Source organism: Populus alba, chromosome 12 (genome assembly GCF_005239225.2).
Source record: "Populus alba chromosome 12, ASM523922v2, whole genome shotgun sequence".
NCBI classification, from domain to species: Eukaryota; Viridiplantae; Streptophyta; class Magnoliopsida; order Malpighiales; family Salicaceae; genus Populus; species Populus alba.
This window is the reverse complement of record NC_133295.1, coordinates 4,086,537-4,142,735: the sequence shown is the minus strand read 5'-3', so window position 1 is coordinate 4,142,735 and position 56,199 is coordinate 4,086,537. Positions and strand designations below refer to the sequence as shown.

Here is a 56,199-nt window from a genome sequence, read left to right as displayed (position 1 = left end):
ATGTTACAGTTCAATTAATGTAGGTAAAAGCATCTGTGCGTGCTCCCTGACATGCGACGAAAAACCTAATTATAAGTAAAAATCTGTGCTTGGAAATTCAGGTGAGTAAAGGGGATACCAAGAAGGTCAGTAAAAACATGAGTTCCAAATGAGAAAAAAAAGCATGAGCTGTGGAAAAAAGCAGGCTCCCAGATCGCAAGGTGAACACTATTCTCATTTTTGTTTTCTTAACGACTGTTGCTTGAAGTGAATCTGAGAAACCTGGTTTTCGCAAAGAAGTTATCTGAATTGTTCAAATTCCCAAAGGCTTGCAGCTGCAATAGAATCCTAGAAATTCCATAGAAAAAACAAAAACAGATCAATGAATCAAGAAACCCTTCCTTGATAATTTAATGAAGATGAAACCCTACACTGCATTGAGACTTATGTTCCATTCTCAACAGAAACAACATCGAATATGTGTACATCTATGCAAAACAAACTAAAGAACGCAAGGAACATGAATCAGGAAAATGGCGAAAGACCCCAAGAAAACATTTAAAAAAGAACGATGCATTAAACGGGTCGAAACAAGAAGTAGCAGAATTTAATGCAGCAGAGAACTTGCAGCTAGTTTGAAAGAAACAGCGGGGCAAGGTGCCAGCTGCAGTTTCAACAAATCTATGAAGAAATTGCAGAAAAAGTAGCCTACAGAGGAACCAACGAAAGGGGGAAAATAGTTTTAATAACACAACCAGTCATGTTCTTCTTTGTGTAAGGTGGAAGAACAACATTATTTTCAATAAATGTTGAAAGCCTGATATAGCACACAGGGACCTTAACAGGTGTCAAAAGCAAAGGCGAAGGCAACGGCCTTGTCGAATGAAAAAAGAAAAAAAAAGAACCAAGTACAGTTACAGGTATCGAGATATGCAATGTGAGCATTATATGTAATTTCATGTCTAAAACTATCAAAAGCCAGCAACAGTCCACCTTAATTAAAGCTGCTTCTATATGGATCCAAGACGAAAAAACAATAAGTTTGTTGTCGAAAATTTTTAAACTTTTATGCATAATCTTAAATGCCCACTGAAAACAACCAGATGATCCTGTTCCCCTTGGTCCAGCTTAAAATGTATATCCTAAAATCACATCTGACAGCCGCTCAAACGGGGCTTTTTTAAAAGAACTCATTCTAACAGACTTATACTTTACAACCAAGAACAAGAAACCCTACTCTGAAACAACCATACCAGAAAAGTTTCCGCAATGAGAAATGTAAATATTGAAGATTGATCCACAACAGTATGAATATTAAAACCAAATTGACCGAAAAAAATAGCCTGAAATAGCTTTAAATTCCGCATCGGAACACATTCTCTTTAAAAAAGACACGAAAATGATCCGACAATCTTACCTTGTAAGGAGTTGGCAAAGCTAAAATGAAAAACGATCAGAAAAAGCTGAAAAAGATCACAAACGGTTTAGCAATCTGCAAAAGAAATTAGATGTTTACATCCCATTTCTTCCGTAAAAACTCTCCAATATCTTGTACATGATAAGTTATTGCTGCATTTTCAGATTTTGAATTGATTGAGTAGCACCTTCTACAACCTCCAAATAGATCAAGGATATATCCAAATAAAAGGTTTGCATCTCTTCTACCAAGTTTAGGTGGTATCCGATATGATGTTTACATCAAAGTTTTTCCGGCGAAGCCTTGAAAATGGCTAACTTAGTCAGTCTTAACTAAGATACTTATTTATGCAAAACCACCTAACCTAAACTATGTGTTCACACTTAAAAAACTTCTAGAAGGTTCTTATCAAGGGCCATAAATTTTCATATAAGAACAGAAGGTGAGAAATGCATGCATTTATCTCCAAGAAAGAGAAAACCACCTAGGCAAAATCATCCTCCTAAAAACCCATTGAAGTACTTAGGTTCTAGCTATTAATATTTTTCTAAAGCTCTCTAATTTTGATCAAATGATTGAGCTTTAATCATTAATTGAGGAAATCCATAAAAAAACATAGAAAAAATCTTATAAATATCCCTAGAAATCAAAGGGAAAAAAAAAAGAAAGAAGAAGAAGAAGAACGTGAGGATGTACTTTGTAAAAACACCTTAGTGTGAAAGTTCAAAGACTTAACATAAAAGGTGAAAGAGAAAGTAAGAGGGAAAAAAGAATGGAAGTGGCAGCTTATAACTAGTAAACTTAAAGAAGGTATATAACCATGTGAAAACTCAATAGCAGAGTCCATGTGGCCTACTCATTTATGATTTCTTAATGTTTAAACATGTTTTGATGTTGTTTTTTTCGACAGAGTTTATTTTGTTTTTGTTCTTATTTTAAGCATGTTTTAGATTGCTTAAGCTTTTATTATGATAGTTTATTCTAGTTTTGGTCAATATTATGCTAGTGAGCCTTGCACTAAAGGCATGATTCTTGATTTTTAGCCCAATAACATGTTAATGATATATTTGAGGTATTTTGATTGGTGTTTGGATCTTTTTTATTTTAATAAAATAGTAAGTTGTTTTTATTTGTGGGTTAAAGATTTTAAAAACATGTGATCAATTTGATGTTTTTTAGTACAAGTTCATCGTTCATACAAGTATATTTTGGCATATAAATTTTAAAAATATCAAGTTTTGATTTCAAATAGCATGAATATATTTTCTATTTATTTTTTATAGTTTTGAACTTTTGAAATTCATACATGTTATTGATGATTTGATGTTATTTGGATTTAACTATGCTTAGTATTGGTAATGTGGTTTGTGATGACTAAAAGTCGTATGTTTAAATACCTAGAATGCCAAATGTGGGTTTTGGCATTAGTTCTTCAATTTCTGAAAATTTTCTAGATTTTAGGTTTATGTTCTTAACATGAACTTTGTTGTAACCTCTTCTTTTTTAGCTATTTTGAGGATCAAAAGTAATTTGTTTAAAGGCCTAGGAGGCAAAATCTGAGTTTCAGCATTAGTTCTTTAATTTTTGAAAATTTTATAGTTTTAAGTTCATATTCTTCGCATGAACTTTGCCTCAACCTCTTGTTTCTGAGTTGTTTTTGGTTAATTCTTAGACAAACATGCAAACAATCTAGGGTTAAAATGCACCAATAACATGTATTCATAATTTAGATTCTTGGGTTCTTTTGACTACCTAAATATATTTTGATCAAATCATAGCTTCTTAGTGTTAATTGAAGAACATGGATGCTTGATTTTTTATCTTTGCATGATTACGAACAAAACCTTGCCTTTTTTTTGCTTGGAATCTGGTTTGGTTTGATTTTTACATTGTCATGTTTGAGTTTGAATGCCTTCATTGCTCTTTGTGCTCTTTATTTTCTTTGGTGTTTGATCCGTTATCGTTAAAAAATTTTACATTTTTTGTGTTTTTTTTAGTTTTGATTTCTTTCGGTTTAAATCTATATTTGATTTAGTTTTTGGTGAAACCTTAGTTTTTTATGTTATGTTCATGGTTGAACAAGTGTTTTTAGGTCGATTTGGTCGAATCAAAATCAAGTCAAATACTTAAGGCTTTGTTTGGTTTGCAATTGTTTTGATAAAAGGAATTTTAGCTTAAAGACGTATTTGACAAACACGTCCTTAAACCTGTTTCAACAGTTTTATTTTGAATAAAAATATGGTTTTACCAATCATGACCTTAAAAGAAAAATAAAATAAAAAATTTATTTTTTTCTTATTGCATATGACCCTATACTTATTAAAATTACATTTTTATTTGTAAAAAAGAAAAGAAATTTTAGCATGATTTTAAAAAACTACTTGTGTTGATTTTCTTTTACATCTTTTAGAATTTACACAAAGTTTGTAAAATTTCTTAAGGATTTGAAAAATATTTCAATAACTCTTAAATTATAATTCATAAAAATTGATGGTCAACATCCTAATATGAATGTTGGACTTATAAGTTGACTGGTGATTAAATACCAGGAGTTGATTAGAAATTTTTTTGGATTATTTTAAATATTTATCAATTTTAATTGGGAGTATTTTTCACAAAAAAATACGGGTTTTGAAGAAACATTTTGCCTTTTAGGATATGTGAACCTTGTTAGGGTATCTATATAGACCCTTTCCTATGAGACTTTATTTGGACATACAAGCCTATAATAAATTTAAAATGCTAGATTCATTCATGGGAGTAAATTTTTATCTTGAGTCATAAACATACCATCATTTAGGAATTCATCAAAACTATTAAACCATATCTTGATCACACAATGCAGTTTATCTCAAGTAAGATGTGATAGGGTGTTCAGAGTTTTCTTAGTCACAACTAGTTTCATACCCTTAGAATTTCTAATAAGACCAATACACTCGGGTCTTCTAATGACCCTGAATCAAACAACTAGATGGTGACTCCTCGATCCCAACGATTTTGTTTATGGGTTTGAGGTTTGATAATTCATGATTTTATTTGACTTTTGGTAGCAGTAGTTTAGATTTTGTTTTATGTAAAATTTTAGGGTGAGTTATGTTGTTTGACACAACTGCTATTGACAATAGTGGTTGTAAACACCTACCGTCGTCATTAACTGTTGTTTATAACCACTATTACTATTAACATTTGTTAATAAAACTATGTTTTTCAATAGCACTTGTGTTAAAAACATCCTATTTCCTGAAAAAAAAAAATTTTTTTTCTTGTATTTTATTTTAAAAAAACTTTTATCAAACTGGTTTATTTAATAAATAAAATAAAATCAACTGAGCTGTCCATAACCTAGCTAAGCAAAAATCATACTAACCTATCAGCATGCTTTACCAAGTCTTTATATTTTCCGCATAAGAAAAAGTAAGATAATCATATCAATTAATATTAATTGAGATATGTTCAAACTGGTATAGATATTCATGGTAATTAAAAAAAAAAAAAAAAGCAGGACAGTACATTGCTAGCAAACATGGCAGCTTCAACGTGCATTAAATGCCTTTCAGTTTAGAAAGCTTAGACCCACCCGTACTCCTTTAAACCTTTCTTTAGCATGCTGAACTTCCCCCAGCTTGAGCAACCTCTTAAGTTTATTTTTAATAATGTTGTGCGTATTATAGCTGTGCATATAACAATTATGATTTGTGTCCCAAGCTAGACTATCAAATTTAAACAGCCCAAGTAACGAAAGCCCAAACAAATTAGGCAATTGAATTGGGCTATGAAAAGCCCTGAAAAGTTGATTAGTGTCCCAAGCTAGGCTATCAAATTTAAACAGCCCAAGTAACGAAAGCCCAAAAAAATTAGGCAATGAATTGGGCTATGAAAAGCCCTGAAAAGTTCAAAAAACCCACATGTTTTTGTTGATTTTTATCTTTAAAAAACCAATTTGAAATTTGTGAACTAATTTCCAGTTAAATTTATTTCTGAATATATAAATAAAAAAGAGAGAGAGTCTTGCTGGGTTTTTTTTTTAATATCAAAAACCAAACTAGATAAAAAAAAAAAAATTCATCTCTAAAGATTTTTTTTTATTTTTATATTTCAAAAGCACTTTTAAAAAAAAAATTAAAAAATTTTATTTTTTTCTCTGTTTTAAATTAATATTTTTTTGTGTTTTTAGATTATTTTAATGCGATAAAATAAAAAATCATTTTTAAAAAATAAAAAAAATACTATTTTAATATTTTTCTGAATAAAAAATAATTATAAACATACTCTATACATATTGCACACACATGGATGAACCCTTAAAACTTCATTACAACAATTCCCAAAATTCACTTGCAATTTTTGTTCAAGAGCAGTCGCTTGACAATATAAAGCGTCCAACTATATATTAATTATGTCTCAGTTTTGTTTTATGCACCATGATAGTTGGACCAGCTGGGTGGTGCTTAGCTTTGTGCTAATAATTGTTTTATAAATTATTATTATTTAAAAAAAAAAAAAAGCAGGCATGATTGCATAAAGAAATATATTTTTATTGTCACGTGAAATAACAAGGATGGAGGTCTTCCTATTGACGCGTCTTTTCATCGGTACGTTTAATGAATTTTGGCCTCTACAAATCAGTGATACATGTGGGCCAATGTCAGAATTGAATGATTAGTTGTAAATTTATAAAAAAGCCATGAAATTATTATTATTTTTTAATTGCTACAGAAGTAAAAAGGAAAAGTTTGCTAATATGGTTGAATATTGGGTCAAGCACAGACCATGGAAGCCCGGCCCGGCCCAAATTGCCTCAGCATGTTTTTTAGAGATTTGTTTGCTTCCAACTTTGATGCTTAGCTGGTGCTAATTTCTATAAATTGTGTTTGGCAATTCGTTTTGGATAAACTCGTTTGCTGGTTGTCGTTCCTGTTGTGTGTAAACTATTTTAGCATTAGCATGGCTTAAATTATACTTGGTCTCTGCGTGTATATATGAATGAAATTGCCCCAAGTCCCCACCAATTATTATTATTATTATTATTATTAATTTTTTTTTTGGAGATGAAATGGACAAAGTAGTAGACTGTTGTTGTTCAAAAATTGGACAAGGCAAAAGGTCAAAATTGGTGATGAGCAACTCGGGAGAAGATCGCATAACGACCGTTTCTTTAACTATAATTCATGGAAATCCCTTTCGCATGGAAATCTATAAATTCCACGATCACCACTATTTGCCTTTTCCAACACTGGAATTGATAGAAGATAGAAGGTGAAATATCAATTCAAATTTTCACAATTTAAAGATTTATTGGGAGGAGAGGGGGGGGTTAAAATGAAAAGTTTACAACATCAAATCATGTAGTAACTAGCTATTTGACTTATGTTTCCGTCGTGGATCAGATGCATTTAATTAAATAAATTGAAAATTATTTATGTCAATAAACAAAAAAAAATATTTAACGTATTTATTCGACTCACCTTATATATATATATATATATATATATATATATATATATATAGCAAAATAATGAAATGTGTAAGTTTTATTAACACATTTTTTTTTACATTGAGTAAAAAATATAATATAATAAAAAGTTAATGTTTATATGTAATAATAATAAAAAAATCTTAATTATAAATCAAAAGGCCTTTACATGCTTTAATTAATTAAATGGAGAACCATAAGTGTCAATAAAAAAAGTATTGACATGTTTTCTTACTAATTCAAGTGTAAAGAATAAAGATAAAAACAAAAATAATGATATAAATATGCCAAATATATAGTGATATATATTTCAAATGTAAAGAATAAAAAATAATGATTTTTTTCAAAAAAATATTTAACGAAAAACAAAACTAAAAAAATACAAAAGAATAAAATAAGAACAGCAAATAATGATAAAGAGGTAATGCGTAAAGTTATAAATATATGAAGTATAAAAAATTAAGCAATTTTTTTAAAACAATAAAATTACATATTTTTCACCGCTACATCACCTGCCGAATGGTAAAACAATTTATAATTATATTATTTCTACAATGATTTACTATTTTCTTTTAGCATATATATATATATATATATATATATACACATTTTGCTCGGATATAAGGAGAGAATATTGATAGATTAAAAACTAAAGTAATAGTTATGTGGATAAAGGCAGGAGAATGATTCTTACATGTAGTGTAGATGGGGCAGGAAATTTGTAAGTGTTCTGACAGGCAAAGTAAGTTACAATCCTCCTTTTGACCATAATTCGCAATGAATGTTGAGTGTGGGTAGTTCAAGTCAGATTCAGACATTCAGTATTCTGGTTGAGCAAACAAATACAGGAGAGAAGACTCTCTCATAGAGAGTGTTGTAGTCTAGGTCTCTCCTTGATGTTCAAGCCATGCAAGGCAATGTCACCATCTTCGTGACATTGAAAGCTCGGTCGCAACCAGTTTAACCCTCGTGTCCTTTCCTTCCCTTGAATCCTGACTGCCTACGCAGGGCGGTGGTGTTTTCTGTTTTGCTAGCCTCGGTTCCCGAGGTGAAAAGGAACCAAGAAAGTCAAAAAGAAACTCCTCAAAATCCCAAATAAAGACAAAGCATTCCAAACCCACCATTTTTCACCCTAAAGCTCGACATATGCCTATTCCATAGACTTTACTTGCTATTTTTTCTTTCTTTTTTATGTCCAAAAGTTTAGTGAGATTGCTCGATATTATCATAATATTAATCTACAGTCTATCGTATAAAGCCTCTCTCTCTCTCTCTCCCCTCCTCCACCTCAATCATGAAGCACTCGATTGCAAAATCATTACTCACACTCCTGAGTGCCCGTACCTTCTTGAGACTTGCCATCCTTTTTCTCTTTCTATGTCCAGCCTATTAATAGATTCATTCAGAGCATTTAGTTTGGATAGGAAAGGATGCACGCGCAGCAATTAAGACTTCATCCATAAGTTCTTAATTACTTGTAGGAAAACGAGATGCTTTGTCCCTTTTCTTTCCTGGTTGCATGTGAATGGAATTTTCTCAATGGATGGGTGGTGGTGTGTTGAGAAAATCCCACATCTTAAGTTTGCTCTCTTAATTTTGAGTGTTGATCAAGTAATAAAACATTCAACGATAGCTACCCCCCAAAAAAATGATAATATTCTAATGGGAATTTAATTAAAGTACCACGAATAAGATGTGTCCATCATGTTAATCTTGTTCTTAGAAGGATTTATTATAAATCCCAGAATTGTAGCTAGATTGAATTCTGTCAATTTAAGAATTTTTTTAAAAATCTTTCCCCTCTTTTGAGATGATAGTTTTGCCTCTTGCAAACATTCTCTACATCAATATTATATACCTCAATAAATACACGGGGGCTAGTAGTGCAAGTGCTCATATATATATATATATATATATATATACACACACACACACACAGTAGCAAAAGGTTGTAGGAGCCAGCCAGCATGTCCAGCTTGTAAATATGGCATCAGGAGCACCCTTTTTATCGTATCGTCTACATAGTCAAGGTGATGTTGATAGTCGGTAATGCTCTTCTGTGTGCATGGGAAGAAAGATGTATTAGCTGTAGGGCAACCGTGACAAGAGAGGCAGAGAGATCAGTGATCTTGACAACCACAGGTCATGAATCTCATACTGTTATGTACTTCAAGATGCTGCTGCTTAGAACCACCAAAATTATGAGGACAAGGACGTCTTCTAGCCCAGGCTTACAGGCCCAGTTGGAAATTTGAGAAGCTAGTTCAGACAAACAGTGAAGTTGATGTTTCTGCAGATAATAAATTAATCAGTTAAAAAGAGAAAACGATTTCGTGACTTTTTCTTACTTTCATTTCATGAGACTATTGAATGTCGGCCGCGACTGTTGCTGTGTGTTCATCACATGCTCGCTAGTTCCCATGCTCTGCGACTCCCGCGTCCTCAGATTACAATCCAATAAATGAAATTTTGAAATTGAATTGTTACTTCTTATGACTTAATGATGTAGTAGTGTTTGGAGGATTTGACAACGAAAGTTAAAAAAAAAAAAAAAAAAATTATGGATTAGTTGCAAAAAAGAAATATAAATTTTAATATTTTTGTTGGATCGTTTCTAATTTTATCAAAGAATTTTACAAGTTTTATTTTTTAGCAAGGTTAACTTGTTGTAGGTAGCTAGATCAAGAATGCTTTTAAATTAGATATAAAAGATATATTTTTTTTAATTTTCTTCATTTTTTTCTATGTATTTCTTCTCCTTGTGTGAGAAACAATTACGTCTATAATTTCTCAACCTTTTTTGTTTGTTTTTATCTTAATGTTTTGTTTTTAATGCTAATTAATCTAGTTTTTGACCGTGTTATTTTCAAATTTTATAAAAGTGCATTTTAAAGAATTAATTTAAGAAAAGATATTCAATTTAAAGTCTTACTTTACAGCCAGATTTTTTTTTTTTGAGAAATAATATTTTTTAAGTTCCATAAATAGATTACTTATAAAAATGTTAGTAAAGTACATTATTTAGGATCTACCCGTTCTGGATTCAAATTGAAATGGTGACTTACAAAAACTATATAGAAATCTCCATGATGTTTAATATATTGTTTCAAACTTTTTCATATAATTGTATTAAAATAAAAACATTGATCTAACAAAATACAGAGCTAACAAAATCATTTATCAATTAAAAACATTGAATTAATTAGCCAAAAAAAAAATGAAGAAAAAAAAGAAGCAGAGAAGAGAATATTGTGGACTGACGGGATGATGGCACCTTTGATGATGTGTTAGGTGTCATCTAAGACGGGATTCGAGGAGAGAAAGACAAGATAAAGTGAGGAATGAGGACTTAATGAGCACTTGACCAATTATATAGCTTTTAGTTACTTCCCCGGAATATAAAAAATAGAGATAATGAAGATAAAGAAAAAAAAAAGATAGAAAATAAGATTGTGATAGAATTTTGTTTGATAGTAATATATAGGATAAAATTATTGTTGCTTTATTTTGTTTAGTTATGGTGAATATAACATAAAAAAATATTTTTTATTCTTAATATGTATTTTTATCAAATTTATATATTTAAAAAATAATAATTTAATATTTTATTTTTTTACTTTAGTTTATATCTAGTGTTGAAATTAATAATATTATAATAATTCTAATTATAAAACCAGTACTGACTTGACGAGTTGATTTGGAGCCTGAACTAATTCGAATTTAAAAAAAATAGAGAAAGGATTGACTCGACCTAACCCGGTCAAAAACCTAGGTCAACTCTGGACAACACATGGGTCAAGAACCCATTGAATTTAAAAAAAAAAAAAATTGAGTTCACTGAGTTGACCCTCTCAACCCATAACTTGAATTTTGCCTCGAGTTGACTCCCGAGTCAGGTTTTAAGACTATAATATTTTATCCATACATTAACTCGTGTCAACCAGTGGTGACCCTTCCAACTTGTTACATGAGTTTTGCCCCGATTGACTCCTAAGTTGAGTTTTAAAATTATGATAATAACAACTTTTATCTTTACATTGATTTGGATTAACCCGGGTTGACCTTCCTGATCCGTGACTGACACCTTGTCCCAGGTTGACCCTAAATAAAGTTTTAAAATTTAGCTAATAACCATTTTGTATTTACAACTTTGAATATGGATGGATGTTTGTTTAGTTGTTTTTAACACCAAGTTATATCTTCTACCTATGACGAGTGAATTCAGGTTGAGTTGACTTGATTCAACAGAGACCTCTCAAGAGAAAGTTGTGGCCTTCAAACCCATTTTAAATATAATCAAATAAAATAGGTTTGAAGTCTAATTTATCATTCACTATCTTTTTAGGTACACCACTAGTATCTCAAAAGTGAGGATTAAACCCTATAGTCGAGCTCATGCCCTAAATTAGTCTTAGGTTATAATAGTTTCTTACCTTTAATAATAAACATTACTAGTTTAGGTAAATTTTTAGCATGTAAGCATCATAAATATTTTTTATTATTAAAAATAAAAGTGAAACAACTTATTTTAGGTGGGATGTATAGGGTGATTGTTATCTTTCCCTTACTCATAACATTTGAAAGACAAGTTAAGGTTTTTTAATTATCATAAAACTAAATGACGACTTCTTTTATTCATTTTAATCCCATCAACATTTTTAGTTACCCAAGCCACGCCTTCTTTTGATTTTTTGAAGGACTAGACTTTACTATTGTTTAAAAGGTTTTCAAAAGTTAGAAAGCTTTGTTTATTTGCTAATGCTTAACCTCATGAGACAAGATCTTTCCCAAGAAATCCAACTATATTTGTAATGAATGAATAAATTACAAGTTGACTCTTCAACCATATTGTAAAAAGGACACAAGATTGGAAGTGGGATACAAATACCATTATTTTAGGCTAAATTATTTGTATTATAATTTTTATTTAATTATTAAGACTTTCTAGGATTTATTAGTTTTATTTAGTATTATTAGGATTCTATTTATTCTTTCATATTTTCCTATTCAAATTGAGGTTTTCTAGTTTTCATATTTGAAAGGGTTATAATGGCCTATTGGCAATAAGACTTTAATGAATAAAAAATGGATGTTTTGGAAGTTTCTTCATAGTTATGATATTCTTGATATTTGAGAGTTTTAATTTATAATAAATCTTGTTATCCTTCATTATATGTTATATCAATTGGTATCAAAAGAAGTTGGCTTTTTTTAATGGATAGAAACATTGACAGCATCATCTGATCACATGATGCAGGAATGGAGGTCATCTGGAGTACCATGAGGGCTTAAGAGCCAACATAAATAACTCTATCATATAATTGTTGTTTCTTTGTGAGTTCGATGAACAAACACCTTTAGATACAAAATTGATGAGAAATTCAACATTAAGCCAAGTTGTGGAAACCAAAGCAGATTTTTAGGAGTATTCTTCTATCTATTCACAAACAATTCAAGAAACCCATTAAAAAAACATTAAAACCCAGATCTATTTTCTAAATAAATACGAGTAAGTAAGTAATAAAAAAATATTTAGGTTTTCCCATTTCTAACCACACAAAACTAAGAAATCAGAGTGAAGAGGGAAGAGAGGGAGTAAAGGCGAGGGGGGAGGGAAGGGGGCCTTCTGGGTGAAAGGTGAGCAAACTAAGGAGGGAGGGGAGGGTTGGCTGCGGGAGAAAATGAAATTAGAAGAATAGGGTTTCAGTAATCCTTTTATACCTAGGTTTGAAGTGGAGGTGAAGTTTGGTACTAAACCGGTCCGGTTCGGTTTAATCGATTTCAGACTTTTAAAATCAAAACTGAACTGGATTTTTTTTTTGTTTTCTAATAAGTTAATTCAGTTTTTTTTCTTGATTCGGTTTTTTCAGTTTTTTATTTTTTATTTTTTTGATTTAATTGATTTTTTTAATTTTTTTAATCACCCCTAATATTATATATACACGGCTCCAGTCAAAACAAAACTGAATAGACAACCTTGCTTAATCTTGGTTTTCCTTTTAAATTGCCCAATCATATTTTGGAACGCTTCTTTATTCGTGCTTGCTTAGCTATACTAGCCATAAGGTTTTAACTCGATATTACTAAAAAGAGAAGTGGGCATTTCCTTCTCCCAAGTCCCAAGTATTCACGGAAGAGAAGACTTGTGCATTATAATATTATTAACCTACACTTCTACCACCATTAAATGCATTGAAGAAAATAGAGCGTACCCTCTCTTGACACAAGAGAAGATATATATATATATATATTTCTTTGAATTAGATTTAGAGTAGGGCTTGTGAAATTTGTTCAGGTAAAAGAGTCAATTGAGCTCATGTGGGGATGACATAATATGGTAGACAAAGTTGTTGTTGGAGGATTAGAAGGGAATATTTGGGAGAATGAAAAGGAATAAGAAACTTACAAAGGTTTTTGTGGAATTGAGGATTTTAGGGTTTACGATTATCACCATATGAAAGCAAACAAACAAGCCTTTAAGGTTCTTAACTCTCAAGTCTCCACACTCGTTCAGGTCAATGGGTCCATCGTGCTTATCAATATAATCTTGACATCACACCAAAAGTCCAAAACCCATTAAATTCATCTACAGGGAATACTATCTCTACCCGAGGATTTATGGTTCTTTTCACCATTGCCAAACTTAGTATAGACGTGTCCCAAGCTTAGCCTAATATCTTTGCCCGAGGTAAGTTAGTAGGTGGTGCCGGCAGAGCTACATGTGATTTTAATGGGGCCATGGCACCCTGAACTTTGAGAGTCCTTCATTTTAGTCCTCATACTTGAGGCTTTTGTCATTCTATACACGTACTTGGCCCTCCAAAATGTATTTTGTTTCTCTGGACCCTTTCTTACTTTATTTTATTCACATCAATCCTTCTATTTTCATTATTATCGGCTCCCCTTTTACAATGTTGTGATTCTGCCCACTTTGACCAGTCCTAACTTAATCATAAATTAACCCCATAATGTCTCTAACTAAACGTCAAGCACATAGGGAAAAACATTAAACATTAAACATTAATTCTTCTCCACATGAGTAAAACCCGATTGGTGTTCTTCGCTTTTGTCTATGCGCTACAGCTCTTTTCAAAACTACCATTGTTAACTTCCTTAGATCTATGTGAAGCTAGAATAGTTTGAAGGGTGTTCTTCTCTTTCTTTGTATTTCTCCTCCTATGTACGAAAAGACACCTTTTCTTTTCTTGAAAAAAGAAAAAATAACGTTTGGTTAAGCACGGATAGAGTAATTAAGGAATTGATTTTAGTTTACATGGAAAATGTATTGAAAAAAAGCTATGCGTGCAGACAAACTATTCTAAAATTCTAGACAAATAGATATGAGTGATAGATGACGAGTTATGAATCTCATAAATATCAGACGCTTGGTTAAGCACGAATAGAGTACTCTTCACATGGAGATTTTGCATGATGATTTTGTTTTAATTACGCCTCAGCTTTCAAGAGTTAGTGTATTCAATCTTGTAGAATAACTTGGCATCAATGATCAATTAGTTAGCGTAGCTAAGCCCTGGAATTCTCTTCTTTCGAGGAGTTGATCAACTTCTTCAAATGATATATATCGATGATATTGTGCTAGCTAATTAACTAAGCCACATACTAATATTATTTGACAAAAGAAAATAAAAAAGAAGTATTGTCACGATAAAACCAATGAAGGATTTTTTCAAGTGCCAAAACCTCCTTCTTTCAAGTGCCAAAACCCGGCAGCTAATTTGTTGGTTTATATATAGCCAAAGAGGGCTGCTAAATTATAATTATAATGGAAACTACTCCACTTAATATTTCCTATGTAGTAAACAGTACGGAGACCTTATTTTTGTTGATTTGTCACCAGTGCAATTCTACTTTTTCAATAAAGTAAGTGGCCACAAAAGGAGATAAAAATAAGAATTTATTTTTTCGAAATAATAATTTACATCCAACCTAGATAAGATTAAGAAAATCTAGGATATGATGGGGGGAAGGTAATTGTTATTCTAAATAGATTTTTTCAAATTGAAATTTATATCGATTTCCAATATATTAATGGCTTGTTAAACTTGGGATCGATCGAAGGAGGGAGTAATATATATTTATGAAAAAGTAGTATGATTCTTTGTGTTTCTTTTACTCCACGAAGACTTGATAAAGTATTTATTTGGTCATTGGATAGAGATAATCATAGCTAATTTCACAATGTCCCTTTATTCCCTTTACAATAAGAAGAAGAAAAAATGCAAGACTCTGCAATTATCTCCTTGCTTTTTGACAAAGATTATCATTGAACCAAGACAAGACACATATGATGTCTTGTTTATCTCACACGACTATAGCTAGGTGGTCATTGCATTATTGTTTTCCTCGTTTCCCCCTTTTTTTTCTTATGTAGTTAATGAGAGAGAGGCCCTATAGGGTGGGGGAGGGGGGAATTGAAGAATATTTAGTGCTTACTACTCCTTCCTTCCTCACTATCTCTTTCGTATGGTATATTTTAACCCCGTTGTCTACGGGGAATTTTAATTTTTAATAGGAAAAGAATTGCCATAACCTTTGCAGTTTTGCGTGTATTGACTATGGAGAAAATGAGAGCTGATCAGCTTCTGTACAGAGGTGTAGAGAGAGAGAGATAGAGAGAGAGAGAGAGAGAGAGAGCTTTGTTGAAGTGTCATTTTCCTATATCTATATACTCTTGAGGAAATAGGAAACCAAAATCCCTCACCTTCTATCAACCCTTTCCCACATTTTTTTTTTCTAGCTACTCTTCTTTCATAACCACACATCTCTCTCTCTCTCTCTCTCTCTCTCTCTCTCTGAGTGGAGTGTGTCTGGTTCTTGGAGAAGAGAAAAGGACTTTCTTTTTTTCAGTTTTTGCATTTAGGCACTCTCTACATCAAACTTTCTTTCTTTCTCTTGTTTGGTTTTGTGTAGTTATTAGAGGGTTTTGCCTTCTTTTCATAGTCATCTACACTTCTAACCTCCTAAAGACTGCTTTTTTAGTAAGCTTAGAAAAGATCCCACTTCAAAAATCTACTCTATTTTTTGTGTTCTTGAATCTTGGCTTCTCTTTAAATATTGGAAGAACAAGAACAACAGCCTGCAACCATTGATTTCTAAGGGAATATTAAAAATGTCCCAGAAAAGAATTTTTGATAAACAGTCTTTGAATCTGATTCCAGACCTTTCACTGCACATAAGTCTTCCAAACAGCGCTCCTTCTTCGATTTGCACTGGCACAAATGATAGTGATTCTGCTTTTGATATTTGGCGCAAAGATGATGGCCTCAAATCATATAGTGATAGTTCCATAAGGGTTGGGTCTCAAGCAGACACTGAACTCTCTCTTGCAAATCCAACAAATACTGCTTTGGAGGCAGAGAGCCCTTGGAGAAGGAACTTTTGTGGGAGTGGAACTGGCAGTGTTGAAGGTCACCATGGTCAAGCAAGGCAAATAAATCTTCTTCTTCAATGCTCTGGCAATGGCCAAATGAGTCATATAAATCATGGGATCTCAGCTCTTGATGTCACAGGATTGAAGCCTATAAAGGGGATTCCAGTGTACAATAGCTGGAATAGTTCAGGAGATACTGATCCTAGATTTAGCTTTAACCAAATGCCTTATTCACCTTCTTGCACCCCTTACTCTTCTTCTAACCCATCAGCTGATCACCATAAATCTCCTTTCCAAGCTTACAGAATGGATACTTCTGCACCAAGATTCAATGGAATGTCAATGGACACACTGAGAGCACCACAATACCATCAATATGGAGCTGCAGGTGGAGGGAGTGGTCCTGGTGCAGAGGTATATGGTAGTGGCATGATCAGATCAAGATTTATGCCAAAGTTACAAAACAAGAGGAATATGAGAGCTCCAAGAATGCGTTGGACTAGCTCACTCCATGCTCGTTTTGTTCATGCTGTTGAGCTCCTTGGTGGCCATGAAAGTATGAATCTTTTCTCCTTCTATTATAACCACTCACTCACTACATGATATATATAGTTCATTTCTTGTCGTGGTGCAAGAGCGAAATTATAATATCATATAGTACTTGAGTTAAATTAAGAACTGGTTTTATGGACTTTGTTTTGCTCTAATCTTTGTCGTGATTGTTTCCTTGATATTAGGGGCAACTCCAAAGTCAGTTCTAGAGCTCATGGATGTCAAAGATCTAACACTTTCTCATGTTAAAAGTCATTTACAGGTCTGGCATGAAAACTCTGTGCTCTTTTACTCCTTATTTGATCTTCTTCTTCCATCCTTCACAAGAAACCAAAAGACTACCTCAATAGCCCTGTGTTTATTAGTTTAGAGTGCTTTCTCTCTGTGTCCTGTGTGTGTGTGTGTGTTGGGTAGTGTAGAAGACTTTGGCTCAGGCTATCCAACTGGCACGGGAGCCGATGAACGCAGTGAATGAATGAACAGTTGAGTCTGCTGTTTTCTGATACAAGACAACTTCTACTTTTTGAGAGAGAGAGAGAGAGAGAGAAAAAGTAGCCATCATTTCTCAATAATACAAGCAATTACTGACCTTACCAAACATCAACCTCGTGGTTAATAAACAAGGGAAGAGAAATTCAGAACAAGAAGCATCTGATTTGATTTTTTTGACTGGGGCTTTTCTTCTTCCTTTTTCTTTTGCCCTTTTAAAGTTATTCAAATATTATATATACTGGTGCTATAGGAGCATAGATAGGTCTACCTTGTGTTTTCTATTAATTTTCTTTTGTCTTCTTTTGGCTTTGCAGATGTATAGAACTGTTAAGAGCACTGACTGCAGACCTGCAGCTTCCTCTGGTAATTCGTCTTCCCTTTCTTTAATTTTTAGCCTAATTACTTCCCCGATTTCCGCTACCCCATTTGAAATTTTGAAGATTCCTCCCTTATCCTGTTACCATAATAAAAACAGTGCGCATTCCTATATGTATTAATGCACCTGTACAATGTACTTTATTAAATTACTCGTAAAAAAAAGCTTGGCATACACAGAAATCATCATCTTATGCACTTGGGCTGACTTGAGTTTTATTGGTTGTCTATTAGATGGCTCCGGTGATGAAGATTTCATGTCTGGAACAGCGTGCTTTAATCAAAATGCCAACTATTTACTCAACCAGAAAGGAGGTTCAAATGTGCCTAATTTACAGCATGATAATGGTTTCTCTCACTCTCCCACCACTCTATGGAGCAACTCTTCTAGGTAACACCCCCTAGCTCTCTCCCCCTCCTCGCCTCTCACCCCTCTCTCTCCCTCTCTCTCTCTCTCAGACACACACTCCCACGCACTGCATTTATTGATTTTTGTCGAGTTTGTATACTAAAAAGGGTGCATTGCTTTTCTCTTTTATGGCTTCAGCTTTAAAGCTGGTTTTTACCCTTCCATGCATGGGTGACTTTAGCTTGTGCATTTAGGAAAACCAAATCCACGTCCTCCTAACTTTCCCTGAAACTACTAGGAGCTATGTACCTTCTTTCTCGCAGCTTTTGCTTTTCATCTATTTTGCTTTCTTTCTTTTGTGTTTTTGCTTGCTTTTTCTGCTTTTCCTGGGATAGTCTTCTACATGGCCATTGATCATATTTACCTTACCATGGATCGGGAAAAAAGTCCAGCGATTGAAAACAAAACTGTAGATTACTGTTAGAGAATTCTTGGATTACGTACTGAGATGTTTGTGTTATTACAACGTCGAATCTTATCACTTAAAAAAATGGGCTAAAATAATTTAATTTTATAAAAATTGCTCTTTAACGGTACATAATCATTCAACTTTTTCATGTTTCCTTGCCACCCCTAGCTAACTTTGATCATACTAATACCATCTATAACAACTGAGAGCTCCAGAATCTGTATTAATGGATCCCGTAGCAAATTATTAAAGAAGAGTTCATAAAACACTCTCCTCAGATATATTTCAGATTCTTTTAATGGTTGGAACTCATATATATAGTTTGATTTGAATAAGATTTGAACTAAGGAGAAAGATTAATTAACTATAAATCTTTTTACATGATTAAGTATGAACAATGAGCAAAATTAAATCAGCACCATATTTATCATATTAATGAAAATGGGTACTTATTATTTAATGTAAAATTATTTGATAATTAATTAAGAGATGTTCAAAAAATAGCATTGAAAATGTTATGCCTTGAGAACTGATAGCACTGTTTTACTATTCCATTTTGTATTTAAATCTTTCTTGCATTACACAGGTTTATAGCTAATGAATTAATCGTAGTTTCCCAAATTATTCACATAATTCTTAGGTTTTTAATAGGAAATTCTTTATTTTTCCCTAACTTAATTCTAGAATATAGCAGAAAGCGAGCAGTTTTTTCTCGTATTAACTCAGACAACAAAGAGGATTTTTCTCATAAATGTGATTGAGAATTTTATTAAAAGCTTAGAAGAAATTGTCAAATTAAATAAATACTACAAAAAGCTAACAAGGGGATGGCTTAGCAAATAAAGGACCAAACCACCAAGAAAAAAAGGATCACTAAAAAGGTTTTGGGCATCTAGATTTATTATACCTAATATTCAACCTCTTAGAAAATGGTTATTATGAACAATTTTTAAAGGGATATGTGGCTAAGAAGTGTTTCTTCATTTAGTGCATATATATTTTATCCTCATGGTTAGTGGCTAGCACACCAGGTTTAACTAGGGAGTAGTGCATCGATCTGGGTGTAATAGATGGATTCGGGTGTATCAGCATCATCCGGAGTTCAATCTTCATGGTGGATTCGGGCATATATATCAGTTGCATGTAGAGTTTTATCAGTGAGCTTCGATATTCTTATCTAAAAATATTGTCTTGTTGGATCTTGCGACAATCAAGTCAATCTAATATGTTTTGTAGGTAAACTTAGATTTCATCTCGTTGTAATCCAAGGCTAAAGGAATAATTAAATATGTAATCAAAGAAAATCTGTGCTTCTAATCTTAAAATGTACAGAAACATAGTGAATAAGTGAACAATCAAACCCAGAAAATGATCATGCATTAAAAGCCTTCTAGACATGATGGCCAATACAAGATTCCGATAAGACATTTAAAAGTTAAGATGGCCATTTTATGCCAGGATCAGGCGTCGCCTTCCTAGCGTTTCTTCTTGGTTTTGTACATGAAAAGATTAATTAGCCTTGAAAACCATGGCCCTTATATAAGATCCCAGCATTGTCCATGAAATAATGGTAGAGCTAGCTACTATCTTTTTACTTGTAAATTTTATTTAATTTTTTATTATTAATAATATGGATGTCTTAGTTAATATGTATGTATTTTAACTAATTTTATAAGTTTTTAAATTAATAATTATATAAATATTCAATGAAGTTAAAGTTTATAAACTCGAAGAGATAACTTTCTAGAAAATAAATCTGACGAATTAAGCTATATTCATCAAGATTTATAAGCTTTATTTTTCATTAACCGTGGTCTGAGTGGTGCTTCATCAAATATATACACTCTAGCAGATTTTGTGATATGCCACGCTACCGAATTAATGATTGAGACATCAGTTAGTATTATGGTAAATTTTTTAGATTTATAGCTCTATTATGCAAAATGGTATAGGAGAAAAACATTCAGAGCTAAAATATCAAGTTTTTAAGCATAGGCCCAACAGTATTAACAGAATGGTATCAGAATTTGAGTGTGTGAACTTTAAGATTACAGGATTGTGGGTTTGTAGGAAAAAAGAAACTTTAGAGCCGTCAAGGAGATGGCCATAGCAAGACCTCAAAACAACATGTGCATGAATTAATTAGTTAAGGTAGCTTGTATTGAGTTTGGATAATGAGTTTTTCACTCAGCTGCGGCCATCTCCTCCAAGAGGTATTGAGGCCTGACTTTTTGTTAACTTCTTTTATTCATAAAAAGGTCAATCATTTTCAAGCTAATTTGATTTGGTAGCTCCACGTCTGATCATTGATGTTCTTGCACTATATGCTGCTGGAGCAGCATGCATCATTTATATATATATATATAGGAACATTAGATAGAAGCATTTGAAGGGAAAATGAGACAAAAAATGGTGATGAGGTATGTCACAAAAAGGTTTTGAATTTTTCAAATTCAGGTCGTGTGGCTCTTAATTATAGTTAAATTTAAGTCACTTCAAGTCTTGTTAAGATATATCTTGTGGAATCGTTCACTCTTCTTTTTTTCTTTTCTCCCTGAGGTGCTTGCTAGGCTTTGAGCTACACAGTAAGGATGGCCTGCCTCTATTTCTTGAAATCACTCTCTCTTGATGTGACAAAAATATTTAAATCCATGTTACCTAGTGTCATTGCGAGTGACTTTGCAAGCAGGCTAATAATACCAACCCTACCTAGGTTATATCGTGGCGACTGACTTTTTGCTAGCTAGCTAGGTAATAACAACCCTACCTAGTGCGCAAATGGGAGCATTGGACTGAAGGCAGTGAGGTTTCAGCGACAATCCCATCTTAATTTAGCTAACAGCTAGGTCAGAGGAATTAATCCTGTGGCAACTAAATGCATTCCTTTTGGTTTTCTTTTGATTAGGTCTTGTTCATCAACTAAATGTATTAAGTTGATATATGTGCTTCTCCTAATTAGGTTGGTTTGATCGCTCAAGGGGACCTGTTACCAAGAAAATTAAAGAAGCATTTTTCTTCATCTGGCTTCATGGATGTTTAAATTAATGATTGCCATTAGTATTACCTTAATTAGGAATACATGTTACAGTTTAACATTTTCTTTTTGTTCAGAATTCAGAAGCAGGTCACTGGTTTGATTGTAGCTGATAGTATTTATTAATTGTTGCAGCAAAGGAGGAGGATGGCATAACAGCTCAAGAGATCTAGACGGGTTGAAGGGAGAAGCTCTATCTTCTCAACAAGTATCGGGAAATAAACTGGACGTGAGTATCTAAACTTAGTGAGACAAATATAGTAATCAATAAGCATCTCCATAACTCTATTGACTGCCATACATGTGCCAGTATTGTGCTTAAACTAATTAATATTTGCATCTAAATTAATTGCTGGATCCTCTACGCATGCATTCAGTAATGCCAATACTGCAATTCTATTGTACAGATGCTTGTTTTATGGAAAATGAGCTGCTTTTTATGCAATGCGCTCCTGGATAACTTCTCAGAGAGCTTCATTAATTCTACATTGCATCCATGCTGTGGAGCTAAATATATGAAATCAGATAATTAAACAAAATCTTAAAACAAGTGATCGATACAAGTTTTCAGTTGAATTCCCAATATAGAGTATCAATCATAAGCTCGTAATAATTCTAAGGTTCTGAAAGCCAGCTTCAACATTGCTAGCTTCTGTATTTTTTTTCTTATTGTAATGTTTTTGCCCCCCTCAAGTATGGACGGGTCTAAAACATATTGCATCTGGGTTCAACAAACGCTTGTCCCAATTCTTATGTATACTTGCAGGGCGTTGGTTTTGCTCAATCAAGAAGCTTTACAGGATTCAATCAAGAACTCAAGAATCCAATCCTGGAGATTTCCTTAGGGAGACCAGAGTACTGGCAAAACGAAGAACATGAATGATTTAAGATAGAGTTGTGCTGGCTAACAATGGCATGGTATTTAGAATTCCCTTTTTCTTAAACAAAAAGAAAAGGATCATAGATGATATAAATAGATATAGGGCTTTGCAAGGGGAGAAGAAGAAAGTCTTGTTCTGTCAGTTCAGTGCATGTCTGTCTGTATATTCTTTTTTAGACCATTGTTGGACTATGTTATGAGTTGATGTTAGTCATTACATGGTGTATTCAACGAAGCAAAAAGCAGTAGAGAAGAAGGAATCAATTTTAATGGTGCATGATATATATATATATATATAATCTCTCTCTCTCTCTCCCCACTCCTTTTCTTGCAAGATCCTCTCTCTGTTGTCTCTTAGGGTGTGAAAGCTTGACTTTAATCATCATCTTTTTGTGTCATTATACCAGCTTTGATTGAATTTTGATGTGCATGTCCAGAAAAAGTTGATAAAGCAACAAGCCACTAATTGCAGTAAAGAAATGAAAAGAATATTGGGATTTTCTTGCTTTCTAGTGCAAATCAGATCTCTTTCAATCAGGAATATCAAAACTGTACTGTTTCTGCATAAAATTTCCCAGGAACACATCATCACCTTTTGCGTGTATGATTCCATATTATTTTCAACACTAAAATGGGGTGTTGGGATTGTGGGTTGCATCTATGTCCCACAAGTTAATCTACTTTAGTCGATTCTGAAAGGCAGGCCGTAGGTAACTGCATCGAATCTAGCCATTAGATATCATCAAATGTCTTTATCAACTAATTATCTTGGTGGCAGATTATTAATGCGGCCGTAGCCTCTGCGCATGCAGCTGGAGGCTTCAGGCCTCGGTAAAGTTCTCCGATCTGTATATCGTCGGCCGATCGCAAATTTATTGCAAAACCCTCCAGAAAACAGGAAAATAGAATAAATTGTGAAATCACATGAAATTGACAGTAGGAACAAGTCATAAACTTATTAAAGACCATAATAATTAAACATGTGCTTTCTGATACTACGAGGACTTAGCTATAAATAACTTTAACTTTCCTGTCTTTCATCTTATACTAGTTAGTTGTCCCTGTACTATTCGGTAGTGTTATTGAACATGATTTTGTCTGGTGGGTTAACATGATAATCCATCAATGGAGGCTGACTCAGATTGAGTTTCAAAGTGAACAGATTTAGTTAATGTGGTGTGACCAGTCAATTTATCAGATTTATCTGTTACTTGGTTAATCTGGTAAAAATTAATTTCAATATTTTTAGAAAAAAAATTAAAAAAAAATCTCTATCTAGTTTTTTTTTATAAGAAATAAATTGAAGTGATGATATTTTGTAACTAGGATCCAACTATATTAACCTTCTCAACTCGTAATCTAGGTCATATAGACTGAACTTGATCAAGTTTAATAACTTTTACTTTTTAAAATTTATATTTTATGTAATTGTATGATAATAAAAAATAGACATGCGCATGAAAGATAATAAACAAAATTATAAAAAAAAAAATATGTTTTTTCATCAAATTGTTTCACTCATGTTTTTTTTTTCACAACAAAACTGTTTCTTATTTGCAACATGGTTCATTGGATAAAAGAGAAAACAATGAAGAAAACAAATTCTAGAAAACTATAACAATTTGAACTAACAAGGAAAATATAAATATTTTTAATAAAAAAATATAATTTTTCTATTCACGCATTTTTTTTTATTTTCAAGAAAATATGTTTTTTTTATGAGAAACATTATTTTCAAAGCAAAACTTTATTATGATCGAGAAAGCAAGCATTAGTTAAAAAATTAAAAAACCACGAATTGATCATCTCTCTGCAACAATATGAAAAAATAGGACAACATTAAATTTGAGAAAAATTTATAAATGAAATTATAAAAAAGAAGTTCAAGAAATAGATATGTTATTCTCATTTAATATTAATGAGAAAATTATTTTAAAAATTCTGCATATTAGACTAATACATCATTAATTATAAAGTAATTTTTTAATATCATCGTAAAAAACACTAATTGTCTTAAAGATAATTGCATTATGTTTTAATTATTAGTAGCATGTATTTTGCATAAAAGGAAACAACAATTAAAATAAAATTTTATTAAAAACTTCAATCATTTAAATTAAGTAGGAAAATATATCTCTATAATCTAAACTTTATCTTCTTACTAATGCATCTCTTTATTGTTTTAATAAAATATATTTTTAAAAAAATAAATATTTATCATGATCTCAAAAGTAAGTTTTAATAAATAAATAAAAAGTAACAAAATAACATCTCAGTAATTTGTATATGATTGAAGACAAAAAAAAATATAACATTATAACATCATGTCAAAATATAAATATAAAAATTTTATTTTCATTAAATATCGATGAGGAAGTGTTTTTTCCATATCAGGTATATAATAATTGAAATTTACATTCCCATATAAAAGTTTAATATTATTTAAGAACTATGACAAAACTGACCAATAATTTAAATACAATGATTTTGTTTTGACCGAATTGTCCGGGTCAATTTAAAAAAAAAACAAAATGACTTTGTTTTAATTAAAAAAAAAAACAAAAGTCAACGGGTTGCAACCTGGTTTTTAACTGAGGTCAATCGATCATATCGGGTTTTTTCTTTCTCTATTTTTTCTTCCCCTGTTTTTTCTTCAACCCGGCCATGTTCTAGTCCCAGGACGGCCGGTCACGGGTCAGCGCGCTGAGCCGAGCCAAGTTTCAAAATTATATAAAAAACACCTAAAATAAACTTTTCTCATCAAAAATAAGCTTTTTAAATAGCTGGAATCTATAACCAATCACCCTTTCTTTCTTCTCAAATTTAAACAATTGAAACATAAAATTCAGGACTAAAAAGCGAAATCCTAAAAACTAGAAACCAAAATTAAAAAGGAAAATAAATTAAGGGACCGAGTGAACAATTCACGCCACATGAACAATTAAAAAAAAACTCTTTATACCGGTTTAAAATTTGATACCTCTTAATTTTTTCAATTCATTGTATCAAACACTATTTTATAAAATTAAGCATTACTTTAATATTGGATTTTTTTTACGCAAATACAAAATAGCAAGTGATTCGAAAATTATCAAGTTTAGAATCGTGTTAACATAATATGCAATAATGAAAAAAAAAAAAAAAAAAAAAAGAGTACTTAAACAAATAATGGAGCAGAGGCCAAAATAAAATTAAAAACAGTGAAAATCTCTGCACTTTTATTTTATTATAATTATTTCTCTGTCAAAAAAAAGTCTTGAAGAATCAAGACAAAGAGGGAGAGTACAAACAAAAGAAGTTTCATAGCAATAATGGCGATTGGTCGATAAATCATCACTGAATTTCTTCAAACTGTGGGCTACCCCTTTACTCATGACTTCCTTTCCCCCAATCATTCATTCTTCATCTTTCTTGTCCACACCACTACTTCCAAATCCATTACTCCTTTTATTCTTTCTTTTATCCTTTTCAATTTCAACATTGTGCTAAGAATTAAGTTTGTAGAAGAACGTTTTCCAGAAATAACAAGACGTTCTTTTTTATTATTATTTTTATTAATATCAATATCTGTATCAATTTAGGCGTATCTTAACTAATTTACATGCTCTAAAATTAATGATTATGAAAGCCTCTACTAGTTATTATGATTGCAATTACAATGCTCGAACTTGAGATCAAAAGAAAACAAACCCTTTAATTTTAAACTTTTATCAAGCTTGAATTTGAAATCAAAAGAAAACAAACCCTTTAATTTTAAATTTTTATCACTAGATCACATCGTTAATAACAAGAAGTTATTAATTTTCCATGGGATTGATTTATTTTAATATATATATATATATATAAAGAAATTAAAATAGCCCGCATGAAATTTCTCCTTTAATATATAAGTACATGGACAAGAAAGCAGAGCTCATAGAGGCTAGCAGAGAGGGGGGGGAGAACGGCAAGCGGAGAAGTGGTGGAGACAGCTGAGTGTGGGCACTGTGGTACGTGGGAAGAGTGCGCCATGGAATACACAGGTTGGTTTCAGGAGAGGTTTGGTGGGTGTGGTCTTTGTGAGGAAGCAATCAAGGATGATCAAGCAAGGCTCTTCGAGTAGGGAGTTGAAGTTGCTTCGAGGGTTCAAGCCACCTTTAGGGAGACTGCAAATGCTGGCCCTCCCTTTCACATGGCTCAATCCATTGTCCAACTCATCGAGAAGATCATGTCCTCCACTTCTTCTTCACCCCCCCTAAGGTGCCTTTGCCATGATTCTAGCTTTGATGGTGCTTGTGAGAATGCTGAAGGGAAAATTATTTTAAAAAAATATATATTATTTTTAATATATTTTCAAGTTAAAAACATTTTAAAAAATATCCGCGGTCAGGAATCAACTTGGATACAATAACTTTATATATACATGCATACATATCAAAGAATACATCAACAGTGAACAAAGAAACTACAATCACAAGACACTACTATCTTCTTTACAGCACCGTGTTCGAGCTTCGTATTTACTCAATTCTAAGAACAGCAATCTCTTGGTACACACACCAATCATGTCCATAAAATTGCATTTACATGCTGTCATTTGTACAAGCACCAAGCATCTTCAGCTACTGGTTGGGCCCCAAAAGAGCGAGAAGGAAAGCTCTGTAATGACCTGAAGTTTCTGAGTGAACGGCATCGTTCAATGTCTTTCTGTACTTCTTCAGATACTCAGCTTTTATATATTGCATGTCAATCTCAGTCCTTGTCACAATTACCCTTATAAGGGCACTGTCATTGGTTCCCAGGCCTTTCATCGCCTTGCGCAGCAACTGCAAAGTTTTATGAAATGATTGGATTTATCATTGAGTTCAACATAAATAGCAATATATATCAGGTAAATAAATGAACTGGACAATATCACAAGAGATGGGGTTCAATCCTGCTTCCACCGAGATGCAGGGAGGGTCACCCCCGTAGCATCCTCAAACTATTGAAATATATTAGGAAAAAAAGGAAGGAAAAGGAAAATTCAAGTGCATGTCCTTCCTAAGGTCTTGAGTGCTCAAAAGCCTGGCGTAAAAATGATAATAAGTTACGATGACAGCAGCTGTGGAATACCAAAAATAGTTATGTGATGCGTTATGCGAGATGATCAGGCCATAGATGGCCAACTCGTGAGCTTGCTTATAAGTCCACTGTTACTCGATATCAGAAGATGCTAACTTGTTGGACAAAATCAATTTCGATCAGTTTCAACTTCAATATTCACAATTTTCTTCCTTTCTACATGATCTCCATGTTGCGATGATTTCTCTAAAACACTTAAGGCTGAACTGATGAAATGTTATTCACTGAAAACACCAAAAGAGTGTACCACATGCATGAAACAAGCTACATTCCTGTCGTCTACACGTCGTTATAGTTTACCACAACAAATAAACAATTTAATGAAACCATAATATTTAATGTGCCTTCAGAACATGGATTGCCTGCATCCCATACTTCACCTCATGGGAAAAAAAAAAAAAGTTTTCACAGGAACCAGATAAAGCAGAGAAAACCAAATCAAAGAGGTTAAAAATTTAGAAGGATACCTTGACAAAGTACATTGCCGGATTCTCTGAGCATTGTAAAATTGTCTTCAAAGCATGCTCAAAATGTCCTGAAGTTTCCTTCTTTATAGCCTGAAATTGTTTCAAATGAATTTGCCTCACAGAATAACCACGAGATGAAAGAGAGGCAAGAGAACATTAAGAAAGTTTACCTTTTTCAGAGAGTTTCCATACATGTTGTGATAGGCAGAATCAACAGCAGCCAAATGTGCTGCACTTCGTTCACTGAATACGCGGATGAAAGTCTTCTCATCAGTTCCCAATCTCCTCTCACCTGCTTTATAAAGAGCCTTTGCATCCTTCTCAACCATATTTCTGTCAACTTCACGGCCTTCATAACGAGGCGTGCTTACATATGCTAGCAGGAGCTGAATCAAGTATATTATGATAACACATCAGGAATTTCAGTTTCCTTTAATGAATATTGAATAAAAACGCTGACATATATTCTGGGTGGAAAAAAAGAAAAGGTGGTGGATGGGGAAGGTCATACTAGAAATCCCAATTAACAGCATAAAAACAGAGCGGACACAATTCTATAACAAGGGCGAATGCTGTTTTACACAAAAAAATCCCAAATTATTCAGTGAAACTCCAATATTGTAAGTAGAAAGAAATTTAACGGTTGGTAAGTCCAACTGAACTTTTCCATGGTTAAAGCAGCAGCCACACTATTCCCAAATCTTAGAAAGGCGAGCAGCGACAAATTGTTCAGTAATAAACATCTGTTTTTGAGATTCAAAGTTCATTTTACTTTTTATGGGCATAAAACTATACAGGATAATCTCACAAAATTTTCCATCATGACAATAGGCAAATGCTACATAAGGTTTTGTAGCCGATTAAAATATCGGGGATCAGAATGAAGCTGGCCTTCAACAAGTAGACTTATATATCTGTCTAAACCGCGTAGAAAATCTAGAACCCCAAATTGCTACAGAAAAAATTAACTACTACCAGATGGACTTTATTGTCGATCAACGCTTTTGCATGAACAAGGAAACAAAGGCCAACCTATCATGTCCGAAATCTTTGTAGATGTGATGCCTGACAATACAGGAGCTAAGAATACTACCCAATCAAAGCAACAAAGATTTACCAGCCATCAAGCACATCTTTTTAGAAAGAATGGATTGCTAAAGTTTACCTTTTTATGGTCTCCAGATGCCCGTAATTCAATATCATGCTCAAGATGAACCCCAAATTTTGCATAGTAATGCTGTTTAAATACTTGTATCTGGGATGACATGCGAGAACAAATTACTTCAGTTGCAGTTTCCAGATTTAATATATCTGCTATAAGTGCCTGCCTGACAATAATTGCATCACGACCAGGTAGATCATGCATCCACAACAGAACCGCTGTCTGAAATGCAAAAGGAACAGATACATGAGATGTCTGGTTTTCTGATAAAAAAAAAAAGGTAGAAATACGAGGCATGTTACCTCCAATTTGCCAGTAAGCTCCGAAGTCAAGCGTTTAAGAAGATCCTCAGCGTACAAAGCTCTATACTCATGTTGGATGAGAGCACGCTGAGCTGCATCTCGATGAGCCAGGATGCTGATCACGGCAGATGTGTCAGTTCCAAATCCTGGAAGGATAAACAAAACAGATTGAAGTAATATCATTTATTTATATTTCTTCAAATTTTCTTAATGATCAACAAACATAAATAAGTAAACAAATACCCTTAAAAGCGCGGTAGAGATGCATTGCATCATCTCTAGGGGATGAAAGCAGTGGCGGAACAATTAAAGTTGACATTTTTTTAAACAGAAAAGGGGACGGACAAGTTGGGTTGCAGTTTAATCAATTTCAAGGTCGCCGGAGTTGCTACAATGGACGACCTGTTGTCCATTTATCTGACGCAGATTACGTGTTGTCCTAGGATTTTTATTTTTATTTTTATTAATTTTAGAAATGTCCGGGTCAGACTTTTCTGGCTAGCGTGTGCACACGGGTTGAGGCCGCACATCTGGGCGGCTGCCCGACTAAGAGTTTTTTTTTCAAACTTGTACATTGGGAAACGAATGGAAAAAAAAAAATTATAAACAAGCATAGTTTAATTGGGTGTACACGTTTTATCTGCGATATGCATGCTAAAAAAAAAAAAAATGTTAATTATTTTTTTTATTTATTCTCTTGGTTTTTATATTTAGTTCCATAATTTTATCTAAAATAAAATTGTTTTTGTGCAAGGATATTTAACTAAAATTAATATTTATTTTTTAATGTAATTGCTAAAGAAAATTGTCAACTTTTGCCCAAAAAAATTATTACTTTTTGCCCAACTTAAATAAAAATAAGTTTAATTAATGAAATGATCACATCAACGAAACTAAAATTAAAATCATATAAACATTGAGGTACCAAATAAGAGTTTGGGTAAAGGAAAAAAAAAAAGAAGAAGAAATAGGTTGACACATGACCCCGAGTTAATAATTTTTGGATTGATTTTTTTTTATTTTATTTTTAATTATGAAATTAATTGAAATTAAATTTTATAATTTTTTTAATTGATTTTTATATAGATATCCTAGTCACATGACCCGAGTTGCAACTTTGATAGGTTAACCCGAATTAACTTAAGTTTTTTTAATTGAATTTTATTTTTAATTTCATCCTTCAATATTTACTTAATTAAAAATTAGATTTTATGTTTGGATTTAATTTGTTTTATATAAGGTTATTTTGATTTCATGATTCAAGCGATGGATTTGACAGATTAATCTAAGTGGATCCGGGTCGATCCAATATATTTTCATCTTAATATTTTTTTTAAAGATATCTTGAATTTTTTAAATTAAATTATATTTTTAATTATTATTTAAATTTATCAAATTAAGTCCCAACAAATTAATCTTTACACAATTTAATATTTTTTTCATCTAGAAAACACGTAAATCTAACGCGCAGCATGTCGCTATGCGTAAACACAAAAAGGAGCTTAATTCCATTGCAAGTTTTTAATTTATTAAAAAGAGAGACTTTCTCACACGAAAGCACTATAACACAGATGGGCATTATCTAATTAATTGATGGCCACCTTTATCTCTTTTATATATTAATTTCTTAAGCAATTTGAAATCGTATAGACAACTTTATTAAGTTTTTTTTATTATTATTTTTCTCTCGATTTCATATCTATCTTTCTTTTAAAGTTCTAAATAATGCTAGTATTTAATATGGATAAAACTATATATATATATATATATATTAAGATATAAATAATCCTTTCACTACATGTAATTTCAAATCATTTTTCTCTCATTTTTAATTATTTTTTTTATTCAAACACATATATATAACCAAACTCTTTCTCAATTAAATTTTTTTTTGTTTTTTTTATTTTTGAAACTTTGATTTTGGCTGCACCCCTCGGATTGAGGTTATCGCATGGTCATAGGTGTGCGGATTTTACGATATGTATGTCAACAACTCCATTTGGATGTCAATTTTGAAGAAGATAGAAAACGGACGTAGCCTCCGAGACCTGGGGAAGACGACGCGTAAGTGATGGATTCAGACATATGCCGCGTGTCCCAAGCTGTCCTTTAATACAGGACAAATGTCCAAACTTCAAACAACTAAAGTTACCTCTGTCCAATGAGAACAAGTTTCAAGTCTCTAGCGTTCTGATGGCGGTGGATGCTACGAAGCTCCAATCTCAGCGCACCTGTTGTCGGCACTCTATATGGATATTAAACTGAAAAATAAATTTTTATTTAAAAGTAAATTTTAGGATAATGAATTTTAAAAAAGTGATTTTTTTTTTTTTATGTTTAGTAGTATAATGAAAAATAAATTAAAAAATATTTTCTAGTATTTAGTTATGACATGAAAAATAAGTTGAAAAATAACTTATTAATGTTTATTTTGTTCAAGTTTGTTAAAATAATAAGGAACAAATCTTACAAATTAAAAAGTTGAATAAAAATGAAATTGAAAAAAAAATATAATTTTATAAATTATCTCAAATAAAATAAATAATAATCAAAATAATAAAGATCAAATCTAAAAAATAAAAAAATTGAAAGATGAAGAAATTAAAATAATAATAATTAATATTTCATAAATTATTTCAAATGAAATAAGCAACAATCAAAAGAATAAGAATTAAATTTGATAGATAAATAATTTCAATAAAAAAAATGATAAGGGAAGTGCAAATAACAATTATAAAAATAAGGATTAAAGTTAATATAAAAATTAAATTATAAGGGATAAAATTGAAAAAAAAAATATCCAAAACAAAATATATATAGCAATCAAAAGTTTGAGGATCAAATTTGATATAATCAGCAAATAATATGATATTTCTAAATTTTTTCCAATTTTCAGAAAGTGTTTTCTATCCAAAATAAAAAAAATAAAAAATAAAAACACTTTTCAAGAAATCAAACCAAATTTTTCTTTGATTAAAAAGTGTTTTTCGTTAACCGGAAAATATTTTTTGTTGATCAATTTTTCTAATAGTAAATAAACACAGGAAAGTTTAGAAAGTGATTTCCCGAAAACCACTTTGCGGGAAACAAATGCATCCTAAAATCATACTTTAATATCAAAGTCATAAGATTTTAGAAAATCAAATAATTATTAATTTCTTTTTTCATAAGATGGTACTAAAATCTTAATTTAAATTGTTGTGGTAAAATCAGGAGTTAATGGGATTGTTGATTTGAAATATGTTGATTGGTATTGTTATGCCATTTCTTAAGCATGATCGTTGATGTAGTGGTATGCTTGATAATGTAATTTTATTTTATTTATTTGAAAAAACATCAATTTAATATTGTTTCTAAGTGTTTTTTAATTGTTTAGATAATTATTATTTTTTTAATTATCATTTTAATAATACTTTTGAAAAACATTTTAATCCTTTTATGGTCTAATTCTATAAGATAAGGTTTTAAATTAAAATAGAAAGACAAAACTAAAAGTGAGAGGACCATAATATAAAATATGGAGAAAATATATGGTCAATTTTATTTTCATCCTTCTTTAATTTTGTTCATAAATATTTTTTTTCTTTTCGATTTAATACTTTTACGGCCTATTTCCATGAAATAAAATTTAAAATTGTAGTTGAAAGATAAAATTAAGAGTGAGAGGACCATAATAAAACAAAGAAAATGTGTGGTCAATCTTAAAGTTTTTAAAATTTTTCTTTGGATCCAAAAAATTATTTTATTTATTTCTTAGCCACTATGTTTGAGAGAAAGTAGTCAAAAAATTATAAATGAAAGAAAAAGTTAATGGTTAACTATCTTTCAGTAATAAAAATGATTGATATTATTGTTAAAGGGTTTTATTTAACGAGATAAGCTCAATGACAATGATTTATTCTATAAATATACTTGAAAAAATAAATCGAGTTTCATTTAAGTGATTTATTGGTAGGTGGTTTATAAAAGTTTTTATAATGTTTTTAAGTAAGAACGAGTGAGAAATGAATTTTTTGGTCCAAACCCTTTCCTAATTTGAGTAATGAGAAAAAAACAAAGCATGAGCCTATGCTTTTAGGGCCATTTGTGCCTGTGCTTTTTTCTTAGGATTGGATGTGTAGAGCTAGCCCATCCATGTTTGTCCTGTTTTTTTTTTTATTATTATTATTTATTTATATTTGTATGGTGTGTCGAATATTATATACAATGTGTTAAATCTAATGATTTATTTCTGATATTTTCTTAGATTGAATTTTATTTCTGATCCTAAAATCTTAACGATCCTACTTAAAATCCCAATTATTAATAACCTTTAAAAGTTTTGTTTTGAAGAGTTCAATAAAATTAGCAGATCCCAAGATCCATGAAGACTAACAAGTGCTATCAATTTGACGATGCACAATTTCGGGCCAGCCCATTTCAACCCCAGTATCACATGGAGAAAGCCCCAAGTCATAGTTAAAATCCCAATTTCACTTGTCAAATATATTTTTTAAACAGTTTTTTATTTTATTTAATTACATGATAATGATGATAATAATAATAGTCAAAAGGAATTAAATATTTTTTAAAAAAATATAATTTCAACGAGTTGTAAGGTAAGTATTTGTTCATATCTCAAAATGATACTGACAAAGTTCATGCAGAAGGAACTTTATTTGGAGGGATAGACATGGCCCGGAGATGAGGAAATGCATTTAATTAAATGGGATAAAGTATGTGAGCCAAAGCTGAGCGGTGGAGGGAGGTACCTGTAGATCCACCCTGTGAATAAAGCTTCCATCGGGAAACTCCGACGGGGTCCGACTCTGATTCATGATAAACGACAGTTTTTGGGCCGGTTTTGTTTAGAAATGGCCTGTTCCTTTTTATATTTTAAAAAATTTTAAATTTGTTTTATTAAATTTAAATTAATATGTTTTTAATGTTTTCAAATTATTTTGATGTATTAAAGTTAAAAATAAATTTTAAAAAATAAAAAAAATATTATTAACATATATTTTGACATGAAAAATTATTTAAAAAGTAACTGTAATCACATTACCAAACAAGCTCATGAAAAAATAAGGAGATGATTCTGGCTATGATAATATTTCAAATTCAAAGTCAGGAATTTGAAATCTATTTACGAGCATGAACGTGAAATAATATTTTTTTTAGAGGTAATTTAACAATGAATTTGGGTCAGTATCATCATAAATTGAAGGGGGCTGATTTTCCTCTGTGGAAACCAATTTACAAGGTTTGGCCTAAGGTAGTGGAGTCAGGTTTTGAAGGTGAAAGACTTCTAAAGGATCATGCGCTTCAGGAGATTCCATTGCTTAATCAGGAATGGATGTTGCATGATGCTGTGAATGCTCAAGATCAATGGAATTGGTCGTTATTATCTCTCTTCAAGAGTGATGACGGGAGAAGGATTTCCGTTGGTTTTAGGAGTTGCAGTGTGGCTGATCTGGAAATGACTCAACTACCAGCGTGTGTTCAACGAGAGTGTGGCGGAGGGGTTTACGCCTTCTTGTGCTATCTTAGAAGCTCGGCCCTGGATATATTATAAAAACCAGGAGCTCCACTCCTCTTAAGAACGTACAAGCTAAAGAGAAGCAATTTTGGCTGGCTGGCTGGCAATATCCACCAGCAGACTCGGTTCAGATGACTCGGTGGCTGCAGGTGCTGGAGAATTATTGCGGGACAATTTGGGTGCCTGGCTGCAGGGTTTTTCAATGAATGGTGGGTTTTGTGCTTTGGTCAAGGCGGAGTTGTGGGCGGCGGTGACAGGTTTGGTCTTATCAAGGTTGTTAAAATCGCGATTTTAACACGGCATGGAAAACCGCCCACAAACTCGATCGTAAAATTATAAAAATTTTAAGGAATTTTAAAATACATTAAATAGTATACAAAAACAATAAATAAAACAGAGTCGAGGCACAGAAACAATAAATAAAACAGAGTCGATTACATTTGAATCTAAAATTCACAAACAAACTCTCAAAAATAGGCATTCATCTACTGCTACCCAATGGCGACTATCACCCTCCCAATCCGTTCTTAAGCCTTGATAAACTCTCCCTTACTCGCTCCACATGCATCTTCCAAATGTTTTTTCACAAATTCTTTATAATATAGCTAGGCCATTAAGTTCCACAGTGCAAACTGAGATTGGTAGTGCATTGATTGAGATCTTTCTCATTGAAAAAAATAGAAGAAAGGATGGAAACAATGTTGTGTATGCAACAAAATTCTCTTTTTTCGGTGCAAAGTAGTGAAATCCATGTTACGGCGAGTGAGCTGTGTATTTCTGTCATCAACAACCAACCCTCTACTTCACAACCTATATGCTAGCAAAATGATTAACCCGCGATTCAAATCAGTACCCGATTCAAGACAGAGCCACAGAAACTTTGAATCAAAATATTAATCTTTAACAATTATCATCATTAAACTGTAAAGAAATAGACATGGTAAGAAACGGTTGGAGAGAAGCTTACCTCTGTTTTGAGCAGTGAGCACCGAGGGCCAAGGCTGAGTAGATGCAGATCAATATTGCAGTCAAGGATGGAGCCTGCGAATTCAATCAAAGAAGTACCAGTGAATATTAACATCAACTTAAGAAACGAAAGGGAAAAACAGAGTAACTTACCTGGTGAAGAATGGAGAGACGTTGTTGTCAAGGACTCTGGTTCTCACGGTGCCTGCTGAAAAGAACACCGTTGATGGTGGAAAAACAAAAACGATGAGCGGTGAGGGCTGTTGTGGAGGTGGACGGTGGTTGATTGTTGGCTGAGAGAAAGAAATTAAGAGACTGATTTTAGGGATTTTTTCTGTTTTGATTCTTTGATTTTTGAATATGAACGGTGAATCTGAAGATAAGAGAGAAGACTGATTGTTTCGGTGAAATGAGAAATGAGAACCTGGTTTTCGGTGAAATGAGGAGAGAGAAATGTGATCTGGTAAAGCCAATAGGAAGGCGACACCTGGCAGCTGATTTGTTTCTTTATTTCCTGCCAGCAAAATCATGGAATTGGGTATAAAATCACGATTCAACCCGATTTTGACCTGATTTTACTTGATTCCGAGTTTTATAAACAATTTAGCACGTAAAGCCTACATTAACTCATAAAATTGTACGATTTTACAAGTTGAATCGCGATTTTAACAACATTGGGCCTTATGCTTGCCGTAAGATTATCTTGGAAACAGATACAGCAGTGGTACAGATGCTAATTTGAACTCGATTTTGAGAGCTAAAAGGTTGCTGGAGAGAAATTCAATATCACCAAGATCTCATGGAATATAAATTATAATAAATTATAAAATTTAAGGATAAAATTAAAAAAAAATAATTAATAAAAAAACCTTATATAAAAAAAATTAATTATGAAATTTATTTTTTAATCAACTCAATATTAAAAAATTAAATTAAAAATAAAAATAATAATTTAAGTCAATCTAGATTAACATACTACACTCGAGTCAAGAAACTAGGATAACTCCATAAAAAAAAATTAAAAAAAAAACATTATAAAGTCCAGTTCTCAATCAACTTTATGTTGAATGATGAAATTAAAAAATATATATATTCAATTAAGAAAATGACCATAAAAAACCCAAGTCAACCTGAATAGTCCACAAAATTTATAACCTAAATCATGAGACTGTAATAACTACATAAAAAGCAAATTAAAAAATAATTATGAACTCCAATTCTCAACAAATTCAAAGTTAAAAGATGAAGTTGAGAAAAAATAATTAAAAATAACAAAAAAAAAATGACCATGGTCAACACTAAAAACCCACAGAACTTGAGACTCGAGTTGACTGAGATAACTCTATTAAAAATAAATCAAAATAATTTATGAAATCCACTACTTAATAAACTCAGTGCTGAAAGCTGAAATTGAAAATCAAATCTAAATTTAAAATTAAGAAAATCCTCAAAAAAATTGAGGATCAATTAGCATTTCATCTTTCATTGTTATAGTAAAAATGTCAAGGCATTTTAGTATATGTTAATTGCTAGCCATGGGCTCGCACTCCGCTGCAGGTTCATGTTTTTTGGTGTAAAAGTGACATCTAGGTGTTGCATGCGAGTTTTAAAGAAATAAAAAAAAATGGAATGACTCGGGATATTGCTTTGACTGGATTTAATATATCAATTTTATTTTAATGAGATGATAAAAAAGGTAATGATTAATAAAAAAATATTATTTTTTAATAAATGACCATGATAATCTAGGGAAAAAAACCTTTAGAACTATGTGATTGAATAAAAAAAAAAAAGCGACAAAAGATATTGACTAGATTAAATTTGAGGTTAACTTACAAAATTGTAGGTTACTTAATGAGATCAGGATAACCTGACAGATCATTGTTTTAAAACTTGTCCCAACCTAACATTTTGATCAGTGACCCGGATGATCCAAGCCTAAATTAGATTTAAAAAAAATAAAAGAAGGACTGACCTAGGTTAACCCACCTGACTCATGTCCTAGAGCTTACCCCGAGTAGACCCCTATGTTAGGTTTGAAAGCCATGCAATAGATAATTCTTAAAACCTATGACACGAGCCAATTTATTGGAAACACTATACAAGAAAAAACTAAGTCTAATCCTCAACAAATTAAGTCTTGAATGATGAAATTGAAAAAAAAATTAATTACACAAAATGATCTAAAAAATAGCAATTATAAGAAAGAATGTGAAAATCAAAATTATAACTAAATTAGAGGGTAATAACAATTCTTTGATTGTAGGGTTAAATTAAAAAAAAATATTAAAAAAATGAGGATTAAATTAAAAAAAATAAAACTAACATAAACTTGGATTGAATGATAAAATTAAAAATCATTAAAACCATAACAAAAAAATTAGAAATTAAATGAAGAATGATCAAGTTAAAAAAACAACATAACAACTTAGAATTAAGGATTAAATTGAGAATAAATAAAATTTTAATAAAAAACTAGGTATAAAAATTTAAATTAAAAAAATAAAAATTCAAGTTGAAATTTTAAGAATGAAAAAAACTAACCTGTCTTTTTCAAGCATGAGAGAGACAGACGAGAAATCAACCAACAAGAAACCGCCCAAAATCATCATCAGGCACCATATTGGCTAGAAAAGGACGCATTGGTACATCCAACAACCAATGGTAGGGCACTTCTGCCACTAGAAGATGACGCATCATCATTTAAAATGCGCGAGCGCATTTTATATTTAGACAAAAGAGATTTTTATATTTTTAAAATAAATAATATATAACATACATATCTCTTTTATATTTATTATCTCATTTTTTTTAATTATTATTATTATGAGATACGTAGTTAACTGCTACTCAATAAACACCACACAAATAACATGGGTGTTTTGAAAGAAAAGTGTTTAGGAACCGGACATCATCTTACACGTGTCAATATCAAATCACCTCGATCAATGAAACCATGAAAATGTTGACACGTGTATAGTTGCATATTCTGGACTTTCCTGTGCACACTAGTCGCCACGCGCACCTATATGTGTACCCAAGTCGATGATTATCCACTACGCCACCAACGTTCCTCCTTTTCACACGTGTCGTCAAAAGAATTCGGGGTGGCTTCCTTGCACGTGAGCCCCCACGACTTAACCGCAATTCCAATCCCTAATCTATTCATTTCCATCCAGTTTAGTCCATAAATTGTCCCCGTACACTGCGAGGGCCAATCCATGTTTTAGAATGGTAACTACACGTGCGGCCATACTATCTCGCGGGTCCGTTCAATTTTATTTTTTTAAACTTGTATTTAGAGGTGATTTTGTTATTTTATTATGAATTTTTTATAATTAATAAATAGACTCAAGTGAAATTAAATCTTTTAATATATATAAAATATATTTTTAAAGAAAAGGTTGTTGGCACTTGAAAAGCCTGCTATTTTTAGAAGATATGCGTAGACAATTCTAGTTGTCAAACACTGCTTTTCATGACGATAATAGGAACAACACATCGAGATTTTATTGGTGGAAAGGGTGTGTGTCGGTAGCTGAGTGATAAATTGGTTCTAGTGAGCTTGTTTCTTCTCCTATTTCTTTTCTCTCAATTCTCCATGGTAAAATACAAAAATTTCCTTTCATTCATTTTTTTGTATGCAATTTGGTTCTTAATTTTTTTATTGTTATTTATTTTTATTTTTTTATAGATTTGTTTTTCTTTAATTTCATCCCTTATCATTTGATCTCATTTTGTTCTCATTCTTTTAATTATTATTTATTTATTTTCATCTATTTTCTAATTAATTTTATTTTCAATTTCATCCATTAACATTTGATTTTGATTCATTTTTATTTCAAATGTGGTCCATTTTCTTTTTATTGCTATTTGTTTTGGATTTTTTTCTATTGCTTTTTTTTTTCTTTTCAATTTCATCCCTTATTATTTCATGACCGAGGATTTTACTTTGTTATTTTTTGGGTTTGTTTTTTATGGAATTAGTCTCGGACTCATAATCAGAATCATAAGTTTCAAATATTAACATGAGTTCATCTTAATATTTTTTAGGTTCTTTATTAAATTTTTTTTTTCATTATCATTCTTTAATGTTTGCTTTATTGAGAATTGACCTTCACATTTTTTTTCAGCTTGTATTTTTTCTATGTAGTTGTCCCAGTTTTATGCCTATGATCGCGAGGTCAATAGATTAATCCGGGTTAACTCGAATATTTTTTTCATTGTTTTTTTTTTCAACCTTGCCTTGCGACATTGGGTGATTTAATAATTGAACTTCGTTGGTATATTCAATTTTCTTTCAAGGGATTACCCTAGTACCACATAAACTTGACATGCTAACCTTCTAACCTTGATTGATTTGTGTTAGTTTTTCTTACATTTTTTTCTTTGCTATTTTTTACAATTTCTTTATTATAATTATAATTTTTTATTTATATTATCAAAATCATTGACCTTATTAAACTTAGTTAAGTCAATATTTAAGTCAATAATTTAAGTCTCAGTTTTTTTTTTTTTTGCTTCTTTAAAAATGGTTGCATCATCTTAGCATTTTTTTTTATGACAAAGAAAATTTAAGCCAACGCATGGTATAACGCGAGTTTATCTATCCGATGCGGTTATTTATCCTTGAACCATGCGGTTATTATCCCATGCTGTTCATGTATTTATAATTCATAACATTTGGTTATTCTATTATACTTATTTGTGATTTTTATTTTAAAAATATTATAAAAAAATTTATTTTATATTTTTATCTTTATCTATTTAACCGATCACTATAGCTTTTTTTTTTTCATGATATATTAACCAGATATAGTATATAAAATTTGATGGAAAAGGAATATTTTGGTTAGGCCGGTCAGCAAATATCCATTTAGAGTCGCTAATTGAGTTGTCTCCAGGATGCATGTAAGCAATTTTCTTTGAATTAAAAAAAATATAGATTCATTGCATTCCCTTATATTGTTCATGAAAAATAAATATTTTCTTCTGTATTTTTTTAGCAGCAGATCTATATATATACATACATATATGGCTTCTACAATTTGCTAATTGAAACTCAAGAAATTTTATCGAGAAGAATAGAAAAGGTAGGCACTTCCTTATTTGGACGGTCTTATGATTCTTTACCATTTTAATTAAATTCCTTTGCATCCTCATTTTAATAGTTTGATTCTCTAGGCCTCTAAGGTCTTGGAAATCAAGTTCTTGCATAATTCGTGCTTCAGAAGATTAAATTTAATTTTAAAATATGAAAACAAAAACTTTTTCATAGTTCATTTAATAATGTACTTTTATTCTTGAAATATATCAGAAAAAAAGTATACGAACACTTTGGATAGTAATTAATTACACGAGATAGTTTAACTGATTAGATTCTGATTTTACTATTATAAATTATTAATTCGAGTTTTATAAATCTCAAAGCCAATAAAAACTTACATGATTGTTAATTCTAAGACTCTAACTCAAACATCTATATTAATCTAAAAATAAGTATTAATTATAATTAATAATGAATTGAAGGGTGCTTAAGTTGGTTGTTTATTAAAGTATTTTATATTTAAATATGTATTAAAATAATATTTTTTTATTTAAAAAAATTATTTTTAATATCATTGTATCAAAATAATTTAAAAATAAAAATAATTAATTTAAAATAAAAAAATTATTTTTAAAACATAAAAAAAAACTTAATAACAAGACCGAAAACTTTACCAAAAAGTTTTTCAACCAAAGGTACCAACTTAGATAAAAAAAAAAATAAAAAAGAAGAAAAGAGTGAAGGCTTTCTTGAAATATATAGAAAAAGTGTACTAGCACGTGCAAGAGTAAAAGTGTGATAAGAATTAATGATGAATGGAATGACGATTGTACCAAAGACCACGCCAATAAAAAACGTAATGGCTTTCTTCTCTTTTCAAGGTTTGATTTTTTATTTATGATTGTTGGCGCTGTGGTTACGTAATGTTTTTTAAAAAGAATTCATATTTTTTTTATTTTAAATTAATTTTTAATATTTTTATATATTAATTATAAAAATAAATTTTAAGAGATAAAATATATTAATTTAATATATTTTCAAATAAAAATTTTTAATGAACATTTTTATATAAAAAGTGGTGCATTTTATTTAAAAAGTTTTAATGAAAATAATTATTTTTAAAATATTTTTTATTTAAAAATATATAAAAATAATATTTTTTTTAAAATTTATTTTTAATATTAACCTATTAAAATATTTTTAAAAATATTTTTTAAAAATTCAAATTTTCAGTCTTTTGACCACAATATAAAACGTGATCACACATGGTGGTTTCTTTGTTTGGTTCATGAGAAAAAAACATTGAGGGTGTATCTGTCACTAAAATTAACCACCCATTTCCTTCTCCCTTTTATCCTCGCTGTTTATGTTATATAAACAACAATCGTTTTCTTAACGTTATAAAAAACCTTCCTTTAGCCCTTTTTTTTTTTTTTATGTTTTATGTTCAAAAAATCATTTTCAAGACAAAACCAAGCGCAAGTTTTAAGAATTTAAAGGCACTGGTAGTTATCAAGAAATTAAGGATTAATCCATGGCTTCAAAGGCAGCAACACCATCATCGCCGTCCTTTATTCTAACGTCCGGTGCAAGTGGGAGAATTACTGCATTATTTTCCGTTCAAGCGTTAAAAAGCTTGTTGATGCTGATAAATGCATTCTTTTTGCTACTTTTAGCCCCTTTCCGCGGCCGGAGACGGATGGTGGTGGTGGCGGCAGCGAGGGGGTCATCTTCGTCTTCGTCAGGTGATCAGAAATCCAAGGATGATAGGTTGTTGCAGGAAACTAGTAGTGGGGTCCATCGGACCAAGTTGCGGGTCCCGGCAACAATTGTGCCGTGGAAGAGTGCTGGTGGTGGTGGTAGGGTGACGGCGGTTGTGGATCCGGAAGTGGGGGGCAGGCGGGCCATTGCGATAAAGAGGGTGTTACAGGATGATGACACCAATACGGTTCGGGAATTTTCACTGTTTGTTACTGCTCGAGGTGACAACCTTTTTACCCAGTCGTGGACACCAGTTTCTGCTAAAATCAGGTATGTTCGTTGAATTTTATGTTTTTATTATTATGATTCTGTCTTAATTTTGAGTAGTTGATTAGTTGGTTGTTTATTGGTGATAATTCAATTAATTTGATGAATTGTGTTCGATTATGATTCAAATAAGGACACTTCCTCATGTTTTTGGTAATTGGATGGTTAAAAGAAAGGAGTTTCCTGTTTGTTGTTAGCAGAAAATTCAAGGATGAGCCCGGAGAATCACTGCCATAATTTTGAAATTTATTGATGGAATTTTCTTTCATTCATGGACAAAATTAAAATGTCAGAAAAACTATCGTTAGCGATTTAATCTATTGGTTAGTTCGTCGATAATAATTTTACTATAGATTTATTAACAGCAAAAACACGCAAAAAAAAATCAGCAGTTTCATTTTGTCAGTATTTCCAACGATGAATATAACATATTAGCGATAGAAAAATTATATGCAATTTCTTCCGTAATTTTTTTTTGTCTGTCAGTATTCCTCTTAGTGAATTTGACATATAACCGACAAACAAATTATTTGTAATTTTGTCGGTGATTAAACAATGACAATAACATTTGTAGTAATTTTTTTCAACTCTTTAGAATTTATCGATAGACTAAGTTTGTTCGTAACTCCATTAGCAATAATTAACTTTTAAAAAAAAATCTATTAAACAGAAGTAGAAAATAATTAAATTAAATTAAATTAATATAAAAATCAAATATTTATGACAAATTTAAATATTTTTAAATTCAAATACAATTAATTCAGAATAGAGGCGTTGGAGGAGGAGGCGAGTCTTCGTCGGGATCGTGGGGCCAATAAGGAGGAGCACATGTACCACCCATATGTGATTTCATCTCCATTACCAATCGGCGGAGGTTGATTGTCTCAGCACTGAGTTGTTCATAATCAGTAGTAAGATGAGTCGTCCGAGTTTGAACTTGTTGATCTAAAATTGCCTCGAACTTCAAAGTTTTAGTGATTGGAACCAATTGCTTGCATCCAACAGTTGAAACACTACGGACCGTTCACAAGTCCTCGATTGTAGTGTTAGAGAGACTGTACACCCGACGATCTTGCCTCCAACCACTTGTGCAGCGATTGATAATTTACTATGATTTGTGCACTAATCTCATAATGATTCGTCAAATTCTTTCAAAAGATCAAAAAAATTAGCCGTGTTTTCATTATGTTCTTCATGTATGATTGGATATTAACCGGTATAATCTTAATTCATTTTCATCGTATTCATAACCATATTCCTATAAAAATTGCTATTATCATTTATAACTCCATATACGCTGCTACAAGTAGAAGTTGACTTAACCATCCTATCTATCATGCCTCGTGAGGAATATATGGTTTTTCATGAGCAAACCAACACAAGTATCTCTCCATGAATCTTTTTTGTAGAAGATGCATTGTTACAACATCTGGATCGAGATGTTTTTTATTTTCTCACCTCTTACATAGACTTCTAATACTACCTCCACTTATATTTCTCGGATTAGTTAGATAGTGCATAATTAATAAAACTTTGAACCCCATTACAATAATCCATCAGTACTTTTAATTCATTATCAATTATCTACATAAATTTAAATTTCTATATTCATTAAAAATATTTTAAAAATATAAAACATAAATTTAATAGTACTTTTATACTGAAAATTTTTTATTTTATTATTTTTATTATTAAAAATTTCTATACATTCCAGTTTAGTAGATTTTGTTTTATTGTTTGCATTGAGTAATTTAATTATGACCTAACTGTTTCTTTGAGTTTGTTACAAGGAATATGCAGACTGATCACCTACATATTCTTCTTGCTTATATTGCCACTTATATTAAACCTGTTTCCTGGTTTGTTTTAGCTGAGTTATGTCACTGTTTGGAATGTGCAGATAGATTTTATGCTAAATCTTCTTGTTTATATCGTCCTCTTGAATTTTTGAATGATGCAATTCAGAAAAGTTTCATGTTTAAAATATGTTGATGCGTTGCCTTCTCTTTGTCTGTTGATGGGAACTGCACATAAATGGCTGCATTTCCAACAGCACTGATTAATTAGACAAGATATTCTTGGACATCACTATTGTTTCTATCACCTATTGTTAACCGCCTTGTCTGGAAGGAATAATATGGTCGGAGCAGATTGGCCAGGAACCCCCCCTCTCCCAAGTAAAGCCATTATTACTTGGCTGGTTTAAAATCCAACATCTCTTTCACCTGGTCCCCTCCTTCCTCCTTCCCTTGTCACCTGCATTATGGTGCCAGTCTTCAAAATGCCACTTCATCAGAGAGATTGAATTCCATGCTGTTAATACTGTTTGTAGTATCTGAGGCTACCCATATATTTTCTGACAAGCCCATCTATAGGCACATGAGTCTAATGGATTGAATTCTTCTTAAACATGATTTGGCAGATGCTTCATATGAACATTCAGGTATGAGAAATTAAACATCTAAAAGTATAGTTTTGTCTCGGATCAAACACAATTAAAGGGAATAAATAGGTTTGATTCACTTTCTGTTTTTAATTGGTTTAGTAGAAAGAGCAAAAACGAATTCATCTTAAGCAGAGCAGCAAGTTTGAGTCAATTTCTGCTGCCTGAAATTGTGCAACTTGTTTTGAGTTGATGACTGACTAGGTAATAGAGGAGCCTAATGACACTTGAATGTGTTGCGATTATCAATCACGTGTTAATGCACATGCTGGAACCAGTATTCTTACATACCATGCTTGCTGTACCCACATGATGCAGATTTAACCATCTTGACAGTTGACACCCTTGAGTATCATGACATTTCTCTAATTACAAATTTAGCAGGATAAAAATTTAAATTTTTGAAAGTTTAGTTTCATGGTTTTTCACTGAATTAGCAACGAGATTTTGCAGAGAATTTTTAAGGACACTGCCCTGCTTCTGTTGGAATATTTTGGCATGCTTTCGGAATACTAAGAAAATGATAAAATGGTAAACACCAAAAGCTAAAATATTGTATGTCATTAATGAGACAATTTGTTTAGTTGTGGGTTTTCATGCCCTGCTAATCCATATAACCTCAAATCTTCATAGAAAATATTACATCCTGTCCTTATTCTATATCTTACTAACAACCACATGTAGGTGATTAAGCCTATATCCTTGATGCTAGTGTGAAGGAAGTAATGCTGTTTTCATCTTTTGTTTTTTTTCCCTGCTTAAATCTGTATAACCTTAAATCTTCATAGAGAATAGTACATCCTGTCCTTTCCATGGCTTACTAACAACCAACTGTAGGTGATTAAGCATATATTATTGATGCCAGTGTGAAGGAAGTGATGATGTTTTCACCATCTTTTTTTTTTTTTTGGTTCCACAGTGACTATGAATTATGGTAGTTTTTATTTGTTATACATTCAATTTGTCTTCATGTTATCGAGTTAATTATGATGGTTTTTATATGTTATAAGTTCATTCTTTTACTTTTTTTCTGGAAGAGTACAATGACTCATGCTTTCCTGGTGCTATGTCCTAACATTAAATCACATATCTTTTGTAGGGGGCTGGTTGTTCTGATGCATGGTTTGAATGAACACAGGTTTGTGTATGTGCCTAAAGGTCCATTTGGAAGTCATTTTTCTGTTGATTTCTATTGTTTGATTATTATATCACAATACCATTATTTACAAACAGTGGCAGATATAATGACTTTGCAAAAGAGTTGAATGCTAATGGGTTTAAGGTGTATGGAATGGATTGGATTGGTAAGTTTGAAATTTTACATGTTTGTTTGGATTTTTCATTCTTGATAAGACAAAATAATCTCTTTGTGCTTGCTTGATATCACTACCTTGCATATTGGTGATCATAGTTGCAGTGGAATTTGTGTCTTTCTTGTACTTGAAGAGTTTTAATTTTTGACAACTATTTCCTTCGAACATAACCTTTTGGTATGAAAGTGAAACGTATATGATAGTATGATCTCATGTCTTCTTGACAAATGTCATGATTTGGCCCCCCTGGTATGAGTGTAATCTTAATCATTTGATGAGTTCCTCTAGAGGTCAAGATTTGTGGTTTCTGATTCCTTAGAAGGTGCCAGAATCATATTCCATGCAATCATGATGCTTAAAAGAGAGCTGAATAGTCTCATCATAGGATTCCCTTGAGCTTATGCAGTGACACAAAAAGAAGAAAGAAAGTCTTTCTTATTAAGAGGAGTTATAAAACACAGGCTGTTATACTGACTTCGATTATTAAATCCTTTTCAACAATGGTCATTTTCTTTATCTGCTCATGATATTGCAGAGCAGCTTGTTTTACTCCTCCTGTTTCTTAAAGGTATCATGTGAAGCAGGATGGATCATTAAGTTCAGATCATATTTCAAGTCGATGCTTATGAAATTGATTCAACAAGCTTAGTAAAGAGTGCAAACTGGAAGAAATAAGTTGTCTATTTTAGTAGTGCAAATGTGCTGTCATGAATCATCATATCTGAGTGACAACATTGACGCCTGAATTAAGATCTGGTATTTCTGTTGCAATTCAAATTAGCTGGTGAAGCTGTGTATGTCCCCCCCCCCTCTTTTATTTTTTTAATTTTTAATTTTTATGGCTTAAGCAAAAACGCAACTAGCTTCTTAATTTTATACGTTGTTGATTATCCTTGTGCAATCCAATTCACTTCACTAACAATTTTTTTTTTAATTTTATTAAAATGATATCTTTGTAAGTTCATTTTCATTTCCACTTCCCTCCGTCTGGTATGGGTGCTAGGGCTGTTTTGTAGCCACTCATATTGAAGGGCTTTAGCTGCATAGTTTCTGTCAGCAACTTGTTGCTTTGGTAATTAGACTACATGAGTATCTTCTGAAAATTAGTAACGAGTTTTTGTTTCTTGTAAGTATTTTTTCTAACCTGTTCAATCCTTTTCTCCTAACCAGGACATGGTGGAAGTGATGGTCTACATGGATATGTTCATTCTCTTGATTACGCTGTTGATGATTTGGTATGTTTTGATTTCTATCCACAAGATGCTGATGGGTTTATTTTGAGTCCGATGAATCTAAATGCACTCTATTCTTGTCCAACATTGTACAGAAATCATTTCTTGACAAGATCTTAACAGAAAATCCCGGGTTCCCATGTTTTTGCTTTGGGCACTCAACAGGTGCAGCCATTGTTCTCAAGGTATGGTTGCTTTGCAATTATAGTCTCTTGTATTTCTCTAAATGTATCATTTAGTAGAAGCTCCCTGTCAACGTGCATGCCTGGGTCTATGCACCGGTTCCTTATTGCAGGGCAAGATCCAATAACAATATGTGAAATCAAGGTTCATGTAGTTATTTCTCTGTCAATCTTCACTTCTTTTTATGAGTAAATTTGCAGGCGATGATGGATCCAAAAGTCGAAGCCCGTGTATCTGGTGTGGTATCGACTTCACCTGCAGTAGGAATTCAGCCATCCCATCCTTTGGTTGTGGTAAGAATCTCTGTTATACTCGACTTTCTAGTTCATAAACTACAGAAAGACATTGGGTGGTATTTTGTTGATGTGAGAACCGAAATCAAATCACTAAACGTGATGCCCTTCTTTTTCTTCATGACAGATACTAGCCCCAGTTATGTCATTTTTGTTACCAACTTTCCAGCTTAATTCAGCAAATAAGAAGGGCATGCCAGTTTCTCGGGACCCAGATGCACTAGTGGCTAAGTATTCGGACCCACTGGTCTACACCGGATCTGTCAGGGTAAGGACTGGCTATGAAATTCTCCGAATAACTGCCTATTTACAGCAGAATCTGAAAAGATTGCGGGTTCCATTTCTTGTTCTTCATGGTGCTGCTGACACTGTAACTGACCCGGATGCTTCTCAAAAACTTTACGAAGAAGCATCCTCAGCAGACAAGACAATCAAACTACTAGAAGGTTTCTTGCATGATCTCCTAATTGAACCAGAACGGGAAGAAATCATGAAGGACATAATTGATTGGTTTAATTGTAGAGTGTAAAAGGTTAGTTAGTGCAATGATAGAAATCATTGAAATCTTCACTAACCAAGAGACAACAAAATCATAAAGGAGTAGAAGGCCTCCCCTTGTTCAGCAGCATTTTTTTATGCTCTGCTGCTTGAAGCCTTCCATTTAAGCAGATAAGTTTTTATTGCTGAAAAAGATTCAGCATTTATTTTTTTGTTTAAACTGGACAACGTTGTTTTTGTGCTCTTTTCACATAGTGTAATATTATGTTTAAGGAGCCATCCAAAACCCAAACATATATTGTAATTGTTGCCTGCAATGTCTTTGAAAAATGAGAATTGCTTGCAGGTCAGGAGCATTTTCCCATCATTGTTGTAGGCAGCCCAGTTGATCACCATAAACACACCTTCAATTTTCTTTTCCTTGACTGTTTGCATGCATAGTTAAACGAGTATTCTGCTTGTTAACAGAGACTTAAGCAACTTGTTCCACAGCATATGGGATTCCAATTCTTAACATGTGGTCGCTACCAGGTAATACTGATTTGATCAGAGCCTGCCTGATTTTGTTTTACATGTATATGAAAAACAAAAATAATACCAAGGAAAATGAAAGGCTATCTGAGGTCAAGGGTGTGGCTGGCTGGGTTCAAGCATATTGACAGTGCAATGCATGGTCTAACTATGCAGGCAGACATGCCAGCCATGAGTCGGCACTCTGCCTTTACCCTTTTTTATTTCCTAAGGCACCATTTTTCGAAGTAGTCCCACCAATCAAGCCAGTTCTGTTCTAAATGATCCTTTGTCCTGAGGACAATATACCAAGGATTCAAATCTATAAACAGACATAGAAGAGTAGGGATCATGCAATCCGATGATTATCAGTCAGTCACAATTTCAAGTATCTATTGGTGGGGGCTAATAAACCATGTAAAAAATTCAGCTGATATAAATGGAAGAAGTTGCGAAAGAAAGTGTATTGAAATTCAATGGATGATACATCATTCTGAAAACACACAAATCAGCGTAGAAACAAGTCAGAAAATCACTTTCACGAGTGAAATTCTTTTCAATATGTTTTCTTCAACTCTGCTTTACCTCCTCGATCTTTCTAAGCGTGTTCACGTAAGTATAGCTGGAAAATGATACAAAAAGCTTGCGGAACCTGCAGAATGAAGCCACACAAAATGAAATAAGAAAGCGCATCTGACCTAATGGAAAAACAAAAATGAAAAGGATACAGATTGGATACGTTTCAATCCTAAGTCAAAATATGATCACTATTCTCTCTCAAATTGTGACAGCATGCATACCAAACCCATTGGCTTGAATGTTCTGCCATAGCATGGAAGCTCTTCCGGGGATGCTCATTTAGCAGGCAGTGTGTCATTCCATCAGTGTATCTCAATGGTAATAACATGGACAACCAAATATCAACAGGTCCACTGTACTTCCGCAAAATGCAGGTACTGATCTGAGAATGCATGGAGAAGAAAATGAACATTTTCATCAAAAGAGATCAATATAAATGATATAATATGGTCAATCATTTTGAGGGGGAAAAGAAAAACAGTTAATTGAACTTCTGCTATAACTAATATTCTCCAGACACCCACATTTTAGCCGGAAAATGCAAGTATTCAATGTCAGCCCATCACGTTACAAAAATTAAATAAGAGATATGTCACAAGGGACTTTGGGGACAAGGGAAAAGATGCACTTGTGGTAAGCAGAAGCAGAAAATATTCATCAGAAACTACAACTAATATAAAACAATGGGGTTGCCTGCTCATATATGTTTTCACAGCATCAATGGATCCAGTCAAATAACTGAACCACAAATACTGGCATAAAATGTAACATTAGGGTAAACTAAAAGAAAGCTAAAGAACAAGCATGCTTACAAGTTCCCAGGCTTCCACACTTCTTTCTGAAACATTGTGCAGGAGCCGGCTGCATATGCATAAAAAGCGTAAAGTTAAAATAAATAAATAATCCATGAACAAATAGCAATTTTTTCAATAGGGCTATTTGAAAAGGCCCATTATCTTAATAGCAAAAGAAAAGATTCAAAGCAGGCATAACATTTATCTTGCACTTGTGCACAATGATATGGCAGTTATGTAATCCAAAATGCAGCCCACATGTTACCTGCTACTCCACTACAGATAAAGCTTAAAACTTGGAAAATTTAAAAATGAAATTCAGATTCAAAATGCATTCCAAAAGGAATAAAGGAAAATTTTACTGCTCTTTCATTTTCATATTCCTTACTCATCTTTAACAAGTCGTTCCAAGAGTCTATTATGATTCCGATATTTCCTACAAAATACAGTACTGGGACTTAATTTGTGCATTCTAGTTCCCCATTATCCAGCCCAACTCCCTTGTTCTATTACAAGTATCTGATTTTAAAAAGGTCTTGAACATTAAGGCTTGACTTGAATGGTGGACATACATTCCAAAATCTTGTAATTAAATGGAGTTATTGATGTTAATCAGTCTTAGTAGCAGGAGTTCACATTAAAACAAAATGACAGGTGTGTGAGAACCAGGATTGATAAAAGAGAAGTCTTTAAGCATATCCAGTTTACTAAACCTTAAAAGCATCAACTTACCATACTCCATAATGAACATCACGATGATTACAATGACCGGAAACCCCATAGTTATCAAAAGTAATAATCTGAGAAGTAAAGAAGTTGGGTTTAAGATCAGTGTACATGTATAGCATAAAGATTTAGCCAATGAAAAAAGTACTCATACAAGCACCAAGAAAGCAAGTATTTAATGACCCTTAATGGTGTTAAAAATGGAAGCTGCATGTATCTAATGGGAATGAACAACTGAAATAGTTCACAGGAGCCAAAAATCTCACCATGTCAATGCCATGACTAGATACCTCCTCTTCAATGATCTTTGCCAGCAATTCATGGTCCCAGACTTTGCCAAAACCATCCTACATGTCGACACTGTATCAAGTTTCAGAGGCCTCAAGATGAAAATTCAACTAAAATTAAAATACATGGGTTTCCAAGGATGACTAGGAGTGCAACCTGCAAATCTGGATGGTCTAGAACCTTCACCTGTTGAAGTGGAACCTGCATAAGCAGAAATTGGAAGCACAAGAACAGAAATGTGGTTCAGGTAAAATGCTTCGAAAATTTTGTTTCTCAAATTTTGATGATGTTTTCAGGTTACATCAACAACTAATCAATACAATTTCTAAATTTAAAACCTTGATTGTTTTAATATGAATATAAGATATTGGACTGCCAAATGTGCAGAGAAGTTTCAGTTATTTAGATTCCAGATTACAAAGTACAGATTTGAAACCATAGATCTTTGGTGTTCCATATTTTTAATCCACCTTGAGGACGGCACAAGCCTGGTAAAACTCATGTTTTCTAGTGTTTCCCATACCATCTGCATTGCCTACATGAAAAACAAAATAAAATGAATTACAAAAAATGTGTTTTAAAAGTCACAAAATCACACACACCAGGGTGCCACACAAACTATTTAAGAAGTTTATGAAACCATCCATAAAGGGAGCCTCTACCCATTGCTTGGATGAATAGGGAACGCAAGCCTTTCCAAAATCCATTTAAAAAAGGAAACAGAAAAAGAAAAGTGCTGAAAGGAGAGGGAAAACAAAAAAGAACCGAAGACTTCTGTGCCTTCAAAAGGAAGATGTTTAGCTAGGGCAGGTAAACCATATATGGATTAAAACTTCTTGAGTTCAAAATGCAAGCCTCCCATAGTTTGCTATTTAAAGCACTTTAGCAGCATGCTTTAAACTCAGATGCTTATATTAACTGTTTTCAAACTTAGTAAATCTAACTAACTACCCTAGCAAATAAACATGGAAACAAGATCCTAAAATCTCATTTCATAGATCATCTTTTGGCAAAAATATTAACAGGGTAAGAAATAAAAGCATTTTATAGGTTCGGAGATGAGTTCAAAACCAACAAAACAAATTCATTGCACACTTTTAAATGCTAGTTTAAACTTTTTACATGCATTTATCAAGCAGTGGTATGACAAAATTGCACTATTCGACTGCTTTCCACTCCGAGTAACATCTAATCAACTTTTACAATTTACTTAGAATGGCTTTGCCTTAATTTAAGCAAACAAAATAAAATAGCAGGAAAAAAAAGCATCACCGTAACAATTCGAAACCTGAAAGATCAACAACTACAGAGTAGGAGACACTTAAAGAAGGAAGCTTTAAACTTCTCCCTTTCCAGACATAATGCCTAACAATCATATTAGGGCATAAAAAAATGGGCCAAAAGAAAATCTGGCTCCATGTGGCAAATACTTCAGGGTTCTATTAAGAAAACTTCATTGCAGCACAATCTCAATTTTGGCCTAAGCATTTCCTAATTCTACCATGACCAACCCCAATAGACATAGAATTACATATTTCTCAACATGAAAGAATATTGAAACTAAATCACATATTAATGAAACAACATTACCAATTGAAAAGCATAGTATGTAAAGATTATGCCCTCTGGAAATCAAATAGTTTATAGTTGGCGAGAAGAACCTGTAAGATATTTAAAAAAAAAAAAAAGCAACACAAATTTCAACATAACATCAAAAAAAAAATTCAACTTTAAATGCCAAACACAAAACAAGAAGAAGCTTTACATGGACTCATCGTCTGGGTGTGCAACAACAAGCAAGACATTTCTCTTGGAAAGAGCTCTATCTGAGTTTAATAAGAGCAAAAGGGTGTCAAATCTTAAAAAATAAAAACCATAAACAACATATTATTAAAAGAAAACAAAACAATGTTTATTACATAGAAAACTTCCACCAACCATCACTCAGAAATGAAGTCTTTGAGAATGAAGTTGATGATGACGAGAAAAGAACTTTCCATAAAGAAGCAATCCAAAGTACAATTAGTGAAAGAACAACCAAACTCCATCCCATCTTTATAGAGCATCCACCTATTAAGTGCAAAACACACACACACCAATTCAGTTATAAGGAAAAAAGAATTACAACATTGCATGGAAAATTGAAATGACACCACTTTTTCAATTTTTCTGCTATGAATCCAAATGGGTTTTTGTTAAAATCAACAAAATTTCATATAGGTTTATGAGATGAGAAAAAAAAGAAGAAGTTAAACTCACGCCGGTCTCAATGCCGTGCCGTTCACCGGTGATCTTGCCCTCCGTCTCTGTTTATTAAATTTGATTGATTGATGATGGTTTTTGTGTTCTTGATGGTTTTGAACTTTTGGTTCGTTGGCTTTTTTCTTTGGGGAAAAAAATAGTTTGGGCTTTAATTATTATTAGTTGTGAATCTAAAGCTGGCTTATTTATTTCTTTTTTAATTACTTATCTCCTTTCTTTTTGGGCTGATGAATAAATGGCCCAATAGGATATCCTTCAAGGCTTGCGTTGGATAGCAATTTCCAGTTTACTGAGTTAACCCATGAATAGGCAGACCAACCCGGATCTATCTTAAACAGATGTTGTTTCAATTGAAAAAATGTGGACAATCTTGTTTTTAAAATAAAACTAAAATAATTTTTTTTTTGGATTTATTTTTTAAAAAATCATTGAAGTTGACACGGCGATGTTAATCATTTTGCCAGTTGACTTATCGGATCTTCTAAATTTAATCAAATTAAATTTTAAAATTATTCAAAAAAAAAAAACCAGATTTAGAACGAATAAAAAATCATAAAATTAACATGTCAAATCAAGTTATTTATTAACAATTCTTATAAATGACAAATTGAATATTTATAATTTATCCAAGCTCTTTATAATAAAACAACATTAATTTTATTTCTACTTTTAAAGCATGTTTGGTATGTGGTAGCTATTGTGGGTTGAAAAAAATTATTTTATAAAAAATATTTTTGGTTGAGATTGAGTTGGTATTTATGTATGTTTGGTTAAAATTGTGGTTGAAATTAAGATTAAATAAAAAGTTGTTTAATGTATTTGATTAAGAATGCTTTTCAAATTGAAGTTATAAAATAACTAATATATATATATATGATGGTTTTTAATTTAAATATTCATAAATTTAACTGCTATTATTACATCATTAAATAAATAATATTTTATATCAAATACTTTTTATTATTATATTAACTTATCTACAATTTTATCACGTATGAAATTCATTTGATAAGAACTATAGTTTCCATGGTTTTTTGAGTATGCAACAAAATTATGTAAAATATCATCAGAAACAAAATTAGAATTGCGATTAAATTCCACAAATGCTACGTCATTGTTCTTCTAATTTATGTAGTGTTGTTAAATAATATTAAACATTAGTTTTTTTTAGTAAAACACAATTTAAAAAAAATAAAATTTTTATATCGGGTCGGACGTGGTTAAATGAATACCACTCACGTAAACAATGCAAAAAAAATTCACCTGGCACTGTTCATGTGAACAGTTGAATGCTTCTCGCGTTGCAGGTGAATTATAATTCACCTGGGCATTGTTGCCTAGGCACTGTTCATAATAGTGCCCAGGTGGATTATAACTCACCTGGCATGGGCACTGTTATGACATAGTGCCTCGGGTGAATTACAAGAGAAGCAGCTCCCAACTGCTGTGAGCAAAATGTCGGTTTGATAAAAAAAATTATGGGGTCCATCAAATAATAAACTACTTTTTTTATGTTACTGAACGCCTGGTTTACGCGGTTGGCTTTAAAAGCTAACGCTATCACGTAAACAAACACTCACTTAAATATATTTTATGTACTTTTGACTATTTGTTCATAGCCAAATGGCACTATAGATTCCTAAAATGCCATCCCTCTCTCTCTTCTTCTTCTTTTTCTAGTTAAGAATTTTTTTTTTCAAGTTTATCCTTCCTTATTGAACCTATTCCATATTGAAATTGATGGTTTATTTTGATGAACTTGATTTTAGGTTCTTGAAATGTTAAAAAAAACATCTTGATAATTGATAAATGCTTAATTTTGCAAAAAAAATGTTTAGAACTGTTGTTTTTCAAAAAATTGAAGATGATGAAACTAGAATCGAAAATCCAAAAAAATGACATCTCCCTTTGAAATTTTTGTCACTACAAGGAAAAAATTTGAAGAAATTGAGCACAAAAATGAAAGAAAGGAAAAGAAAAAAAAAACAAGGTCACTAAAACCATATCGAATATATAACATTAACACATGTCGTTGTAAAAAAACCCCTCACTGAGATGATTCTAACAATATCAG

The 56,199-nt window shown here is 32.0% G+C and overlaps 4 protein-coding genes across 11 annotated transcripts; 2 read left to right on the top strand and 2 right to left on the bottom strand.

The window, feature by feature from the left end:
• The first annotated feature begins 15,355 nt into the window (after positions 1-15,355).
• Positions 15,356-22,688, top strand: LOC118044313 (transcription repressor KAN1). Its single transcript, XM_035052565.2, has 6 exons — positions 15,356-16,816; positions 16,998-17,074; positions 17,619-17,667; positions 17,914-18,070; positions 21,667-21,760; positions 22,298-22,688. Exons 1-6 carry the CDS (start codon positions 16,000-16,002, stop codon positions 22,412-22,414), a joined length of 1,311 nt encoding a protein of 436 aa, XP_034908456.1. The 5' UTR covers positions 15,356-15,999; the 3' UTR covers positions 22,415-22,688.
• A 4,104-nt stretch (positions 22,689-26,792) lies between these two features.
• LOC118044315 (annexin D5) lies at positions 26,793-29,921 on the bottom strand. Its single transcript, XM_035052566.2, has 6 exons — positions 29,689-29,921; positions 29,446-29,591; positions 29,147-29,365; positions 28,152-28,367; positions 27,982-28,071; positions 26,793-27,216 (listed from the first exon to the last, which is right to left on the bottom strand). The coding sequence occupies exons 1-6, from the start codon at positions 29,762-29,764 to the stop codon at positions 27,013-27,015; spliced, it is 951 nt and encodes a 316-aa protein (XP_034908457.1). The 5' UTR covers positions 29,765-29,921; the 3' UTR covers positions 26,793-27,012.
• A 12,332-nt stretch (positions 29,922-42,253) lies between these two features.
• Positions 42,254-49,330, top strand: LOC118044316 (uncharacterized). 3 transcript variants are annotated; one of them, XM_073403567.1, is made up of 8 exons: positions 42,254-42,568; positions 42,653-43,007; positions 46,547-46,591; positions 46,681-46,751; positions 47,931-47,995; positions 48,088-48,177; positions 48,376-48,468; positions 48,596-49,330. In XM_073403567.1, the coding sequence occupies exons 1-8, from the start codon at positions 42,511-42,513 to the stop codon at positions 48,995-48,997; spliced, it is 1,179 nt and encodes a 392-aa protein (XP_073259668.1). In that variant the 5' UTR covers positions 42,254-42,510; the 3' UTR covers positions 48,998-49,330. The 3 variants fall into 3 exon arrangements, with proteins under 3 accessions (XP_073259668.1, XP_073259667.1, XP_034908458.1); XM_073403566.1 differs by having other exon boundaries at positions 42,254-43,007; XM_035052567.2 differs by having other exon boundaries at positions 42,255-43,007; positions 46,547-46,585.
• Positions 49,331-49,894: 564 nt separating this feature from the next.
• Positions 49,895-54,273, bottom strand: LOC118044317 (uncharacterized). Of its 6 annotated transcripts, none has more exons than XM_035052569.2 (11): positions 54,123-54,273; positions 53,802-53,933; positions 53,629-53,689; positions 53,454-53,524; positions 52,334-52,398; positions 52,020-52,064; positions 51,842-51,922; positions 51,582-51,649; positions 50,868-50,916; positions 50,277-50,437; positions 49,895-50,128 (listed from the first exon to the last, which is right to left on the bottom strand). In XM_035052569.2, the coding sequence occupies exons 2-11, from the start codon at positions 53,914-53,916 to the stop codon at positions 50,047-50,049; spliced, it is 798 nt and encodes a 265-aa protein (XP_034908460.1). In that variant the 5' UTR covers positions 53,917-53,933; positions 54,123-54,273; the 3' UTR covers positions 49,895-50,046. The 6 variants fall into 6 exon arrangements, with proteins under 6 accessions (XP_034908460.1, XP_034908462.1, XP_073259669.1 ...); XM_035052571.2 differs by having other exon boundaries at positions 53,783-53,933; positions 54,123-54,139; XM_073403568.1 differs by lacking the exon at positions 53,802-53,933 and having other exon boundaries at positions 54,123-54,266.
• Positions 54,274-56,199: the final 1,926 nt, after the last annotated feature.

What these genes read in the sequence shown, in the direction of transcription:
- LOC118044313 (XM_035052565.2), top strand. Translation starts at nt 16,000, where the DNA reads ATGTCCCAGAAAAGAATTTTTGATAAACAGTCTTTGAATCTGATTCCA. An exon ending in GCTCCTTGGTGGCCATGAAA is followed by an intron (nt 16,817 to 16,997) that starts GTATGAATCTTT and finishes CCTTGATATTAG; the next exon opens with GGGCAACTCCAAAGTCAGTT. An exon ending in TATCGGGAAATAAACTGGAC is followed by an intron (nt 21,761 to 22,297) that starts GTGAGTATCTAA and finishes GTATACTTGCAG; the next exon opens with GGCGTTGGTTTTGCTCAATC.
- LOC118044315 (XM_035052566.2), bottom strand. Translation starts at nt 29,764, where the DNA reads ATGTCAACTTTAATTGTTCCGCCACTGCTTTCATCCCCTAGAGATGAT. An exon ending in TCTCTACCGCGCTTTTAAGG is followed by an intron (nt 29,592 to 29,688) that starts GTATTTGTTTAC and finishes TTATCCTTCCAG; the next exon opens with GATTTGGAACTGACACATCT. An exon ending in AGCTTACTGGCAAATTGGAG is followed by an intron (nt 29,366 to 29,445) that starts GTAACATGCCTC and finishes TTTGCATTTCAG; the next exon opens with ACAGCGGTTCTGTTGTGGAT.
- LOC118044316 (XM_073403566.1), top strand. Translation starts at nt 42,511, where the DNA reads ATGGCTTCAAAGGCAGCAACACCATCATCGCCGTCCTTTATTCTAACG. An exon ending in ATTACGCTGTTGATGATTTG is followed by an intron (nt 47,996 to 48,087) that starts GTATGTTTTGAT and finishes AACATTGTACAG; the next exon opens with AAATCATTTCTTGACAAGAT. An exon ending in CATCCCATCCTTTGGTTGTG is followed by an intron (nt 48,469 to 48,595) that starts GTAAGAATCTCT and finishes TCTTCATGACAG; the next exon opens with ATACTAGCCCCAGTTATGTC.
- LOC118044317 (XM_035052569.2), bottom strand. Translation starts at nt 53,916, where the DNA reads ATGGGATGGAGTTTGGTTGTTCTTTCACTAATTGTACTTTGGATTGCT. An exon ending in TAGACCATCCAGATTTGCAG is followed by an intron (nt 51,923 to 52,019) that starts GTTGCACTCCTA and finishes GTCGACATGTAG; the next exon opens with GATGGTTTTGGCAAAGTCTG. An exon ending in GATGTTCATTATGGAGTATG is followed by an intron (nt 50,917 to 51,581) that starts GTAAGTTGATGC and finishes ATGCATATGCAG; the next exon opens with CCGGCTCCTGCACAATGTTT.